This window comes from Acomys russatus, chromosome 5 (genome assembly GCF_903995435.1).
Source record: "Acomys russatus chromosome 5, mAcoRus1.1, whole genome shotgun sequence".
NCBI classification, from domain to species: Eukaryota; Metazoa; Chordata; class Mammalia; order Rodentia; family Muridae; genus Acomys; species Acomys russatus.
The window spans coordinates 14,124,729-14,196,817 of record NC_067141.1 but is presented as its reverse complement, the minus strand read 5'-3'; the positions used below and the strand labels follow the sequence as shown (position 1 = coordinate 14,196,817).

The window sequence follows — 72,089 nt, the reverse complement described above, 5'->3', positions numbered from 1 at the left end:
GTGCTATGAATCCAGGGAAATCTCTCTCTGGACAAGGAGGAGGGGGGCATCTGAAGTTGTCTGTACTAGCTGGAGGAAAAGCCCAAATAACTGACAGAGTGGATGTCATGGAGGCCCCATGTGTTTTGATTCAAATTCAAATCAGAGTATGCAGGCTGAGGTTAGAGTCAGCTATGTAGAGGGTCCCACCAGGGCTGGGGAGCTGGGATCCCAAGCTTCTTGCTTACCACACAGGAGCTCAGCTTTCTGTAAGCACCATCCCTGTGGAGAGTCAGGACTGAGACCCACCACACAGCCCTGGAGAGGCAACAGTAAGGGTGGCCAAGGGCTGATCTGTACTCAGCAATGGTGGACAGACAGACCTGGAAAAGCCACGTTTGTTGGAGGATAGACAAGTGTCCCTGGCTTTGCAGGCTTCGGTTCAGGCCTCTATTAGGGCTTTCTGATGCTGGAAAGGACCTACTTGTCACCAGTGAGGCCTCACCTTCTTTCTTCCCATTGTTTTTTGGACAAGGAAACTTCACTGGGTCACAGGTAGAAAGGGAGCAGAAACACCAGTCTGTATGCATTCAGATTAAATTCTCCCTGTGAGGTTCTCACTATGCTCAATTAAGAGTTCTGGAAGTGAGCCGGGCATGGTGGTGGATGCCTTTAATCCCAGCACTGAGGAGACAGAGGCGGGTGGATCTTGAGTTCAAGGCCAGCCTTGTCTACAAAGTGAGTCTAGGACAGCCAGGACTACAAGAGAAACCCTGCCTTGGAAAACAGAACAAAACAACAACAAAAATGAGTTCTGGAACTGGGTTTGATTCATGCACTCATTCTATACTGCAGCATTCTTTCCAGAACAATACGATGCTCCAGTGGGGCTGGTACTGGAGCAGGGAGTACAGCTATCTCCACCTAGACAGTACAGGATGGCAGTTGGGGTTACTGCTGGAAGGATAAGGAAGACGAGGATCTCAGAACTACAAGTCCCAGGTGTCCCTCTCTATAGCCTCGGATCTCTCTGCCCCAACCCCTTCAATTATCTTATCATGTTAAGATCTGGTCCCTGGCATCTCCCTTGTAAGGAGGAATTATTCAGGCAGCCTAGTTACATAAAAATTACTCATGGGCACTTAAAGAGTAAGGCCAGTAGGCTTTTCAGAGCTCAGGAGGATGTGTGTGTGTGTGTGTGTGTGTGTGTGTGTGTGTGTGTGTGTCACACACACACACACACACACACACACACACACACACACACATATATATATATATCTTTAGTTGACACCATCTACCTTTTTTGGGGGTCAGATTCCTGAGAATGAAAATTTGGAAAGTTTTTGCAGTTGTGTTCAGAGGAGCACATGAAGACAACTTAGCAGGTCTGGGCTTCCTGCTTAGAGATCTTATCAGGAATTTTCCAGGAACTTAGCTCTGTTATTATTCCACCGTTGGATTCCAAGGCTTCCCTCTTCCAAAGATGGTGTAGGGCCAAATATCAAGGCTCAGTAGAGCAGACACTTCATGCAATTTCACTTTCCATAATGTAAAGCTTAATTAAAGCGGCCCCTGAGGAGCGGATGGGAGAACTGCTCTGCCTGCCACAAGGGTGGGTGACAATGGTTCCATGGAAACGTGGACCCATCTCCCAGGCTGTGAGCCCTTGAGAATAGGGCCTCTTTAGCACACACTGCAATTTGGTGTATCATCTGCAGGCAGCCCCTATCACTGATTTGACACCCATTGTAGCTTCATCCCATTCTTGTCTGGCTCTCTAGTGAAGGCATTAGTCATACCCTTCAGCGCTTGCTATACTTTATTTTAAAACAAAAAACAAAAAACAAAAAACCTTAGCTGGGCATGGTGGTACACATCTTCAATCCCAGCACTTGGGAGGCAGAGGCAGGCGGATCGCTGTGAGTTCGAGGCCAGCCTGGTCTACAAAGTGAGTCTAAGACAGTCAAGGCTACACAGAGAAACTCTATCTCGAAAAACAAAACAAGACAAAACCTTAAATTTGGCTTCTGACCACAAGTAGTAATATATATTTCTTTTTTTTGTAATATATATTTCTTATAAAAAATTGAAAATACCCAATGTAGAAAAAAGAAACCATTTAAAAATACTTGTGTAATTTCCATCAGCCTGTGCATATGTATGGATATAGCGTTTTGAGACCACTTTGTATATCTACCTTTCTCTTTAAGTATATTTTTCTGTTTCATTCTTTCATATTTTTCGGGACTGACTGCCCTGCTTTCAGTTGCATTTAACTTATCTCCATCTGTGTCCTTGCGGGTACATTCTCGGGAGGTAGACCTGACGGACTATGAACTGCGGGTATTCTTACAGCGTTGGAGGGCTGCTGCTACCACAGTACTCTTGGATGCCAACAGTAGTTCCTTATTTGTTGGTTGTGGGACTGGAATTGGCAGCACCACTGGACACTGAGTGGCTCTGAGGAACACACATGCCCAGCACCCACCTTGAGAGATGACACTCGCAGCCATTGTGCTCTTTGTTCCTTACAAATGAGCCTTCCTTCTAGGACTCTGTCTCTTCCACTGCTTGTGCAAATATCTTTTGTGTGTGTGTGCGTGTGCGTGTGTGTGTGTGTGTGTGTGTGTGTGTGTGTGTGTGTGTGAGTGTGTGAGTGTGTGTGTGTCCATATGTGGAGGAAGACATCTTATGTCTGCCTGTATCTTTCTCTTCCTTATTACTTTGAGTCAGGGTCTCTTACTGAACCAGAGATCATTGTTTTCAGCCAGGCTAGTCCCAGGGGATCCACCTGTATACAACCCCCTTCAATGCTGAGGTTACAGACATGTATGAGCAGCATTTTTATGTGTGTGCTGGGAATTCAAACTCAGGTCCCCATGCATACAACCTAAGCAAGCACTGTTATCCACTGAACCATTTCTCCAGTCCCTACACATCTCTATTGACATTGAGGTAAACGTGCTTCCCACCTTTTAAAAAAATTATTATTAATTTATTCTTGTTACATCTCAATGGTTATCCCATCCCTTGTATCCTCCCATTCCTCCCTCCCTCCCATTTTCCCCTTATTCCCCTCCCCTATGACTGTTCCTGAGGTGGATTATCTCCCCCTGTATATGCTTATAGGGTATCAAGTCTCTTCTTGGTAACCTGCTGTCCTTCCTCTGAGTGCCACCAGGTCCCCGCGCTCCACCTTTTTTGGATGTGTACGTGTGTGTATGTGTGTGTGCGTGTGTGCGGAGGCCAGAGGTCATGTTCCAGTGTCTCCTTTTCCTTAAGCACAATTCACCATTTTCCCCCCTGAGACAGGGTCTATCACTAGCTTGGAACTCACTGAGCAGGCTGGCTGGCTGGCTGGCCAGCCAGTTAGCCTCAGAGATCTGTCTGTCTCCACTTCCCCAGCGCTGGGATTCTAAGTGTGTATCATTCATCATGCCTGGAATTTTTCACATGTGTTCTGGAGACTGAACTCAGGTTCTTCTTTTCCTGACTGAGCCATGTCCCCAGTCCTTGGTCCCCTACCTTGAGACCCTGATGACTGAAACTGTTGTGCTGTGTATCTTTGTTTCATGGCTCAGCTTTCATTCTGAGGCTTAGAGAGGGGTGACACAGGTCAGAGCACCCCTTTCTAAGAGCAAGCCCATCTCCCTAGAGGCTTTGCCATTTGGATCTATTCCAAACAGAAGGATTGTTTCACCTTGACAGCTGCCTGGGCTCTAGGGTAGCAATAGCTGTTTTCTTGGGAAGTGAGCTGAGGTGCTTGAGCAAGACATTTTTATTTTTTAAAACAGAGAGCTGACCATTTCGGATGCCAGCAATCACTGGCCAAAGAAGGAGATACTCATTGGAACATTCCCTAGACTGGAAAGTCACAGCTGCTCTGGCCAATGGGAACCAGAGCTAATTTGCTCCAAGGCCCTAATTGGCTGATGGTGTAATTACGTGCCTACTATTTTCAGGCTGTTTCTAGCCCCAGCTTGGCAGGCTTTCTTGAGGCATCTGGCGCCAATGATCAACGCCTCTTTTTTTCAAGGAGGCTCACAATCGATTCATCTATGGACCCGCAAGGACAGACTCGTTTAGTAGGGCCAACATGTTTCAAAGAAAAGTATATTTTCATTAACTAGCCTCAAAGCGGTAATTATATGTTCAGAGAACACAGTAAAATTTTATTTCTAAATATTTGGCAGTGAAAGGTTGAAGGCAGTGTGTGTGTGTGTGTGTGTGTGTCCAACATGCTGCATGTGTTTTAAATAAACCAGCATCTTCCCCTCCAAAAGGAAGCAGGATTTACAATCATGTAGACTTTTGAGATTTAATTTTTAGCAACAGGATGTGTTTCTAAATACCACTAACATATCAAAAAGAGAATGTGTAAAGGCTTTAAAATTGTTATCAAAGCAATTGCAAAGCAAATGAGGTGCCTTTGATTTTTTTTCCTTTTTTTCCTTTTTTTTTTTTTTTTTTTTCCTTTTCTCCTAAGCATAGTGGTGTCTGAACACAGAACTAATCTCCACTGGGAATCAAAAATGACAGTGGTGTTTTTGCCCAAGATCCTGCTGAACTTGGATGCTCCCCCTGATCAGATTCACTAGGATTCACAGTTTATAATCACAGTTATCACAGAACCATTAAAAGCCTATTAACTTGAATTCCCACAATTCCTTGAGGGCAAGGGCAAGGAGAGAGACAGACAGAGAAAGAGAGTGAGAGGGAGAAAAGCAAGCAAGCAAATAAAATAACTCGAATGTAAATGTAACACAACACTCGAAAGGAGAGAATCTCTTAATTATGCCAGCCAAGGAAGAAGTCTCCTGGATGTCTCTACACAAGCAGATGGCTGAATGGAAAAAAAAAAAAAAAAAAAGCCACATGAAGTCCTAGGCTCAGGGGTTGCCACAAAAATGATTTTTCTGGCAAGAGACTGGGGTAGTGTTGGGAGGGAGATGTGCAGTGTCCAGACTTCTCAGGAGGAGGACGGCAGGGAATTTGTTAGAATGCATAGCTACTGGTTAGCTTGGCTGAACAAACACATTTTGGTGGCTGACAGAATCAGTCTGAAAAGAATGCTCACCATATTTGGTGGGAGCAAAAGCCCAGAAGAGATGTGAGCTATTGTCATGTGAGAAATTTGATTTCTTGTTTTTCCACCCTCCAGTGCCTTCGCTGACATCCACTCTGACTAACAATGCTATTATGGGCCACCCGGTAAGACCACGCAGTCAATAAGGTGTCTTGTGACTAGAGATAAAACGGAGGGTTCTTATCTCACCAAGAACAATTAGACACATCAAATTACTTTCTAAAAACATTACTGCAGTGAGCCTTGTGCGTACCAATGACAGAGCCTGACCCTCAATATCACAGCTGCTCATGGCAGGCAAAGATGCTTACCCTCACAATAATGCCCCCTCCCCCACCACACGTTTGGCTTCAGCCCTCATCTTGCATTTGGAAAGGAATATTGGTGTCGTCTGAGGAGGGACTGCACATTCTCGCTGGCGTCTGAAGTACTGAATGCCAATCAATCTGCCCTCACCTGAAACGAGATCTCCCTGCATGGATTACCCACACTCACCGCCCAGCTTGATCTCATTTCTGCAGTGGATGAAGCAAATGACTCAGCCCAGAGGGAGTGGGTTACTGACTAAGTGCTTAATTAGGCGTGCAGTCCTGATGTGGTCATTCTTGTACACTCAGAACGACTGGACCGTGGTGTGGCAAAACCATGAATTTGGTGAACTCTCGTTTGCGTTGTGCCACAGTGGAATCAATGGGGCAGCAATCTAAATTAAACATTAACACAGCCATACTGCAGCGTGTTTATGTAACTGTGCAACGAAGCAGCGCACATCATAGGACCCTCCAGGAAGCATGGTACTGGCTTTCTGATATTCCTGCTGGGCACCCTTGAAGGTGGCTATGATGCAACACAGAACAGTTATTTATTTATTTATCTATTTTTTGAGCCCAGGAGCCTTGTTTGATACAAGTTCTGATTGAGGTATAGAGAACACCGAGAACCTGCATTTCTGATGAACTCTGGGTAATTCCAACGTTGTCGGTCCAATCTCCACAAGAGATGCAGGAGGCTCAGGTGGAGCGTGTCTTCCCACAGCCTACTCAAAACACCCAATGAAGGAGGGCAAACCCCACAGCTGATAGTTTGATGACAAGACATCCTGGGAACCAACACGGGATGCCCTGTCTGGGTCTTCTGCACTGTTTCCTGAGCCAAATAGCAGGTAACTCCAGTGTAGAAGCCTGCACAATACAATGTAGCATCCCATTTACTTCCTGTCTGCCTTTTGAGGCTCACTCTCTGGGCAAAAATAATCTTGAAATGTGAAGAAAGAGCAAAGGCAAGAAAGGACAAATTTGTGGTCATCCACACGATTAACTCAGTTGATGAACCCTGTATCCCCGTGGAGCTGCAGACCGAGGCTGAGAGCCAGAATTCAGCCCAAGTCTGTCTTTTTATGACTTTGTCTTATTATCTCTGTAACAAGGCTCTTTTATTAGCTCACCATTTCCTGCCAAGTTGATGAAATCTCCATTATGTTTTATAGTATGAAATAAGAGGATCAGGTGGTGTTTTTTTTTTAAAGTCTTCTGTTTAGAGACCCTGCTTTGCCTGTTTCTCCCCATTTGCCTCTGTGGGGCAGGAATGAACTTCTTGCCATGTTCCAAGTCACTGTTTATTTTCTCTTTAGCTGAAAAGAGATATTTATTTTTCTGATTTGTTTCAGAATTCTAGGGCTGCTGTTTTCCATCTTAGAGCTTCATTTTGAGTCACACATGTAATTACTGCTGTCATTTATTCTGGGTTTTTGGAAAGCTATCCCATTCAGTCTGTGAAGACAAAAGCAGCTGTTGTAGTGGCACCTGCCTGTAATCCCAGCACCTAGAAGGAAGGATGGGAGGATTAGGTCTTCAGAGCCATCCTTAGCTGGAGAGAAAAATTTGAGGACAGCTTGGAATACACAGGATCCTATCTAAACAAAACCAACAAATCAACCCACCAACTAACCAACCAACCAACCAACCAACCAATCAACCTACCCACCAACCAACGAACCAACCAATCAACCCACCAACCAACCAACCAACCCACCAACTAATCAAACAACCTACCAACCAACCCACCAACCAACCAATCAAGCCACCAACCAACCCACCAATCAACTAACCCACCAACCAACCAATCAACCAACCAACCAACCAACCCACCCACCCACCCACCCGTCCACCAACCAACCAACCAACCAATCAACCCACCCACCAACCAACCAACCAACCAACCCACCCACAAACAAGCATCTTTCTTTCTAGAGGTGAAATAAGCTGGGGCATGATGCTTTCATTCAAACTCATCTAATACCAGAGAAGTAGTGGAGGAGGTGGCAGCAAACGGGCCATTTAAAGGTAAGGCTTCTTTCTATTCTAAGGGGGTGGGTGGAGCCTGGGACTGGCTTGGTGGGTAAAGCATTTGTTGTGCAAGCATGAGGACCTGAGTTCAGATCCCCAGCATCCACATAAAAGCTGGGATTGGTGGCCCCAGTGCTGGAGGAATGGATGGAAATAGGACTGTATCTGGTACTCCTGGTCAGGCAGTCTAGCTAAAATGGTAAGTTCTAGCTTCAGTGAGAGACTCAAGCTCAGAAAATAAGGTGGAAAGTAAGAGAGGATACCGGAAGTAGACCTCTACTCCTCCATTCCCTACATATGTGCACACCAACACACAAGCACATACATGTTAACACATACATGCACACCCCACATGTGCATACACATGGACACACACAAATGCATGCACATATAGACATAAAATACTTTTCCTCAAAGAGCTAAAGTTTGTTTTGTTGTTGTTGCCTATTCTATTTGGTATTTGTGTATGTTCATGTTTGTGTGTGTGTGTGTGTGTGTGTGTGTGTGCACACGCACACGTGTTTACACATGTGTATGTATACAAGCATATGTGTACTCATGCAGGTCTCTCTCTAGCCTGAAGTTTATTCACTGGGTGTGGCTGACTGTCCATTGAGAGCCAGGGATCTGTTTTCTCTCTTTTCTAGGCGCTGGAATCGAAGCATGCTGCCACTCTTGAAAATGTGGGTTTTGGAATTTGCTTTCTGATTTTACTTCTTGCAAGGCAAGCGCTTTACAGACTGAGTCATCTACTCATCTACCCTCATATCTCTGCCTCCCATTGACCTTGGTCAGCTGGTCAAGGTCATAGAGGGCTAGGTGCCTGTCTGTAGCTCTCAGGATTGCCTGGATGGCCTGCCTCTTTACTTTCCCATCCAGCCTCTGATCCAAGCCATGCGAGGCCTTCTCCAAACTGTTCTACCCTCCAAACAAGCTACCCTGTCCTTTAAAAGAACAGAGCTCTTCTGTTCTTTACTGAGAGAATTCCTCTGGACATCAGGCCTCCAGCAGGCTGTCCATCTGCCAGGGCTGTTTTCTCCCACCTCCCTGAACTCACTGAAGTCATTCTTTATTTCCTTATCTCCTTCCAGATTCATTTAGGTTTCTCTGCCAGATACTCTCAGGGAACCTGTACCTCTCATGGTTATAATCAGCTACCTGTGTAGTAAAGTCTGTCTCTTCATCAGCCAGCCGGCTTCATGAGAGCCAAGACAGCCTCTATAGCATCTATAGCATTTATCACACAACAGGTCCTAGCAAAACCTTTTCTGGGAAGCTCTTAAAAGAGTATAGTGGGGCTGGAGAGATGGCTCAGAGGTTAAGAGCACTGGTTGCTCTTCTGAAGGTCCTGAGTTCAATTCCCAGCAATCACATGATGGTGTACCATGATCTTTAGTGAGACCAGAGGATGCCCTCTTCTGGTGTGCAGGCATATATGCAGTACAGAATACTGTATACATAATAAATAAATACATCTTTTTTAAAAATTGTATGGTGATGGTCATGGCAGCATATGGCGGCACACAGACTTGGGAGGTGGAGAGGACCAAATCATCCTCTAAAACAAGAAATAGCTTCCCACACTAGAAACGCATAACAGAGTCAGACATGTGGGTCTTCTTCAGACCCTTGGCTTCTTTGGATGAAGAATATCTGAACTTTAGAGCCCAGCAAAGCAAAAAAAAAAATTGAGTGAAAAAACACACAGGGCGAAACCATTTGTTGTAAATGTCGAAGAAAGTTCAATGAAATTAATGTGGACTACTCAGTGATTAGAGGACACTGCTCCTTGGATGTACTGCTGAAGGATGTTTGCTATTTAATGAGAACTGATGTTGCTGACTACAACAGTATGGGCCTGCAGTGGGTTTGCAGTAATAGTCATGGAAGGATCAATTTTGGGGGGATGATAGCATACGTTTATTTTTAATTTTTGAAAGTTCTTTACACCTATTTTCATAGTGTCAGTACCAACCAGTTTGCAATCCCACTAAGTTATGATTTCTTTTTCCTCATGGTTCCTTCAGCAGTTGTTGCCAGGTTGTTGTCTGTTTGTTTTATTATTTTATTTTTTACATACACGTTTATATTATTACACATATATACAATAGATTACCTATAGCAAGAAGAACCATGGGAAGGATCAATTTTTTAAAGTAAAGAGTCACTGTCTTTCTGTCTAGCAAGTGACAATCTACTGTTTATCTACCATGACTGTGTAGCAACTAAACTATTCTTCTGGATGCTTCCATGAAAAGTGACTTTAGCACATCTGGCTCCACTGTGATTCTAGTATATCTCTATCGGCTGTGCTGCCATGTTGAGTCATTTCATTTCTCTGAGGTGCCACTCCCCCCCGCCACTTGCCAAAGCGGATGATTACCAACATCTGCTTCAGTTTTCATCAATGTCCCACTAAGGAGGCAGGTGATACATTCTAAGACAGAGGAGGTAGGGATGTGGAGGTGGAGGTGGCTCAGTGAGCAGTGCGGGAGCAAGTGTGAGGACCTGAGTTCAGGTGCCTAGCCCCCATGTAAAAGTCAGGCACTGTACTGTGCATCTGTAACTCTAGGCCTGGGGAAGTGCAGACAGGCAAACCTTAGAGACTTTCTGGCCCACCAAAACCAGTGAGCTTCAGGTTCAGTGAGAGACCTTGTCTCAAAAAAACAAAACAAAAAACTGGGGGCGGGACAAAACGATAGAGGAAGACACCCGACATTGACCTCTGTCCTTTATATGGAGAAGGAGAGAGAGAGAGAGAGAGAGAGAGAGAGAGAGAGAGAGAGAGAGAGAGAGAGAGAGAGAGAGAGAGGAAGAAGAAGGAGGAGGAGGAGGAGGAGGAGGAGAAGGAGGAGGAAGCAAGGGGGGAGGCAGTTGTACGGCTTACAGCGAACAGCCATGGGCAGCATCATAGGAACTGACGAGGAGGGTACCGCTCCCAGACGCAGCAGTAGCAGGAGGCCTGGTGCACCCTGAAGCCAAAGGGAACCTGTGGTTGTGGCGATAGAGGCATGCATGTGGGCAGAGATGCTTTAGCTCCTTCCAAACCATGGCTTCCTAGGGAAGGTGCCAGGGAGCTCAGCAACTTGACTCAGTAGTATGTTAGAGACCATCACAACTAGCTCTTCTCTAGCTAGTCCATGCTCAGCAGTGTTAGAGCAGAAGCCCTCACACCACAGCCATCAGCAGACCCCACCACGGACGTCAGGCTGATGTTCTCCCAGAGAGTCCGGCGTCAGCTGTCATGGCTGCTCACCCCTCCCGCACCTAATACCTCCTGCCTTTCCAGTCCCCACCAGTGCTTCCCTTCTGGATGAGTTAGCCATGAGACAAACAGTAGCAGAGTAGGTTATGCAGTTTTTACACACCAGACCCCAGGGTGCACAGCAGCGTGGCATGGAAACTGAATTAGCAGTGGGCTAGGCATGCATAGACGGAAAATAATCATCACAGCTCCTAGGGATGATGTGGAAGTCAGTTAAGTAGCAGCAAGCATGGAAGCACTTAGCAAACATTGAAGTATGTTCGTCGTGTCTGCTCTTGGTTTTCCAGTGTGCTTTTGAGTTACCAAGCATTTCCTGGGGTCCCGGTGACCACAATACTCAGGAAGAGAGGGTGAGTGTCTTCCTTTTCTGCCACACCTGTGCTGTAAGAAACGACAGCGGCCCTCTCCTGTGTCCCAGGATACCCTCCCATTCAAGCAGGAACACCAAAATAGTTATGCACAAATGTTTCCTCCTTGCGGTGTCTATGCTGTGCCAGGCAGATGAGTGAGTCTGGGTGTGTGTGTGTGTGTGTGTGTGTGTGTGTACCATGATTAGGTGGTATGAGCTAGGACACAGAGAACACCACGGAAGGAGATGGAGATATGAAGAAGGTCAACTTCAGGGCAGGACTCGGGTTAGTTTTCTGAAGACTAGGAGATTGAAACAGATGGCAGGCTGCCTCGAGGACATTAACGCAAATGTTGGATCCAGGAGGGCATCTTCCTGGTCCTCACTTCTCAGGCTGGTTTGGGGACATCTTCAGCTGGGATCTGGTGGTTGAAGCTCTGCACACGCTTGGGGAACTGGACGCCAGGAACACATGGCAAGAACCCTCCTTAGGGGCTTAGAAGGCTCTGCCTATTGTGACATGAGCTCCCATTCCGTGACAGCAGTGGACATTCTCCGCCTCCCTGTCTGCATAGCGACTGAGAAGACCAGGGACAGGGGGGCCAGCTCCTTAGAGAGAATGGCCAAAGGGAGGCGTTTCAAACCACCTTTGGTCAAGGATGGATGCTGGGTAAGGAAGATGGCCTCCTGGGAGCCTCCTCGTGAACACAGATCTGAGTTGGGTTCCCTTGTGCTGCCTGCACGGTAGTGCGACCTGTGACGAGGTCCTTCCCTTGGCCTTGGGTTTTCTTCACTTGCCAAATGGGAAGCACAGCCACCTTCTGAGGACTGAGTGAATGCATGGGAATTCGAGGGAGGCGGTCCAAGCCTTGGGAGGCTGAGGCAGGGGGATCAAGAGCTCTAGGACATCCTTGGTTACTTATCAAGACACAACCTCAGAAAATAAAGCTACAAAAAGAAAGAGGAAGGACAGAAAGAAGGGAGGCATGGGGTACAGAAGGGGAAGGAAATGTGGAAATGAATAAAGAAGAAGAGAGGGAAGGAGGAAAAGCAAGAAGGCGAAAGGAAGAAAGGGGGAAAGGAAAAGACAGAAGGAGGAAAGAATGAAAGGGCTTGCCACAATGGGTGGGCCCTTGAGCAGGCTCACTGGGCAGCAGCTGCTACCTGATCTGCCTTTCCCATTTCTGCACACCTGTCTTCTATATCCCTCCCTACATTGTGAGCCGTCTCCTCTTCCACGAACATAAGCTCCATGGGATGGGGCCTTCGTTAGTTTTCCTCAAATGTCATTTTTCCTAAATGATGCTCCATCAGTACCTCGACGAGCAGCCAGTGCGGAAGAATGAAATATTCTTTAAAAAAAAAAAAAGATTTCTTTATGTATTATTATGTATACAGTGCTGCCTTTATGTACACCTGCAGGTCAGAAGAGGGTATCAGATCACATTATAGATGGTTGTGGGCCACCATGTGGTTGCTGGGATTTGAACTCGGGACCTCAGGAAGAGCAGTCAGTGCGCTTAACCTCTGAGCCATCTCTCCAGCCCGAATGAAGTATTCTTAAGCTCCCAACAAGTCCCATCCAATTCCTGTCACCTGACTATGAAGTGAATAGAGCCTAGGAGTGTGTCATCTGCATGTTTTGATCATTCCCCAGACTCCTGGGCCCAAGCTATCCTCCCAGTAAGACCCCCCCCCCCCACCTGTTGCTATCACAGACAAGAATGTTGTTCCGGTGTCTTCTAAAAACATTTGCATCTTGGCCCAAGGACTTCTCATATGCTCTTCAATATGCATGTTCCATGTACTGTGTGTTTTCCGTGTCCAATTTCTACAACTTGTTCACAAGAGGGGAAACTCTCGAAACTCAAAGTTTTTAGGCAATAACATGAGGTGGAGATGGAGATTTGAGGCTTTTTTTTTTTTTGCATGTGTATGTGAGTTGTGTATGAGCATGTTCATGTGTGTGTGTGTGTGTGTGTGTGTGTGTGTGTGTGTGTGTGTTCTGTGCAGATGTGTTTGTGGGATGGGGCAAGAATGATGTCAAGGATCTGCCTCCATAACTCTTCACCTTACACATTGCAGTAGACTCTCTTGAGCCTGGAGTTGGCTGACAGGGTTAGTCTACACGGTCATCATGCTCTGGGGAGTTCATGTGTGCCTCCTGAGCGCTGGGATGACAGGTGGGCTGCCTCCCCAGCCTGGCTTTTATGTGGGTGTTGGGAATCTGGCCCTCAAGCTTGCATGGCAAGAGCCAAGATCTTGACTTAATCAATCATATAGCTAGCTCCCAAACTGAGATTTGTTGTTTGTTTAAAAGAGAAAGAGAAAAGGAAGAGGAAATGTTGGCAAATTTGGGTCTTTAGAATTTACAACATTGATTGTACTCTCTTTGCCATCATCTTAGACTAAGGCAAACAAGGTTTGTCTAGTCTTGACTTTCTAAAATGTAAAATGAAACACACCAAAAATAGAGGGTTGCTGTGAGACTAACGAGATAATTCATTCAGAAGGGCAAAGGTAAGCAGAATAGCCAATCAACACTTCTTAACTGTAGTATATGTGTATTCATACACACACACACACACACACACACACACACAGAGTACCCTTAATTTTATTCCATTAAGATCAAAAGTAATATGTAGCATATACACAATAAAACAGAAAAGTCTAATTAAAATAAAGTTTATGACTCGTATAAATATATGTTAGAATAAAAGGCTGAGACTGGCAAAAGTTTTGAATCTAGGTTCCCCGGGAGCCAAAGCCAAATGGGAAATAGTGTCAGCTACATTTTAATTTTATTCTATTTTTAGGTTAGTTTAGTTTACGAGAAAGAAAGGGTTTCACTATGTAGTCTGGCTGGCCTGAACTCCCTGTATAGACCAGGCTGTTTCGAACTCACAGAGATCTGCCTGTCTCCAACATATTGTTGTACTGGCTCATGGTGAGAAAAATATGTTTCTCGGATTAAATAGCTCCCTGTTTCCGTCATCTAACTATCAGTTAGGATGGATGTTTGGCTGATTAAAAAAGCTGACTCCCAGGCTGGAGATGTAGCCTATTGGGATAGTATCTGCCCAGTGTGGGCCAGGCCCTGACCTTGGGCTTCGATCACCAGCATGGGGGGAGGGGGTGAGGGGGGGAGGGGACGGGGGGGGGCGGGGCGGGCTGATAGTGTCTTAACCAGACACAGATCTGTGATTTTACTGAAACAGCAACAAAGTGCAGAAGCAGGCAGGTTAGGGGTGGGACTCTGTTCCAGGGAGCTTTCCGAGCCCTGGGTTCTTTCCAGCCTTCTGTTTGGCTGTCTTCGTCTTCACGGCAGGGCTCGTCCTCTCCACATTGTTGTGAGTCTGCACTCCAGGCAGGGAAACAAGATCAAAGGACAACAAGACAGAAGGCTGCCCCTCTTATCAGGAAAGCCATGGTTTCCCCACAAGCCTTGCAGGTTCACGGGTTCACGGGTTCATGGGTTCATGGGTAGCCAATAGAGCTACAAGGAAGTAGGGGAAGTTTGTTGTTTGTGGTGTTGTTGCTTAATCAACTACAACGGAAATTCATTTCAAGTGAACTCAGTCGCCTTATGAGAGAGAAAGTGAGAATCCACACTTCATGGGTAGGTGTTTGTTGACATCCTCCAGCCACAAGCCCAGCAGAGCAGCCTGCTAGTCAGGAGTCAGGAGCCAGGAGGAGAGGCACTTGCCCATCTGCAGCCTTAGCTTAACTTGAGCCGCTGGCAAAAGTCCTCTCTGCTGTCAGCACCTACGAACATAAAAAGAATAGTGCTGATCATGAAGTTTCTGGAAGGAACTTTAGACGAATTGGGAAAATTAAAGAAACTGTTGGCCGTGAGTCAGCTGCAGCCCATCTGCGAGGGCAGTAATTGTCCCATTAGAGGTGACAGTCATTTTGCAGTTGACCTTGCTGGTTGTAATCTGGCTGTTGCTGGGCAGGAAAGGCTTTCTTCCCCACCCCTCCCCCTACTTACTTTCATTTTCCTATTTAATATTTCAGTCATCGAGTGATGGAAGGCAGCGAAAATTTCACCACCACCTTGTTAAAAAGCGGTATTTCACGGTTACACTATCTAACAGAAGGGTTTATTTTATAGCTATCATGCGATAGCCATTAAATAGATATTTTAAAGGAGTGAAATTAAAATGCTAGGGCCATAGTTTTGAACAGTGATTTAGTCCACAGACTTGCAAAATACAAATGAACTCAAGTCAGTTGTCAGCTGATGCGAGCAGCCGCCCACCAGCCTGGGCTCAGGGCTTTTCCAGGAGGGTTGCAACTTAGCTGGATGAAGGGGGAACAGAGAGAGGCCCCACTTGGAGCCCACTTGCAGCATTTGCATTTATCTTGAAAGGTGATTTGATTGTTCAGGGATAAGCAGGCAAGGGCACTTAGCATGCAAGCTGACAACTTGAGTTCAGTCCTTGGAAGCCTGTCAAGGTGGAAGAAGACAGCCAACTTCTCAGAGCTGTTGTTCTCTGACCTCCACTGAGTGTATGCACTTTACATGTACACGTCATGCACACTCGTGCACACAGTAATAATAAGTAAGCAATTAAAATTGTTTTAGGGCTCAGTTAGCAAAGTGTTTGCCTTGCGAGGGTGAGGGCCCAAGTCTGTTGCCCTGGTCCCATGTAAACAAATGGTTTTGGATGCACCTATCTGTAGCCAAACATTGGGGAGGTGGAGACAGGCAGACCCCTGAGGCTTAGCAAGCCAGTCAGCCTACCCTTATGTGGCAGGCCCTAGGTCCCAGTGAGAGATGACAGTTCCTGAGGAAAAACACTTGCAGTTGATTTCTAGCCTCAACGTGAGCATGAGCACACACAAACAATAATTGTTTTTTAAATGCTTTTAAAATTTGATACTGAACTAATTAAAAAAAATATATATATAAGTTGGTTGAGAACTTTCTAGTGTTATTAAATGAAGAAAGCAAGGCGCAGAGCATGGGCAGTATGGCCTGTTTCCTGAAAAGCATGGTTAGCCCCCTTCACGTATAACACATGAAGACCAAGTCAATGTTATCTGGGGTGGTAGTGCAGGTGGTAGAGGAGGGAGGGGGAAAGCAACAAGTTTGTGATGAATAAAAGCATTCAGTATTCAGAAGTGACATCTGTCACGCCACATGGCCACGTGTGATTTCTAAAATTACAAAGACATTTTAATTCTTATATTGTCTGTATGAAATGGGGCGTGATAACCTCCAAGAGCTAAGGGGGAGGGGACAGGGGTGAAGATTTAGGGAGGATGTTATTCCCTCTACTTGAGGTACTGAGGATCGAACCCACGCTAGGCAAAGCTCTCTACCACTGAGGTACAACCCCAGCTTCCTTTTTTACTTTTTATTTTGACTCAGTCTCTCACCGAGTTGCCCAGGCAGGCCTTAAACTTGCAATCCTCCTGTCTAGACCTCCTGTATAGTGGGTAAGAGGCTTGAATCACCAGACCTGGTGGTTTCCCTCTGATTTCTCTATTTGAGTTGTTGCTGTTTTTAACCAGGCATATATATTACAAGTCTCTTCAGGAACAAATTCACTGGGGCCCCATGGGCAGTTCCTTACATTTCCACAGGAGGGTCTGCACACATAAAGGCCAGTGGGTTTGCATGGTAGTTTCATTGTCATTGGTTTCATCCTTCTCCTCATCCCACAGGCAGCCCCTGAGACATACTTGGTGGTGGTGGTGGGTGCGTTTTCTTCTTCTTCTACCCTCCTCTTCTTTTCATTTTTGTTTTTGAGGTCAGGTGTGTGTGTGTGTGTGTGTGTGTGTGTGTAGCATTGGCTGTCCTAGACTTACTTTGTAGACCAGGCTGGCCTTGAACTCCCAGAGATCCACCTGCTTCAGCTTCTCCAAGTTCTGGGCTTACTGGCATGTACCACCACACTTAGTGGTACTTCTTTTTTACACCGTGTGCTCATAAGTTATCCGTTGTTATGTGTGTGCAGGATATGCTTCCGCATCAGTGGTCCTGGGTTGTACATTTGTGAGTTTCAAACTCCAATGCAGGAAAGGAGGAGGCTCACAGGAGCCCAGGAGGTTGAAGGGAATTTAGCAAGTTGTAGATTAATATACTTCACATATGAGATAAGGAGCCACTGGCAGGCACCCACCCAAGCGCACACTGGTATGCACCAACCATGGACAGGCAGGTGACCTATAAGCCTACAAACACAAATACACAGGCAGCTTGGAAAAGGCCAAGACTCAGGTCTTTGAGCTCAAGGCCCATTTATACAGAACCCACACAAAATGGCGCTCTTCCACGCAGTGTGATACAGCAGATGACATAATTGCTTGCTTCTGGGGTTCCCAGGACCTCCAATCCCACTCATTTTGTGCTCACAGCCCTCTGATGTCTGGTGTCAGCGTATTTTTAGCTGATTGCCCTCAGATAGCGCCATACTATCTGAACACGAAGCGGAACCTTACACAGCATTCTGTTTCCTCTGTCCACTCTGCCAAGTCCTATGTGTCATCTAGCTTTCTTTGTGGCTGCAGAGAACACCTACAATGCCCACGGTATTTATGACACAATTTCCCAGCCCACCTACTTAGCATGCTCTTGCACAGATGTCAATCAAACATAGAGTTGCATCTTAACTCAGGGGAATGGAGAATTACAGAGCCCTCTGAGGTCATTATACTTTAAAAGGGAAGAGATGGGTGGGGAGATGGCTCAGTCAGTAAGGCACATGCCTTGAAAGTGTAAGGACGTAAGTTTGATTCCCAGACCCCTTATTACAAAGCTGGGGACGGTGGCACACGGTTGCAATCCCATAGATGGGAGATGGGAGCAGAGGCAGGAAGGTCTCCGGAAGCTTGTTAGCTGGCTAGTCCAGCATGTTTGGCAATCCCTAGGGATGAGAGTAAACCAAGTCCTTAGAACATAGGCTGGATTCTAGGCTTCAAGTGCCGGGCTCCCTGGCCAGAGGAAGACCAGACCACACAGTTCTGTCATCTCCAAGTGCCTCCCCTCCCACTCTTTGCCAGAATGTGGAAACATTTCCAGGTTCTCTAGAACCTTGACTAGGAAGAGGCCTCTGTGGCTCGAAAACTTTGTTTGGAAGGGATACTTCAAAGTTACACGGGGTGTTTACCATTCCCAAAGCATGCCAGAGGTGCCCCCAATGTGTTTTAATCACTTTGCAGGGGAAGCCCATACTTGGCGCACAGATTTCAGCTGTGTCTGGTTCTAATCAAGCCGCGTGTTGTGTTTCCAGTTCCCTCACATTGGGCTGCTGCAGAAGGTGCCAGAATCCATCACATGCACTGCCCTGAAGGAAATCCACTGTCCGCACTTGGCTCAGCAGGTGCAGAAGAAGCTGCCATCAGTATACAAAATCCGTGAGAAGGTGAGATAAGCATGGGCCCCCAGATACAGGATCCCAGGGCACTCCGAGGAGGCCGCATTTTGGTCAGACAGCTAGCCCATTTGCCCATCTGCCAGACCCAGGTTCCCTGTGACAGACCCGAGTGCTCTGCAGCTACATCTGCCCCTTGGCCCAGTCAATGAGCTAGAATTCTCCACAGGAACCTTTAGTCATTACTAGCCATGGTCTGCCTCCCTGGCAGTTCATGAGTAGTGGGCCCCCTGCCTCAGTGGTGTGAAGGAGGAAACAGAATGAGTTTAACATTAACATCAACTGCACTCCCTGTGGGCCTTGCCTCAGATCCAGACTTCTGAGAATCCAGCCTCAGGGCTTGTAGGTTCAGACCAGGTTTCCAGGATTTGGTTTTGGCCATCCTTAGTAATCAGATAAGTGGTTGGCTCCCGTGCTGTCAAAAGCCCTTGCCAGCATTTGGTTCTGTGCATCTCTCTTCACCCTTGCCTCTAAAGACATTGAAAGAGACTCCCCCCCCCCCCCCATTCCTGCACCCACATCCCTTTTCATCCTGGGCTGTTTGCTCCATGCTGGTGGTAGACTTCATTAGCCTTACTGAGAGGTTCCGTTGTCCTATCCCTCTTCCTTCCCAATCACTGAGCCACCCCCTGTCCCCCCCCCCAGTTCTAAGGGCGCCCCGCAGTTCTGACGTGCTTCTCATCTCTCTCCTCATTCTTCTCCAGCAAGCTGAAAACAAAAACTTCCCCTTCTCTGCGCACGACAATCGCCACAGTTTTGAGGACTGTGGATACTTTTTTGACTCTGTGAGTACTTCTTTGCAAACTAGTAGGGCTTCAGGTACAGCTCGGTGGTAGAGCCCTTGCCTAGCGCTCGGGAGGCCCCGGCTCCCATCACTAGCACAGCAAGCAAGCAACCGGGAGACTGGGGAGCAGCGACGACGGGTTTCTTGGTTTCTAAGGTGCACAGATTATGGAGAGGCATGTGTTCCTCAAGACCGGAGCAATGTCAGAACAACCCTAGGGTCTCTACAAGACTCAGGGAAGGTCACAAACAAAAGCCACCTCTTGAAGTTTTCAGAGGTGGGTGGAGTTTTTCAAGCCTGCCCCAGCCTTCTTGCATAGGCCGTGGTTACAAAGTGTGCTCCTGCAAACTGTTTCTTGTGAGATTATGGGAGTTGTCTCTAGGGGCGTCAAGTTCCCTGCCACTAGAGAGCACATGTGAGCAGCTTAGCATTGGATGGAGAAATACCACACAACCTGCAAGAGGGATTTTCAAATTTCTGGTAGCAACAGGAAAAGCTAAAAACCAGGTGATACTAATAAAACAGGTCTACTTAAAAAGTTTCAAGTTTATGGGGCTATGAAAGTGACATTCAGTCAAAGTTTAAAGTTAGAATTTTGCCCTTTTCTTGGGCGATTGCCAGATATAAAGTATTTTGTATCTTCCTTTCTTGCGAGGCTCTGTCATTGGTGTTGGGTCGCAGCTCCCAGCTAGCCACACAAGACACCATTAGACAAATTTAGTGCTCTACGGGTAATGTGTTGCCAAGCCAGGACAGATGGACCAGATACATCTTTTTTCCTACTTCAAAAAATTAAACACATTTATTTTTTACTGTTTGAGAGTTTCATACATGTATGTAATGTGTTTTGATCAAACCTACCCGATTCTCTCCCCTCCAATCCCTGAGACCACTTTTTCCCCTCTCAACTTCATGTGCTCAGTTTTAAATCCACAAAGGCCGCTCCAGATGTACTTTCAACTTAGAATATTTTTAGCTTCCACTAGGTTTGTTGGATCATATGTCCAAAGGCATTTGAATATTTTATTTAACCCAATACTTCCTCCAGATTATCAGTTCAACACGTAATAGAGCAATTGACATAAAATCATTTATGTTTTACCAATTCTTAAGCTTTAAAACAATTTATTTTTTTCCCATTTACTTTGTGTGTGTGTGTGTGTGTGTGTGTGTGTGTGTGTGTGTGTGTGCGTGCATGCGTGCATGCATGCATGGGTGGAGGTCAGATGACGACTTACAGGAGTTGGTTCTCTGCCACCACCATGCAGGCTCAGGAAATGGAACTTTAGTCCTCAGGCTCAAAGACAAGAGCCCTTACTTACTGAAGAATCTCAGGGGTCCCACAAAAATGACTGATCGGTTACTTTATACTTCTGTTTTCAAACTAAGTCTTTGGAAAACCTGATTTACATGTTACTAGTCTCAACTCACTTTTAAGTGCTCGATATCTGGGGCGCCCAGTGCCTCCTATACTGGACACCACAGCTTAGCTTAGCTTAGGCCAGAAAACGTGTCAGGTGATCTTCCAGGATTTTTATCTGATGTGGACAGGACAAAGGCTCTGTACCAGCATCCTTCATTTGTTAACCCTTTACTACCCACCGGTATTCACATTATCTTGTTTTAAGCCCCATAGCACTCCTCTGGGCTAATTACTCTTATTCTTGATTTAAAAATGAGCAAACTGAGAACCGCTGAGATGAAGCATCATGCCCAGAGAAACCTTTCCCGACACACAACCATGTTCCAAGTAAACCTGAGGAGCTTAACCTAAAAACTTGCTTTCCCTTGGCAGACCATGGAATACAGACTCCAACTATTCTCCCTGTCCTCTCCAAGTGGAGTGCTCAATGTTTTCTTTATAACAAAATGTTTATTTCTATTTTCACTCTGCGGTATGAGTGTTTTGCCTGCATATGTCTGTCTGTATACCACATCGCCACGTCACCACATGCATGCTTGGCACCCACGGAGGTCAGAAGACAGAGTCAAATACCCCGAAACTGGAGTTATAGATGATTGTGAGCCACCCTGTGGGTGCTCACATAGAGGACCAAACCTAGGTCCCCTGTGAGAGCAACAAGTGCTCTTAAATGCTAAGCCAGCTCTCTATCCCCACTTAATATGCTTTCTAAATCACCACAGTACCATGTATCTATCAAAAAAAGTCAAACAAGGAATGGGAGATGACCCAGTTGGTGCCTGAAGCCCTAAATTTGATCTGTGGGACCAGAAGGTGAAAAAGAGAACGAACTCCCACAAGTTGTCCTCTGATCTACACAACACACACACACACACACACACACACACACACACACTCACACACACGCACGCACGCATGCACGCACGCACAGGGCCTCATATACACAAGTAAATAAATATTTTTTAAAAACTCAACACAAATTTACAAATAAACTTTGCACCCTTTACTTCCCATTTCACCACTTTACCCAGATGATTAGCTGGTGATCCAGGTCTAGTATGCAGACCCACCGCAGTGTGCATCTTGTTAATGAAACAAGCAGGCTTTCCCACGTGCATCCTAGCAGGCGTCGAAAGCCTCCAGGAAGGTTCCAGAGGTTTCCCACCTTTCTCTGCATTCTAGAATAGCTCGCATATTATTAACATTTGGGTTTTCAGTTTAGGATGGTTTGGTAGAGCTTGCCTACGGTACCCAGGACAGTGCTGGTTGCTCAGTGGGCTTGCTTGCCTACTGCACAGGGGGGCCCTGACTAAGTAATTTTTGTCTGTGAAACTAATTACATTTGATACTTTTTTTTAGAACAAGCCTTTTGAATTTTTACCTTGACTATCAATCTACTCAAACTTCCTGCTCTTATTGCTTGGAGTTTAATGATTTGTTTACCTAAAATTATCTCATCCATTTCAAATTTAATGGCATATCTATCAAAGTACCCTCGCTTTTCTATTCTTTAAGTTTTCCACTGTTGGCTGTTGAATTAAGATATGTGTCATTTTTATTAATAAGATAATTAAAACTATGAATGCTCTTGAGGTGTTTTGGCTATATCAGGAAGATATTATTTAGACCCAACGAATAATTCTAATATTGTTCCATTATCTGAGCAGAGATAAAAGCCTCTGAAGGAGCTACTTTATTCCTGGGGAAATCTCCAGGCAGTCGGTTTTTTATATTCAGAGGGTGGTACCTTGTTAATACACTTCTTAAACATTCACACTTGAAGGGAACTATTAGGAAAACATCAGAAGTAAGAATGAGCAAATAAATGAACAAGCAACATTTTAGGCAAACACATCATTAACATCTGTATTAATCAGACCTAATTATGGTCTGATTAGTATTTGCCTCCAAATAGTCTTTATTTAATTTTTAATTTCCCTTTTAACTGAGAGCTATTTGGGAGACTCCTAGACTTTCTGATGTGGCTACAATTTGTTAGGTTGTGTATTTGTGGTTAATATCTGATTTTGGTGTTACATGAATTTTACAGAAGACATTCTGTGATTTTTGACGTTTTGAGTGATAGAGATTATTTTTGCATGTGATTAATTTTAAAGTGTCTCATTAGTGATAAAAAGATTACATAGCCCTCATTTAATTGCAAAATTATTGACTGAGGACTGCTAATTATACTGCAAAAGTATTTCTTCCTTTTTGTCTTGGTCTGTCAATTTGTGCTTCTGAGAGTTACTCTGAAATTTCAACGCTTTTTGGGTTTTGCCTTAAATTGTTTGGCATCATGTCTTGTTGCAGAAACATTCATGACTGCTTTATTTTTATCTTGATGGATTTCACATTTACCTCTGTGACTATACCTCAGTCTCGGTGTTGCTTTTTGTTGTGTGCCCTTCCTTGCACATGTTGCACTACAAAGTGTAGCTTCTTCAACTTCGAGAATTAAAACAATGTAGATTTTTTTACTAATTCCTTTAGCATTTGGTAAACACTCACAATGTATTTTAATCATAGTCCCCAAATTCCTCCCAGCTCCACCTCCCAGATCCCCACCCTTCCTTAGCTTCATATATATATATATTTTTAAACAACCCACAAAGGTCTATTTATCCATGCCTGTGGGAGCATCCACTGGAGGTTTTCACTGACCATGGGGCCCTCCCCATAAAGAAAACAAATGCTCCCTCTCCCAGAAGTCCTGCACTCTTTGTAACTCCCCAGCTGCGGGGGGAGGGGGAGGGGGAGGGGGAGGGGGTGGACGCTACTCCCTGCTAGACTGCTGACTAGCTTGGTCTTGTCCAGGTCTTAAGAGGACAACCATAGCAGCTGTGAGTTCCTACCCGAAACAGTCCTGTCAGGTTCTGAGTACAGTGTTCCACTCTGGTCCTCCCTGACTTCTGGCTCTCTCAATCTTTCTGCTCTCTCTTCCACAACTGTCCCCTAGTCTTGGTGGAAGGGGGTGTGATATAGATGTCTCGTGAACTTTAGTCATTTTGCTTTGAGTTTGTCTTCCAGAGTGCAGCCCAATTAAAAAAAGCAAAACAGTACCCGAGAGTCACTGTTTCTCTGTGTAAGTCTTGAAGCTGTTCACATTATTAGGGCGGTTTGGGTTCTACACCTGCCACTCCCTTTCTTCCTCTTATCTATCTTGTTCTCTTTTTGTCCTCTCCTCCCACATAGCTCTATGGGTTGAATTCATTGGCTTATTCTGATACCTGCTGACTTTTTTCTAATAGTTAACTTCAAATGTGTGCTAACAAGACACTCCTCTCTGGATACAAACATGAACACCTGCCGACTTCCTCCAGGACAAAGTGGCCCCTTGCTAAGTGCCTTTTCTCTGTTTCTTTCCTTCCTGGAGCTGATAGGGTGGTGGCCCTGGCTGGCTTCTCCCAGTTACTGGATGAACCCTGAAGGGGCTTCCAACTGCAGCTCAGACACTGGTCCTGATGTCTCCAGTCTTGCAACTTCCTTCCAGTCTTCCCTCTCTTCCCGTCTCCTTCCTTTCCTTCCTCTCCCCCCACCCCTTTTCCTTCCCATGTCTAAGCTCTTCCTGCCCCATGCCCCTTTTTCCTTCCTCTTAAGTTTCCAGTACATTTCATGGCCACATGTTCAGTATTTTGACTTATGGTTCTGGCCATTTTCCTTGCAGCTCTTTCCTATATTGTTTTTATCCTTTCTATTTTTATTTTGCTGGAGTATCCTCAAATAGCTTCCTGGAAAAATGTAATGTGGCCAGCATCTTTGTCCCTCCAGAGTCTCTCCTTCCCCTTTCTTCCCTGGCCTAGCCTCATAGGCTGGTCTGTACAGACTGTTTATCAGGAGCCATTGGGTTCCTCCTAGATGTTTTCCCACACTCTATCAGCAGTATGTAAGTGCAGCCATTCCTGGGTATCTGTGGGATACCCTGTTGATGCCAAAATCAGCTGATGCTTGTCTCTTAACAGACAATGGCATAACATCCACACATTACCTGTGCATATCCTCTACATTACTTACCATAGAGTGTAAATGCTGTGCAAATACTATTAATATTGTTTACGGAATAATAATAAAGTCTATACAGCCGGGCATGGTGGCACACACCTTTAATCCCAGCACTTGGGGAGGCAGAGGCAGGAGAGGCTCTGTGAGTTCCAGGTCAGCTTGGTCTACAAAGTGAGTCTAGAGCAGGCAAGGCTACACAGAGAAACCCTGTCGTGAAATATAGAAAAACCAAAAAGAGAAAAAAGAAAGTCTATACAGGTTCACTTTATTATTTTCTAATTTAAATAATTTATTCAGATTACATCTGGACTGTTGTCACATGTTCACTTTAGATTTAAATATTTGGGGCATTCTCTCTCTCTCTCTCTCTCTCTCTCTCTCTCTCTCTCTCTCTCTATCTATCTCTTTCTCTCTCCCTCCCTCTCCTTCTCCCTCTCCTCCCTCTCCACCCACCCCCACCCCTCCATCCTCCAGTTAGTTGGATTTGCAATTGGGTAAAGTAGAGAGGCCAATACCAGCTGTGGTATTTTGTAGACTCTCTTTCTCTCTGATTCAAGCATCCTATCCGGCCCTGTGCCACCTCGTTGAAGGGCCCTCGTGAGCAGGCAACCTCACTTTATTGATACAGAGCCTGTGTAGCCTAGTGTCTGTCTCTTTTCAGTCCTTTGTGCCAACACCCATTTTCTTTCTTAGTTTTCACCCCATTGTGATGAATCAAATGTTAAATTTTGAATACATGATTCTTGGGTCCACATGTAAGGTGGCAACTATTAGCAAGCAAGCTCATTCAAGCAAGCCTGTTGGCAGAGACCAAGAATCCTGCTTCCTTTGGGAGAAGCTGGAGGGTTGGAAAAAAGTTCCTCCTGCTAGTTCTTCAGCGGAAGCCAGGAGTGGTGCTTCCGTAGGAGTTGAAGGTGCTCAACAGGTTATATCCGGCTTTACCTTCGTCTCTAAAAGTCTCAACAAGTTGGCTTTTATAATGGTTGTCTTATTAGGCATTTAAATATATACACATTGTTAGCTGGTTTCACTGAAATCCTCAGAACTGTGAGAGCGCGCGCGCGCGTGTGTGTGTGTGTGTGTGTGTGTGTGTGTGTGTGTCCTCTCTCCTAATCCTGTTTCTCTTCCCCAGGGCTTGGGACGCAAGAAGGCCCTTCCAGATAAAGGGCAACACACTTCTAGAAATTTCAATCTCTGGGCCTGTGACTTCATCCCGTCCCATTTTGATGGCCTGTCAAATAACCAAACATCATATGTACATAAGGACGCTGTGGTGATCTCAACTTTCCGACGCTTCCCGAAATGTTACAGTGACAAATGGAGTGCCTTCAACCAAATCCATGCAGAGGTTTTGAAAAATCGGTCCAATGAAGAGTTTGCCACTGACACAAAAGTTGTCTCTCCACATGAGCCCTAATCCTTCCAGAAGATTCTTGATGAGATTTGTGATGTTATCTCATCAGGCACTCATAAAGTAAATGTCTCTGATTCAATACCACCCCAAAATTGTTGAAAGACTTTTGGGATTTTCATCAGGTTGAAAATATTAAAATCTTAAGAAGATAATATGACAAGGCACTGCCAGGTTGCTGTAGACTTTTAATATTCAACAAATTGGTTCTTATAATGGTTTTATTTGTACATTTAAATATATTCATGTCATTAGCTGGTGTCATGAAGCTATATGAATATGTAAATAAACTGCTAAGATTGTCAAGTTTACCTCAGGGAAGTTAAAAGATTTGTACTTCATATATGATTAAATTTTCATTTTGAAATTCCAAGCAATGCAATCTCTCCTTGATTCTCTTTCGTCTCCTACCTTATGGTGTCTGGGAGAAGGATCACTCCCTGTTGTAGGGTAATTTTATTTAAACTCCATGTGTGCATGTGTATGTGTGTGTATGAGTTTTGTGTGTTGTGTGGTGTTGTTGTTGTTGTTTTAAGAAGATTTTTCAACAACAGGTCTCCATATGCCATTTTTTTGACAGTGAATTTTTAAATAACTTATTCATGTTACATCTCAATGGTTATCCCATCCCTTGTATCCTCCCATTCCTCCCTCCCTCCCATTTCCCCCTTACTCCCCTCCCCTATGACTGTGACTGAGGGGGACCTCCTCCCCCTGTATATGCTCATAGGGTATCAAGTCTCTTCTTGGTAGCCTGCTATCCTTTCTCTGAGTGCCACCAGGCCTCCCCCTCCAGGGGACGTGGTCAAATATGGGTCACCAGAGTTCATGTGAAAGTCAGTCCCCACTCTCCAGTCAACTGTGAAGAATGTCCTGTCCATTGGCTAGATCTGGGTAGGGGTTCGAAGTTTATTGCACGTATTGTCCTTGGCTGGTGGCATAGTTTGAGCAGGACCTCTGGGCCCAGATTCGCCTGTCATAATGTTCTTCTTGTAGGTTTCTAGGACCCTCTGGATCCTTCTATTTCCCCATTCTCCCTTGAATGTCCCATGAAAGTCTTCACTTACCAGGAAAGTGGGACAGAGGGGAACACTTCCTATTAGGACTCTAGGTGAGAGAAGCAAAGGAGAATGGGGAAATAGAAGGATCCATATGCCATTTTCAAAGGTTTTAGTGTTAGTCATTTCTCCCCATACTTCTGCCTGTATCCTGTCTTTCCAACCTTGGCCCTACCTATTGCTTTATGCTCCACTAGTCCTCATCCCCCATCCCACCTGTACTCTATCCCATCTCCCTTGAAATTCCCCCAAGTCTCCATAGCATCCACATCTGAGAGACAACATGTTTGTCTCTTTGGATCTGGGCTTTAGTGTTAATTTTAAATATATTTTAAAAATTTGTACTTTTAAATAAGCTATGGCTAGGAAGAAGTTAATGATTTCCATAAGCAAATCTTGCATTTGTCCCCCACCTCTAGACTTCTAATCAAATTTAAAGAAATAAAATTAAGTTCTAGTAACTTTCCATTTGCTTCTCCCTTTGTTTCTGTGTAAACAATGCAATCTTTTCAGCAACTTGATTTTGTTTCCAACACATTGCCTGTGTAGGTCTAGATATACTTTTAACATTAACATTGGTAATATTTTACTTCTAAGCACATAGCAACTGCTCTACTGTGGCACTCAGAAGCTCCTCTTTTATTGTAGGCTTCTTGTAGTTAAATTTGATATTTAACTACAGGAGCATAATCTCTGAGAGTCTTGGGTTTTTTTTTTTTCCCCTCTAAAGCATTTTTTGTGTACATGCACATTGAATTTTTTTCTAAGAAAATAAGAATAAATAGCGATGACAACAGCAGCAATGCCCCTTGGGTTCTGACTGTAGTCCTTGTTTTTCCTCCCAGGCTTGGCTCTATGCCGGCTTTATGTTTCCTTCCCCAGGCCTATGTATAGATTTCCCCACACATCCTTCATCTCTAACAATACCACCATTCACTCTTGTTTCTTGTCTCTCTCCTATAAAATAGATATATAATTTGAAGCTGTTTCCTATTAACACTTACAACGGACTCTTTATTTGTGTGTGCGTGTGTGTATGTGTGGGCAGCTGCACGTGAGCTAGGGTAGCACCAGAAGTTGATGCCGGAACTCTTCCTTGATCACTCTCCACTTTATTTGCCAAGACAGTTTCTCTCTCTGCCTTTTATTTGAGGATGCAGTGCTCAAGACTTCCTGATGCTAACTTTAATGACTAACGTTTCTTTAGTCTCCTCCTCTCGCTGTGTTCTCTCAAGTACAGCACACACATTTTGACTCTTGTTTTATGGCTTTTCAGGGTCATTGTTAGCTGTGTGCCTGTTCTTACGTGGACTATCTGATCCCCAGGGTGGGGGGGGGGTGTGGAGAGATGGGGGTGATAAGAGACAGGACAGATGGTTCTGGGTGTGGTTACTAACCACAGGGAGAGAGAGCTCCTGGTTTATCTACTGACACCTCCCTGAGATATTGCTCTGACTCTTCCCCCAATCCAAGCACCTACGTCTCAGTTGACCCGGAGCCATTTCAGGGCTCAGCAGAGAGGACGATGAGAAGCAGGCATAGCTCTTGGTCCAACCTCTCCCCAAGTTCATCCAACCACTCCACACCAGAGAAGCCCAAGGACACACATTGGCAGCAGACCTGACCCGGGCTCTGTCTGCTTCTTTGCCTTAGAAAAACCAGACACTCTTCTCAGGGAGGCAGTGCTAACTATGTCATCATCGGATCTGAGAGACAGTCTCCTTGAAGTCAGCAGGCTTGACGTAGATAAGAACATGAATGAACGTTCTTAACGTGTGGGTCAGTGTAATTGAAGGCCGCTTGGCCGTTGGCCACCTACAGACTGCCTCCCGCCCTGCAGGAAATGCAGGCCAAGGACATCACATGTTCACAAAACAGAGTCTTACAAATGGGCTTGAAGAAACAAAAGGACCAGTAGGCCCCATTTTATGCACTGTAAGTGGGTAATGTGGCGCTATCCTCCCCTGCTTCTTTTTGCTAATGTACCTTGCAGGCTTCCCAGTTCAAGGAAGGAGGCCATCCGGTTTCATTGTGGCTCATTAAATAGAACATGGCAGTGACACCGGAGCTTGGATGTCCAGTCCTGCTTCTTGGGCCACTCATCTGATGCTGATACAAGTCACTGGATGCTTGAAAATCTTGGGCTTGCACTGTACTTAACTCTCAAGTGTATGTCCTACACTCACACCCAAACATGCACACACACATGCATCCGCATTACTAAAAAGTGTTCAGAACCAAATCTGCAATTGTGGTGCCTAACGAATGGGAGTGAGGAGGAGGGGTGTATTTGTCATCTATGGAAACTCTCCTGAAAGCTAGTCCTTCCTCATTTAATTGTCTCCTGTGTAAAACAAAGAACACCAACTAATTACCCACAATTCTTAATGCAGTCAACCAAGAACAAGAGGAGACTGACTTTAATGGAAGGTGGCACTTAGGATTCCAAACACAATCCACTTTGTGCAAATAAAAATCCCCCATAAATTGGTGCTATGCTAGTGAGTTGCTGTAGCTGGCTCTTGGTTTTAGTAGGTCACTTTGAAGGGAGGAATAAGCAAGCAGTCAGCGACTGAAACCTCAGCTTACTAATCAATTACATGCAGGTGTTTATAGATTTCTTCCATCTTAATGAATTAGCCTTGGACTTGTGCCATGCTAGAAATCACTTAGGCACTAAAGAAGCAACCAATGGCTCAGGAATCCCATTCTGAAGAGATGCTGCTTAGTTCTTGTTCTAGCGCAATACCAGGATGCTCCCATTACTTCTGGTACATGTAGCAGACATGTACATAGCTAATGAGTCTCATATGTGCAACAATAGGGTCTGGAGAACCTTGGGCAGCACAGATAAAGGGACAGAGTGGAGGGTTTCTGTATGGGACGCACTCTTAAATGATGTCCACTTTTGAACAGAGACACACACAATCCTTTGTGGTTCGTTTTGACGTTTATGATTATGTTGTAGAGATTACTTTTGTGCATTTCTTTTTGGTATGCACGTTTCTATGTGTGATGTACGTACAGGTTCAGATAGGCATGTGTACATGCACGTGGGTGCATGTGAACATGTGAACACGCATGTGTCTGCGTGCGATGTCTGCATGTACAGGTTCAGATAGGTATGTGCACATATATGGAGGTGCGTTGCACACAATTGAACATGTGTGTGTGTCCCTGTGTGGTGTATGTACATGTTCAGATAGGTATGTGCACATGTGGGAGCATGCATGTGGAGACCATAACCAAGAAGGCCAGAGGTTCACCAGGTGTTTTTCCTCTGTGGCTCACCACTGTATGCTTGTTTTGTTTTGTAAAGATTTATTTAATTATTATTTATACATATTCTGCCTGCATGTGAGCCAGCAGGCCAGAAGAGGGCACCAAATCTCATTGTAGATGTTGTGATCCACCATGCGGTTGCTGGGAACCAAACTCAGGACCTATGGAAGAACAGACAGTGCTCTTAACCTCTGAGCCATCTCTCCAGGCCTTGCCACCATATGTTTTAAGGCAAAGTTCTGCGTGGAAGAAGCAGCTCATGGTTTTGGCTGTGCTGATTGGCCTTTTGGCCCTAAGGATCTGTCATCTTTGCCTGACTACACAGTGCTGCTGACACAGAAGAACTCTGCCATGCCTCTGCTTTTTTTTTTTTTTTTTTTTAAATACCTTAGCTCCTGTTTAGTGGCTTCTTACTCAGAGCATCTTGGGGCTTCCTTTGGCCAAAGGCATTATGCTGTGTGGTCTTGCTCTGTGTCTTCTGCTATGGCTGATATGACAATGTTCTAGAAATCATCTTCACCAGCAGATTAGCCCCAAGCCCAACTCCAGAGCATAAGACATGCCACCGCTCCCTCAAGGGTCAGGAGGAGTAGACATTCACCCAGTTCAACTCCCCCCTCCCCCACCTATAAAATGGGTCCATATTAAGGCCTTCTAGGGAGAGGGATGGGTGTCGGAGAGGAATGATAAGCTAAAAATAGGTTCCCATATGTTCTGCTGAGTTCAGGGAAGAATCTGTGCTGTTATGGTAACACCCTAAGAACATCATATAACAAGCAGGAATAATCAACTTATTCCTCTGGGCTCTTGGAGGCTGCCCATCATTTCTGCTTGGAACATGACAGTGGGAGCTAAGGGGTTGAGAAGACCCCTTCCAGCTCTGCTGTGAGCTCTGAGGCTTGGAGGTCCTTCCCAGCTCTGCCTTTCTCTGGTGGAAACAGACCCACACTTGACAAACACACAGGGTAGTCGCAGCGCTCATCCTGCTGCTGGTTGAAGATAGAACTCTCCGGGTAAGTGTGAAATGCGGAGTAGTGCCTTCACAAGAACCCATCAAAACAAACGAAAACATCTTGTTTAACACCCCGCATTTCAGCAAACATGTTCCCAACATACCAAAATAATCCCCCCAAAATATTAAACAACAAATCAGGCCCCTGCCAGAGCCTGACTCACCAAATAAATGTGACGAAGGGAACTAGCTCACAGGCTTCATCATGCCTGTCTGAAAGCGCTGAATTAACAGGGGCGTGAGTGTCATTTCTGCAGAGGAAAAGGGGTCACCTCACTATTCTGTCTCCTAATCAAAGTCAAACAGATAGGTAAGTTCCCACGTGAGGCACAAAAGTGGGGATCTTGCCTTTGTCCCATCTCCTCTTCAAGCTCAAAGAGGTACCAGCAAAATTCTTCCTTAAGAGACTGAGAAGTTTCCAGATATTTGGTGCTATAAACTATCTTGTTTGGGAGTTTGTCTGTTTATTTAATGACAGAGTGTAGCCCAGGCTGGCCTCAAACTTGCTATGTACCCAAGGATGACATTGAATTTCTAACCTCCAAGCGCTGTAATCACCCACCTGCACCACCACGGCCAGCTAGTCCTTAGAGGAACCAGAATGTGCCTCCTGTGGGAGCACACGGGGAACTTCCTGCCGCTCTTTTGGAACCTCATCAATATTTGCTGGAGGAGGATTGGGTACTCTGCTCCCAGCTGATGCCAGTCATGGGATCTCAGAGTAGGGCTCTAGCCAACAGAAGACTGTCATACTGAATAATGGTGGCTTCTTTCCTACCAGAGAAGGCTGTTTCTGCCTTAGGCATCACCTGTGAGCCTGCAAGCGGGGGGGGGGGGGGGGGGGGGGGGGGGGGGGGGCAGGGGTGTCGGGGGTGGGGTGGGGGTGGGGTGGGGGTGAGGGGATGGGGGGATAGGGGGTGGGAGGGAGGTGGGGGGATGGGGGTGGAGGGTGGGGAGGTGGGGGGCAGCACGGGTTGCTTATCAATTGCAAATAGCTTCTTGGTTAGGGGTGGGGCTGGTGGCTGGGTTTTGAGCCCTTATTTGAGTTTAGCACTGCTCTGGCCTGTGCCCTGCAAGGGTAAGCAGGAACAGTCCTCATCGTCACTTTGCATCTAGCCCAGATGACCTGTCAAGGAGATGCATCTGCCCCTAGAACGAGCCAAGATTTCAAGCTAAGGATGCCGAGTCAGTGTGGACCGGGTGAGGATGCTTTGAAAGGTCATAATTATAATTTTATTAAGCTGTGATCAGGGAGAGAAGATAAATGTCATAGCGATGCGTTTAATGTTGGATACATATTATATTGCAGGATGATTATGAATTTGTGTTTCTTATGTATGCTCAAATTTGGATATGTATGAGGGAGAAATCTGAGTTTAATTTTTTATCTGCTGGATAAGGAATTGATTTTAATTCTTTGTCTGCTAATTAAAGGAAAATTAGAAAAACAAGCTACTTACTAAGGCACTAAATACATTTTGATTACTTATGGATATAAGCAGTTGTGTTGGCTTCATTTATTTATTTACTGAAAGCCTAATGATAGGTAAAATGAAGAATTAATAGTGTAACAGAGAGGGATAATGGAATTATTAAGCAGACAGAATGAGGTCTACTGGCTTCCCACCTTACAGCCAGGAACACAAAAGCATTTGGTCTTGGATAATTCTAGGCAGCACGTGCCCCCTTACACACACACACACACACACACACACACACACCCCAGACTTCAGGGAAACTGTGGATGGGCCAGGTCGGGGCAACAGGTTGTGGGGCGGGTTGGGGGGGGATTTGTCAGGTGAGCTCAGTTCAGTGCACCTGAAGGAAGCTAAGGAAGTGTCTGGCACAGGGCTGGGTGTGGTGTCTCGGGTGGTTAATCTTCATTGTCTATGTGATGGCTTAGAATTGCAGTCACCTTGGATGTGGGTGGTACCATCTCATGGGCTGGGGGTGGGGGGATGGGCTCCAGACTGAAGAGAAAGGAGAAGGAGGGCTGAACATCAGCATTCACCTCTGCTTCTCACTGCTGTGTGACCAGATCTTCACATTCAAACCATGGTAGCATGGGGGTGGGGAGGGCTGGGACAAGAGGAGACCGATGTTATGAGAGGAGACTGGAGGGAGATAGGAGAGACTGGTGGTGGTGGGTGGTGATGTTTTCTTGTAAGGAGGTGAAAGGTGCATCAGGAGGAACCTGGACACGGCTGGAGGAGGGCCAACATCAGTGGGTCTCGATTTGTAGATGGTTTGAGACCCTTCGGGATATTAACCGGGCTTGGCAGATCAATAAAGGAACAGGAGAAAAATGACAAAAACTTTCCAGAAGGAAAACGGAGATGGGGAATGTGAATGAGAGGAGGCTAGAGACAAGGTTATTTTCTTTAAGATTTATTTTTACTGATATGTGTGCGTATGTCTGTATGTGGGTGCTCATGGAGGCCTGGAGAGGACCTCATGGCCCCTTGGAGATGGCGTTCTAAGCAGTTGTGAGCTGCCTGGTATGGGTGCTGGGAAATAAACTTAAATCCTCTGGAAAAGCAGCAAGCGCTCTTAGCCACGGAGCAATCGCTCCAGTCCCAAGTGTGTGTGGGAGTAGAGGGGCCTTAGGCCTGTGAGGCTGACTGTTCTTGAAGTTTCCTGAGGAGCCCAGATATATCATCCACTAGTGGCTGGGTCCCACTTGGCCAGCCTAGGTAAGATTTTTGGAGAGGGACTGCTGCAGCCTTTATTTAAAACTCCCCAGGTCACCCCAGGGCCAGACAGAACTGTTAGGAAAACAAGACCCCGAAAAATTGCAATCAGGATCTCAAAAAAAAAAAATCTTCATTCTCATGTGTTGGTAGCATTAGAAATTAGGGATCCAGAGGCTGACAAAACAATGGCTGGATAGGTAAATGTAGCAACCTGCAAGGAGACACCGCACTGTCTAGCCTCAGAGAGGAAGGGCCTGGGGTGAAATACGGTAGACACAGAAAGATAGACATTGCCACATATTTAAAATAGTCAAATCCACACAGTCAAAGGCTAGACTAGTGCTCACCATGGCCTAGGGAAGGAGGGAATGGGGACTTGGCCACCCACAGGCCAGAAATATGGGTTAAGTGAAAAGAATAAGCTCGGGAGATGTTCTGTGTGTGCAACGAGGTGCCTGTAGGCATCGCTGCTGCACTTCACACACTTAAAAGTTGAGAGGGAAAAATCTTATGCTAAGTGTTCTTAACACAAAAGAAAATGTACCAGACCTTCTGTAGATGCTAAAGGTAGGCAAGAGGGGTGTGCCTGGAGGGAGGAGGTGAGAGGAGAGGGGCAGATATGATGGGTCACGATGTGCACAGCACTTACTGAGCCGGAATGAAGAGTCTAGAAGTCTTACATGCGAACTGATTTGGAAATTCCCTGTAGACACCAACATTGAATATTGCTTGGTCATTCCATTAAAGACTTTGTACAGTATAGTCGACAGTCAGCAGAAAAGTCCCAGGAATTCAGACTGCAGGTCAAACCTTCTAGGCTGAAAATGATGTGTGCATGACATGGGTGTTGACCTGGATGCCCAGAGAACAAGATAAAGAAAGAGCAGGCAGGTTTAGGAGATGTTGGGACACCAAGACGGAACCAGGTTCTCAGGCCTGGAGCCTCTGCAGCCCACTTCCTACTGCACTGCTGACACCAAAACACAACACTTGCATTGTCACAGAGGATGACTGAAAGAGCATTCTAGAACTGCATGCGTCTGGGGCGGTGGTGAAGGCTGCTTTTAGCTCGCTGGTTGAGGAGTGAAGCAATGGTCTCTCACTCACTCATCCATTACCTTTGTGACGGTGAGCAAGCTCCTAAGTCTTGCTTATTTAGAGGGCTTACCTGTTAGCATTAAGGGGTTATATGAGAAAATTCATCCGAAATGGTTTTCAAAGCACTAGATGCAGGGTTTAAGTTCTATACATAGGAATGGATTAGAGATGGAGCTCATTGACAGAGCACTTGCCCACCATGGAGGAGCCTTAATCCCTTAGCAGAACAAGATAGAAATGGACAATAATCAAGAGGCCTGGGCTGGGGAGATGGCTTAGTTGGTAATGTGTTTACTGTGCAAGCCAAAGGACCTGGATTTGATGCCTGAAATCTACATTAAAAAGCCAGGTGTGGTGTATACTTGGAATCCTTGCTCTGGGGGGGGGGGGGGGGGGGAGAAGAGGAGGAAAGAAAGAGGAGGAGGCAACGAATGCGTCTCAAGGGATTGCCTAGCATAACCAGCAAGCTCCAGGCCAGGGAGAGACTAGGTCTCAAAAGAAGGTGGACATCACTTGAGTAACAGGACTTGAGGTTGTCCTCTGGCATACATACTCACGCATGTGCACACCACACACATATGAACACGTATGTGCATGGATACATCGGAGCCGCCAAAGGTTGATCTCTTAATGACTCTTTACTTGAGTTGCTGCACGCTGGTCAAGACTCTTTGCTGTTAAATTACATTTTCCACACATCAGGTCCTGATAACCCTACATGCCAACTTTATTTCCTGCTAGTTTGTAGAGAACCAAGGCATGTTAATTAGGTGGGTGGTGGGTTTGAGTCTCCTGAGGCTATGGCTCCTCTTCTTGTCTTGCTAAGAGAAAACTAGGTCATTCCATTCACAGGTAATGTGGATTCTTCCTCACAACCCCTCACTGCCCCGAGCACGGCACTTGTGATATTAGATGTGCCTATAGCATTTGTCTCCTTCCAAGGCTGAAAGTGTGTAGAACTCTCTCTGTCTCTCTCTAACAACTCATTGAGCTAATGGCTGAGTATTTCCAGAACAGCTGGTCACTAAACCAAAGCCTGAAGACCTGTTTATTTTTACCCTCTGGTTTGTTGCTGCTTTTAACAAATGGGTGCAATCCAGCTCAGCAAGTGACAGCAGCTATCACTTTGCCAGCCAAAGCCACAGCAGTAAGTAGAGGCATGTCTGTGAAGATGACAGCGTTCCACTCGGGCTGTGTTTCTCTGAGCATAGATTCCATCAGGTATTTATTTAATAGCTGTGATAGCAGGTGGAGAAGAGAGAGCATTCCTACTAAAGCGAAGCCTATAACGAAACGCATTTCACAAGGCACAGTGTCCAGAGCTCACAGGCTACTTCAGGACCGCGGGTAAGACCACTGACCTCAGTGGGTTTGCTGTGGAAACTGCCAGAGCACACCCTGTCTGGGACGTTACAGAATATGCAGAAGCAAACAAGGTCAGAGTCCCTTCAATGGCTCATGCCAAAGAGAGATGCTGCAAGGTTGCAAATGAGCTTTGCCTGGTTCTCTAACTAGTCTTACTTTACATTAGAAGCTGCAAGCATGCCAGAGCTATACAAAATAATCAGACTCAGAGAGCCACAGTTAAAAAAAAAAAAAAAAAAAAAAAAAAAAAGCACTTAGTGGCAAACTTCCTGTATTCTTTCCCTTAAATGACTGTGGAAAGATCAGTTGCTTGTTTTTAAACATCTGGACCATTCCAAATGAAAAACAGGCAGGGCAACTTACATACTCCAAGAGCAAACACACACACACACACAACACACACACACACACATGCACACACACACGGATAGACTGGCCCACTGACATCACCCCCTCATAAATTTCTGCCCTGCCCCCAACTAGTTGCTAATTGCTTCATGGTATGTCTTTGCTCCCTGACCTGTGTCTGCTTTTATAGTGCACTCAAACAAGGTAGAACTGTGTCCATTTCTGAGAAAGTAAAAAACCAGTAAGTACAAAGTTTAATTTCCTGATTCCCCAGGGACCATGGGGTTTAGAAAGAATTCACCAAGCTTTCCCATCATGGTCTTTTTTCGAAACACTGTGTGACTGGGCTCTGAGATCAAATTTCATTGCTCATTAAAAATAAGTCAGATAACGTTAAATGAAAAGAAGCAGACTACAAGGCACACTGTGTTTACAACTAAAAGGCCACCTGTCTATGGGGGAAGACAGCAAGTGTGTTCCCATCCTAGACCTGGGTGGACTGGAGGAGACCTACTGTCCTGTTTTTCACATTTTTTCAGTTTTACAATGATTTCACAACATTAAAAAAAAACTCAACTGATGAAACAATTAGTCAACCGTTGAGCACACACCGTTACTCAGAACAAAAGCCTCACTCTAGGCTTCCAGTGTTAATCAAATGAGTTAAAACAAGAGGTCATCAGTGAAGTATCTGGGATTCCTTGGCTCTTCTCTGCACAGTGATTGGCTCCTACTGATGCCCAAAGTTTCTGTCATTAGTGAAAAAGGATCCCAGGGTTTGGAGATGGCTTGGTCAGTAAAGTACTCCCAAGTATGAAGATCTGAATTTGGATGCCTGACACCTCTGATATGCTAGGCACGGTGGGCTCGCTGGCTGGCCAACCCAGCTGACCTGGCCAGCTCCAGCTTCAGTGATATCCTGTTCAGATGAAAAAAAAACTTGATGATTGGAGCCTGGAGAAATGACATCAGAGGTTGAGTGTTGGACTTCACACCCATGCACGCCTGCACACATGTGTGCGCCCCTCCCCCCACATCAAGTCTCTCCACTAATGACTTCTTTCAGACAATAATGTTTAGGAAATTGTACATCTGCAGAGATCAAGTAGAAAAGGAGACAGCTGTGCATATATAATTTTCTCTAGAAAGAAAATGGTTGAGAGATGGAACAGTTGCACAGTTTTTCCATACTCTGTGGAAGCCAACTAAATCCCTTCTGACCCCGTCTATGTGCACCAAGGCGTTTAATCCAAGTGAATGAGGCTTCAGATGAATCAAAATTCTGGTCTGAGTGCTCTACTTGATGCCCCAAATAGGCCTTTTCCTGTTTGACTTTCTTACTCAGAGGATGGTTGCTTCGTAGCATTAAGTTTTGAGGTGACTTATTACGAGGCTCTAGTACATAGAGGAAAGTGAACCGTGACATGCCAATAGAGGAATTTTGCCACATGTGAACACCTTGAGAGGTTTCACACCCCTGCTTGTGGACAAATGCTTGTGATTGGAGTATGGGGATCCACTTGGAGTATTGCTTAGGATAAGCCTTGTCTTGGTCTTACAAACAATGAATGTGCAGATGCGTGCCACAAGAGGGCAGGTGTACATGCTAAATGGTTCCAGAAACTTAACCTCCGTCTCACTGAAAAAAAAAAAATTCGCCAGTAGATTTTGTGTCCTATCCATCACTGCCCACAGACAGGCTTTGATTTTAAAGAAACAAAAGCCCATTGCAAAAACCCAAGCGTGGAGGAAAGCCTCCACAGCGTCTTCCCCAGCATCGAATTTAACTCTGCCACGTTTGTGTGTGTTACAAAATACATTTTTGCAATGAAAACACCTACAATTTCATTACCACAAAAGATGGAGCTGCTATTTTTACATGTTGGTGGGATAAACATTTCCCGGTTCTGTGTCACCGCATCAATGCAGATGTACCATTTCCTCAATCTCATTTACAGAATAATGGGATCAAATAATGCTTCGTTATTTCATAATGAACAAAGCAATATGTGAGTCTGGAAAAAAAAAAAGACGCAATTACACTATTTTTCTTTCACCCCGGACCCTCTCTCCCAATTGCATTCTGATATTAAAATGAACTTAATTTGCTGGGTAATTCCAAGTCTTTGCTTCCAGTTCTCAGACTTCTCAGAATTTAAGGTTTTCTGGTTGCAAATTGTTTTCTCAAAATGTTTCTTAGAGACCTCAAACAGCCTCGCCCTGGAAGCGGTGGGCGGGCTCGGGGCGGGGCACTTCCTGCGTACTGTGCGTTCTGTACTGACTCTGGATCTGGTCAGGGTTGGGTAGCTTTGGAGCAGCGGTTGCACAGCTAGGACACAAATAACAGCGACGCTCAGAATCTGGTTCCCTTGCTATTTTCTCTGGACCGGTTCAGAGGCGCAGAGCCCAGACCCTACTTCAGTGCCCAGGGTTTTCGGTGATTGTCAATTTACCGGCATCTAGAAATACCTGGGAGATAAATCTCTGGCCTTGTCTGTGACTGAGTTTCTAGATTTAGGGTAACTGAGGGGGAATGATTCACCCCAAGTGTGGACAGCGCTATCCCTTGGGCTGGGGTCTGAGGCTGGAGGAAAAGGAAGGGAGCTTGCTGAGCACCAGCGTTCATCTCTCCGCGCTGCCTGCCGGTGACCGCGCCCAGCTGCCTCAAACTCCAGGCACCACGCCTTTCCCACCATAATGGAGAACGCCCTCAATTGTGAGAGTCTCTCTTCCAAAATTGCTTTGGCCAGGTCTATTGTCACAGCTCTGCAAAAATTAACAGGCTGGGCACACATCACATGACTTTGGGCCCTCCACTGTTTTCTCCGAAGCATGGCTTTTCCATCTATAAAGTGGACATCACATTTTTTATTTTAATTTTTTCCCCCAAAAGGACTGAAAGAAGGCAAAGCACCAAACCCCATGCCTGGTGTAAAACGATCACTCAGAAATTGGTCCATCCGTTCCCAAAGCTCGTACTCTTCCCGAGCTCCTGCATCTCCTGGGGACGGCAGACCGGGCCTGGGCGCAGCAGACACAGTAGGCCATGGTCTACTGCCACTTCTTATTGCCTTGCTTTCTGTCTTGCAAAAATGATTTTGAAGGCAACGACAGTTGATAAGCGCTACGTCTCCTTTAGCAATTGCAAAGAAATGCACACACTTTATAGCGCCTTCTGGAAGATCCCTCATAGCGTGCTTTTACACCATTTCTTATTGCACCTGGTAGATGTAATCCATTTTGTCTGCTATATAACACTAGGGGGAAAAAAACACCAAGTGAATGATGCCCCCCTCCCTCCTTACTCTCTGGGTTGACACTGAGGTCCACACGCCAGAGGACTCTCTAGAAGGAAGCAACTTGCAAAACCATTGCTTTCTGTTTTCCTCTGAGGGTTTGTGCACGTGCCCACCAGCCCACACGAGTGCCACAGTAATAAGCGAGATATAGTGGAACATTAACCATACTTCTGTGTCTGAGGCTCTGGGTTGGCAATCCTTTCTGACAAGACACGCATGGCTGTGCCGCTTGCATGGAGCAGGCCCCTATTGCAGTGACTTCAAATGGAACCCTTAGAAACCTTGCTTCCTCCCAAGACGAGCGCACAACTTCAGATGTTTTTATAGCGGCAGCTCCTCGGTTCTCGCTCGTAAAACAGAGCACTTGCAGTTTTGTTTCCTTTCAACACGACAAATGTTTCTCATCGTTGCATGGTTTCAGACACATTTTATTATTACCTTTTTTTTTTAAGGCACCAATAACTTGAATAACATTTAACCCAGGAGTGTACATACACTAAATTTGGACAGGCAGTAAATTATGACAAGAAGGTCCTTTGGGTTAGCCTGGATAGTCTCTCTTATGTGTGCATGTGCGTGTGTGTGTGTGTGTGTGTGTGTGTGTGTGTGTGTGTGTGTATGTGTGTGTGTGTGTATGTGTGTGTATAATGGGTGGGAGCCAGAGGTTAGTTTGGGTATTGCCCTTCATATAAATTACCCATTTGTTCCTTTTCCATTAAAAAAAAAAACCTACATTATTTATTTACTGAGTGGTGTGTGTGTGTGTGCACAGTTTAGTGCAATCACGCATGCCACAGCATGAGTGTAGAGGTCAGAGGAACAAACAAGAGGAGCGGTTCTCTCCTTTCCTCACTTGGAGCTTTGGGACCTAAACGCAGACGGCTTGGAATGGTGGCAGGAACATTTAATCTCTGAGCCATCTCAGCAGCCCAAAATACTACAGGATTCTCAGGGGAGGCGCAGTACTTAATCATTTGGGCTCCAGCCCCACACTATTTTATTGAGAATCTTTCATTTGTCAGGGAGCTCATCCAGGAGGTTGGGCTGGTTTGTCTGGGAGCCCCAAGGCCTCACCTGGCTCTACCTCCAGCACTGAGGTTAAAAGCATGTGCCATCAGGTGACACTTGATGACAAATGGGACATTTTAAACATTCTTCTTTCTTATATTATATCCCGACTACAGTTTTTCCTCCTTCCCCTCCCCTAGTCTCTTGTACCCATCTCCTCTATCCCCCAGATCTACCCCTCTCCTCACAAAAGAGCAGGGCTGTATAACAAGATACAATAAAACCAGGCACATACCATCATATGAAGGCTGGATGAAGCAACCCAGAAGTAGGAACAAGGTCCCACAAGTGGGCAAAAGAATCAGAGACAGCCCTGACTCCCACTGCTAGGAATCCCACAAGAACACCATATGTGCACATAAAATATGTGCAGAAGACCTGGGTCAGACCCCTCCAGGCTTTCTGATCCCCATGAGCCCCCACGAGTCCAGGTCAGAGGATCTCAGTGATTCTGTGAGTCATGTTCTTATGGTGTCCTCTCTGGTTCCTCGGATCCTTCCTCCCCGTCCTCCGCAGGGCTCTCTGAACACCGCCTAATGTTTGGCTGTGGGACTCTGCATCTGTTCCCTTCAGTTGCTGGGTGAAGTCTCTCTGGTGCCTCTGATGATGGTTCCGCTAGGCTCCAGTCCCCAAACAATCTTCAGCCTGGACAAACTGTAGGTTGAAGGTTTTGTAGCTGGGCTGGTGTCCCAATCCCCCCACTTGAGGCCTTGCCTGCTTACGGAGGATGGCCAGCTCAGGATCCGTGTCCTCTATTCCTAGGAGTTGTTGCTAGAGCTACTTCGATAGATTCCATGAAGTTTCCATTGCACTAGGTTTCTACCTTGCCCCCCCCGAAATGGCCCCCAAATCCAGTCATTTCTTCTTCTTCTTTTTTTTAAAGATTTATTTATTATTTATACAGTATTCTGCCCAAACGTGTGCCTGCCCACCACAAGAAGGCACCAGATCTCATAACAGGTGGTTGTAAGCCACCATGTGGTTGCTGGGAATTGAACTCGGGACCTTCGAAAGAACAGATGATGCTCTGAGCCACCTCTCCAGCCCAAATCCAGTCATCTCTCCTAGTATATTCTCCCTTCATCCCCTTGCTACCTGATCCTTCCTGTTCCCAACCTTACTCGCCTCCAATCTACAATCTAAATCCATTCTCTTTGCCCTTCCCAGGATAAATCTATTATTCTTGGTTCCCCCCTCTTAAGCCCCTCCTTTTTACTCAGCCTCTCTGGGTCTGTAGATTGCAGCAAGATTACCCTTTACCTTACAGCTAATATCTACTTATGAGTGAGTCTTTCTGGGTCTGGGTTACCTCATTCAGGATGATTTTTTTCTAGTTCCGTCCACTTGCCTGCAAATGTTATGATGTCATTGTTTTTAACAGCTGAGTAATACTCCATTGTGTAAATGTATCACATTTTCTTTATCCATTCTTTGGTTGAGTGGAGGAGTGCTCCCCTTGCTCTGCATCCTCGACAGCATGAGCTGTCACTTGTGGTTTTGATCTTAGCTATTCTGACAGGTATAAGATGAGATCTCAGAAACATTTTGATTCGCATTTCCCTGATGGCTAAGGATGTTAAACAGTTCTTTAAGTGCCATTTGGGATTCCTCTGTTGAGACTTCTCTGTTTAGATCTGTACACTTTTTAAAATTGGATACTTTGGTTTGTTGATGTCTAGTTTCTTGAGCCCTTTATGTATTTTGAATATTAACCCTCTGTCAGATGTGAAGTTGGTGAAAACATTTTCCCATTTGGTGGGCTGCTGTTTTGTCCCATTGACAGTGTCCTTTGCCTTACACAAGCTTTTCAGTTTCATGAGTTCTCATTCATTAATTTTTTATCTTAGTGCCCGTGCTTTGTTCGTTCTGTTCAGGAAGTTGTGCTCTGTGCCAATGCATTCCAGGCTATTTCCTACTTTCTTTTCAATTAGGTTCAGTTTTATGTTGAAGTCTTTGATCCACTTGAACTTGAGTTTTTTTTTTTGTGTGTGTGTATGGTGTGATAAATATAGAACTATTTGCATTCTGAAGACATACAATTAGACCAGCACCATTTATTGAAGATGCTTTCTTTTTTCATTGTGTATGTCTGGCTTTTTTTTTTTATTAACCAAAAATTGGGGCATCTATAAGGTATGTGGATTTATGTCTGGGTTTTCAACTGGATTGAATTCATCAGCGTGTCTGCTTTTATGCCAATACCAGGTGGTTTTTATTACTACAGTTCTGTACTACAGCGTGAAATCAGAGATGATGGTACCTCTAGAAGTTCTAATATTGGATAGGACTGTTTTGTTTTTTGATTTTTGATTTTTTAAGCTATCTTGGGTTTTTTGTTTTTCCAGATGAAGTTGAGTTTTGTTCTTTCAATGTCTGCAAAGAATCGTGTTGCAATTTTGATGGGGACTGTGTTGAATCTATAGATTGCTTTTGGTAAGATGGTCATTTTTACTATGTTAATCCTACCAATCCATAAACACGCAAGATCTTTCCATCTTCTGATATCTTCTTAGATTGCCTTCTTCAAAAGACCAGAAATTTTTATCATACAGGTCTTTCCCTTGCTTAGTTAGAGTTATGCCATGATTTTTTAATATTATTTGTGGCTATCGTGAAGGATGCTGTTCCCCGGAGTTTTTTTCTCACCAGCTTGTCATTTGTATATAGGAGGGCTAATGATTTTTTTTAAGGTAGTTTTGTATCCAGCCAGATCACTGACGGTGTTTATTAGCTGTAGGAGTTCGTTGGTAGAATTTAGGGGCTTGCTTATATACACTATCATATCATCTGCAAATACTGATACTTTGACTTCGTCCTTTCCAATCTGTATCCCCTTGATCTTTAGTTGTCTTATTGCTCTGCCTAGAACTTCAAATCCTATATTGAATAGATACGGAGAGAGTGGGCAGCCTTGTCTTGTTCCTGATTTTAATGGAATTTCTTTGAGTTTCTCCCCGTTTAATTTGATGCTGGCTATTGGCTTGCTGTAAATTGACCTTATTGTGTTTAGGTGTGCCCCTTGTGTCCCTGATCTCTCCAAGACTTTTTATCTTGAAGGGGTGTTGGATTTTTGTCAAAGGCTTTTTCAGCATCTAATAAGATGATCATGTATTTTTTTTTCCTTCAGTTTGTTTATGTGGTAAATTACATTGACAGATATTCCTATGTTGTACCCTCCCTGCATCCCTGAGATGATGCCTACTTGATCATGGTGGATGATCTTTTTGATGTGTTTTTGGATCCGGTTTGTAAGTATTTTACTGAGTATTTTTGCATCAATGTTCATGAGGGAAATTGCTCCAAAATTCTCTTTCTTTATTGAATCTTTGTGTGGTTAGGGTATCAAGGTGCCTGTGGTCTCATAAAATGAATTTGGCAATGTTCCTTCTGTTTATATTTTGTGGGATAATTTGAAGATTATTTGCATTAGCTCTTCTTTGAAAATCTCATACAGTTCTGTGCTAAAAACCATCTGGCCCTGGGCTTTTTTGGGACGGAAGGGGGGAGACTTTTGATGACTGCTTCTATTTCCTTAGTGTGTATAGATCTATTTAAATTGTTTACCTGATCTTGAGTTAACTTTGGTAAGTAATGTCTATAGAGACAAGTGTCCATTTTTTTTTTTAAGATGTTCTGATTTTGTGGAGTACAGGTTTTTGAAGTATGACCTAATGATTCCTTGGATTTCTTCAGTTTCTCTTGTTATGACCTCCCTTTTTGTTAAAATGGATATGGATATTTTCCCTGTGTCCTTTAGCTAGTTTGGATAAGTTTTGTCTATCTTGTTGTAGATCTTCTCAAAGGACCAACTCTTTGCTTCATTGATTCTTTGTATTGTTTTTTTTGTTGTTGTTGTTGTTTCTATTTTATTAATTTCAGCCCTCAGTTCGATTATTTCCTGCTGTCTACTTTTTTGGGGTGTATTTGCTTCTTTTTGTTCTAGACCTTTCAGTGTGCTGTTAAATTGCTGGTATAACATCTCTCCAATTTCTTTCTTTTTTTGTTTTTGTTTTTTGTTTTTTTTGGTTTTTTGAGACAGAGTTTCTCTGTATAGTCTTCGCTGTCCTGGATTCTCTTTGCAAACCAGGCTGGCCTTGAACTCACAGTGATCTGCTTGCCTCTGCCTCCTTGGTGGGCTCACAGGCGTGTGCCACTGAGCCTGAGCCTGAGCCCCGCCAATTTCTTTATGAAGGCACTTAGTGCTATGAACTTTCCTCTTAGCACTGCTTTCATTGTGTCCTATAAGTTTGCGTATGTTGTGCATTCATTTTCATTGAATTCTAGGAAGGCTTTAATTTCTTTATTTTTGCCTTCACCCGGTAGTCACTCAGTAGGGAGTTGTTTGGTTTCGAAGAGTTTGTAGACTTTACATTGTTTCTGTTGTTGTTGAAATCCATCTCAATCCATGGAGGTTTGATAGGTTACTGACACACCTTTCTAAAGGTAGACTCTGGGGATCAAATTCAGGTCTGGATTATTGTAAAGCAAGCTCTCTACTGACAAGGCCATCTTCCTTAATTTTTCATTTGAATAATCTTTGAAGAGTCTCTTGTGGCTTTAATATTCCTGAGCAGTGGTTCTCAACCTGTTGGTAGTGACCTCATTAGGGGTTGAATGACCCTTTCACAAGGGTCACCTAAGACCATGGGAAAACACAGATATTTATATTACTATTCATAACAGTAGCAAAATTAAAGTTATGAAGTAGCAACAAAAATAATTTTATAGTCTGGGAGTCACCACCACATGAGGAGTTGTGTTAAAGGGTCCTGGCATTAGGAAAGTTGAGAACCACAGCTTAGAGGAAGGCTGGTTTTCTGCTGTGAGCACCCAGGAGGCCCTGAGCTCTGCTCCATGGACGCAAGGCCTCTCTATCATCCCTCTCTCCAGAGCTTCACACAGACCTGGGCTGCTTCCTGAGAGCACAATGTCAGGGGTGGCTTTTGTCCTTCTATAGTGGTGGCACATAACAGACACTCAAATATTTGCTGAATGGAAGACAATACATTATGTTATTTCTGACACCAAATATTCATTTTAATCTTTCTTAATAAAAATTAAGATCAGGGTTGTTTTAGAGTAAGGCAAAATGCAATGCTTAAATAGAAAATGACATTTTAAATAAAAGGCATGCTTTCAAGGAACTTAAGTTAATAGGTTTTTTTTTCTAAACGACTTTAAGCATGACTTAAATATTCTAACAGGCCAATGGTTTATTGATCAGAAGAACTTGGGTATTAAATTACCAGCTGAATATCGCCCTAAGAATCCCATTTGTCTTGAGATTATAGGGTGATTAATTTGATAAATAGCCAAGATCTATCTTCATCTTTGTGGCATCTTGAAACACATCCGATGTCTATTGTTCTACTGCCATCTGTGTTCTGAAGAAGTGCATCTGACCCCATCCTTAAGCCTTTCCAATTCTGCAAGCCCGGTCTCAGCACCTCCCCACACCCCCATCAATAGGTTCCAAATACAGCCTAGGGCAGACATCTCGCTTACACAGGTTTTATTTTCATCTGTTCTTCTACCAAAGTTACACACTTTAGAAAATCCTGTTGCCTTTGGAAAATAACAAGGAAGGGTTTAACTTCATCCAGTGTATGAAGCGGGACCTGGGGCAATTTGCTGAGATCAGATATTCTTTAGCTTGAATTCCACTGCCTATCACTCAGGACCTACTTCTTTCCCTTCCACCTTGCTGTCTGCCTGCTCAACTCAACTGCCTGGTCCCCAGTTAATGATGACAGAGAAAGGGAGGGGGGTCCTAGAGGCAGACAGAACCTACCGGGCTTCTCCTATCCTTGTCACCTGGCGCAGATCAATAGAATCTCCTGGGGATTGCCCCAGGTGCAGAGCGATGCGCCCTAGAGTCGGACGGTATGGATCAGGCTCTGTGCTTCCCTGCTGCATTGATTGCTCCCCATTTGCTACTCCCACGTACTGCACAGCTACCTCTCTCCCCACGTCCTTTGCTCCACTTCTGTGATCTGTGCCTGGTGGCCTTTAGTACCTGGAAGCTTTCAGTGGGTGGGCACCAGCCTGCTACGATAAGCTGCAAGTTCTCAGAGGAAGAGAAAGGTATTTTTCTTTCTTATCTCTTCACTCTTGTGTAGAGCTGGCACTCCACGGTGTCCTCAGGAGAAAGACACAAATGAGCAGATAAGACTGTGGACACAGAAGAGCTCTGTAAGCACGGCACCTGTGGAAAGAGCAGACCGTGAAGGCTGCTCTGTTTACACTCTGCGCCTCTCACTTGGATCAAGAAGACTCAGAGCCATCTATCTAGGGAAAATGAAGACTAGAGAGATGAAGAGAGCCAACCCAAGCCTGGGTCAGCCTGAGGTGGAGGCCCAGGTTGCAGAATATTTAGCAGGGAGGCAATGGGAGTAGCCTGTAGGAAGAATGGAGATTGAAGGATAGGGAAGAGGCATTTGACGTTGGTCAGAGACAGTCTGGCTGACCCCGAAATGCTCTGAGCTCCAGTTGCTCCAAGTTGGACCAACGTAACCTAACCTTCATATCTGACACTGGCCATCCTTGCCTGGGAGGCTCTCTGGAATGGCCCGTGACCTGGGCGCAGTGTCTCTGTAGTCCTTGGAGATGTTCCGGAGAGTTCATTGGCTAGTTCTTCCTTCCAGAACAGGATCTGGGCAGCATGTGGCAGTGTCTAGCACAGCATGCCCACAGGGAGCTGGTTGACAAGGCTAGGCCCTGCCCAGGACACACTGGAGATGGCTGCAGCTGGGAAAACAAGCCTGGGATGGACATAAAGGGCCTCTATAGCCAAAGTGCTTCTGCATTTGGCTCAATGCTGGAATCTCCAAAATCCCAGGACCTCTGGGATGCTGCAGTGTTGTGACTCTTCCTCTGAGTGTGGGGTCACATTAAGTTGCATGCATACATTATGCTTATACTGTATATATGTATATATTATGAAAATACTATGTAATAATAATATAATCAAGCTGTTAAGTTTAGTTTTATGTTTTAAATGTAAATTTGCAATTTGTTCTTGCATGCATGGGTGCTTTGCCTGTGTGTCATCTGTGCTCCAGTTGCTTGCCTGTTACCTGCAGAGGCCAGAAGAGGGAATCTCATCCTCTGGAACCGGAGTTACAGGCAGGTGTGAGCTGCCATGTGGGTGCTGGCAATTGAACCGAGTCCTCTGGGAGAGCAGCCAGTGCTCTTAATCACTGAGCAGTCACTCCAGCCCCCAGCTTAACACTTTGTAAGAACTACGCTCTATTAAACCTTCCAGTTGGTACTGCCCTACTCTGTCTTATTATATACCCCCAGGCTGATCTCTAATGTGCTATATAGCTGAGGTTGACCATGACCAGAACCCCTTCATCCCACTGCCCAAGAGCTGGGATTACAGTTGTGAGCCACAACACCCCACCCCCCACCCCCCCACCCCCCACCCCACCCCCCACCCCATGTATGTGATGCTGCCCAGTGAGCCCAGAGCTCTGCATAGTCTATCAGCTGAGCGGCAGCCTCAGCCCCCATTTCTCATCTTAAGAGAGAAAATACCACAGAAGTTTGACTATACAGTTTTTTTTTTTTTAACCACCAAGCGGAAATGGGCATCTTAGTGCTAAACCAAGCTGAGCAAAGACATCACAGTGATCTTAACTTGACTGTTACTATAAAAATGGACAACTCCCAAACCCTCCAGCATCCCTCTGACCTCACTGGCAGTCAAGAGCCACACTGCTGAGGAAGATGGAAACTATGTCTCATTCCTGTTGCTTTTACCTGAGTTTAGCTGAGCATTTACTCGGTGTTAGCACCATGGCAGCTCTGGCCTTAGAAGCAGGACGCAACAGGGCACCACCCATCTGACCACAGAAGGCCCCATCTGCTGGGAGATCTGGATGCTCACAGATGGCCCACATCAGAAGAGCTCAGTGGGTGCTGACCTGGCATCCTACAAGGGAGGCCGAAGATCAGCATGGCCTCTGTGGAAACATTCTTAAGATATTACCATCTAAAGTGTTTGACTCATTGGGGACTAACACGCCCTGGAAACTACCTTCTGCTTATATTTGTTCTGGTCTCAGCTCAATGGTCACTGTGACCTCCATGACCTTTAGGGCTCCTAAAGTTTCTGTTCCTGCCTTTGGACCTATTCCTTATCTCTCTATGTACACAGGTGGGTTGCTGTTAGACCTCAGAGTTTGCTTGCTGGAGGGGATCCTCTGCCTTTGGGCTCTCTCCTCAAATGCCCTGTGCCATCCACTTCCCCAAGTCTGGTAGGAAATGCTCTCATAAAATCCATGATTTTTTTTTTTTTGTGCTTTCATAGCTTAAAAAAAAAAAAACTTCAGAAATCTATACCTTACAAATATTTAGGGAATGGTCATTTCTCATGCGCAGCCCACAGGAGCAAGGTGCAAGAGAAACAGGGAAGACCCTAGGACCAGATGGACTAGTCTAACTGGCTAGTACCAAACTTGACTGGCAGTGGCCCACCCCATCTCACCCAACCCCACCGATCTCTTACAGGACAGTACTGAGAGCCAAATCCTTCCATTTTTCAGACCCTAAATGGCTTGCCAAGAAGTATACTCAGTGTGGAGTCACACTTGTCCTAGCTCATAGATAGGAGCATCCTACTGTTACACCCAGAGCCATCCCAGGCCTTGGCTTCCATTAGCTCATTAGGAACTGCAGGGAGGTCTTGGGAAAAGATCAAGCTATTCAACAGCTCGGTGTATTTTGCTTCCATAACCGCTGAGATGAGCCTATAACTGTGTACAGGTCAAGAAAGGCAGTTGAGTGTGTAGAGTTTGCTGAGACTCTACAAGCGCTGGAGAAAATTCTGGAAGCAGTGATATAAGAATTGCTGTCAGCAAGAAGGAAAAAAAAAAGACTGATGTCTCCCACAGAGGCAGACATGGTGCCACACACCTCTAGCCACAGCACGTAGGCAGGAGGATCAAGAGTTTAAGATTAGCTTTAGCGCTGGGCATGGTGGCGCACACCTTTAACGGCAGCACTTGGGAGGCAAAGGCAGGAGTCCAGGACAGCTAGGGTTGTTACACAGAGAAAGCCTGCTTCAAAAAACCTACCAAAAAAAATAAAAAAAGATTAGTCTTAGCTATGCAGTGAGTTCAAGGGCAGACTGGTAGTCTGCTCTACATGAGACCCTGTCCCCAAATACAAAACAAAACCAAAAAAGAAAGCTTCTAACTTCCATATGTGTTAATGCTGCAGATTCTCATATGTGCATATACTCTGGGGGTGAGAACAAGACTGTCCCAGTAAACACGTCCCCAGGCCTCCAGACCCAAAGCGCAGAGGTGATTGTAGATTCACACCGCCTAGACAGCCACTCCAAACAATTTACACCCAATCCTTTCTTAATGCGTTGTTAAATCCCTGGGTTACATATTTGCTGGTACAACACTCACAGCAAGGCTGTGAGAATTGGAAGGCACAGAAAATGCTTTCTTTCCAGACTCACTTCAGCCTTGCTTGTCAGACCCCTGCTGGGCCCACACCGCGGTTCCTCAGCACCTGAGCAGGACTGAGCGAGTCACAATTTGTTTATTGTGAAGCTGGCCAATCACGTTGATGAGTTAATATTACAGTTATTTACTTCATTGATGGGTTAACTGATTGACTAGTGTGTGAGTCTGTATGTGTGCGTTCGTTTGTGTGTATGTATGTCGGTGTGTGAGTGTGCAGGTTTGTGTGAACATGTGGTGTGTGTGTGTGTGTGTGTGTGTGTGCACATGGTGCTTGTGTGAAGATCAGAGGACAGCTTCTTGGAGTCAGCTCTCTTCTTCCACCATGTAGGACTTGGGTGTTGAATTCCGGTCCTTAGGGTTGACAGTAAGCACCTTTATCTCCTGTGTCATGTTGCTGAGGTCCTTGTACACAATATCGTGGGAATGGAAACTGGTGCGTCTGCCATGGAAAAGAGCATGGTGCTTCTCCCAAAAGTTAAAACTACAACTGTCACGGGAGTCCACAAGTCTGCCTATTCCAAGATAGCCTTTTGGATATATGCCAGGAAGATGTGCACGAAACCATTAGCATGGTAACTTTGTCTCCAATAACCAAAAAGTAGGAAAAAGTTATGACGTCTTCACAGACGAACAGGCGAACAAAACAGGTGGTCTGCGATATAAAAGGTATTACTCGGCCTTTACAAGCAAGGGCATTCCAACACCTCCTCTAACATGGAGGAATTCTGAGGACACCATGTTAAGTGAAAAGAACTGTGTGTGATTCCACACCTAGCAGGTCTCTGGAGTAGCTAAATTCACAGGGATGGGCAGCAGAAGGCTGGTTGGCAGCATCTAAGGAGGATGACATAGAAAGCTTTGTTGCCATGGGGACAGAAGTTCAGTTTTATGAATGTGCGGATGAAGTGGACCTTGAGAAATTGTTCAGGTGGGGGCTGTAGCTCAGGGGTAAGCACTTGCCTGGAACGCACAAGGCCACGGGGCCCTCTCAAGCACTATACATGTACGAAATGGTTAAGACAGTGACTTCCCCCCCCCACAATTAAAAGAAATAGAACATACTCGTCTCCTTGCGGCAATGGTCACTGGCTGTCGGGTGATGCTTGGCCTCCCGGTGTGTTGTGAGTTCCCCTCTGTCTCTTACTGACCCACATTCCCCACAGTCATGGCCAGACAAATGGAGGCTCAGCACTTCTTCTACAGTTAATGTCAGAGGGAAACAGGGAGCAGTCAATGGAGGAAGGGAAGAAAGAATGAATAGAAAACCCACAAGGTAAATTACAAATGGACAGTAACCCAACGAAGACACATTCGTCTTCACCCATGCTCCAAGGAGAGCCCGCTGCTCGCCACAAACTGAGCAAGGGGGTTAGTATCACAACTTAAAAATCTGATGTCAGGGAGGGTTTGCTGAGTTGTGTAACTTCAAGCAGAATCGCCGCTGGTACTTTTCTTTCTGTATGTGTATGCTCCTGTGTTTATATGGTCATGTATGTGTAGGTTCACGTGAGTACGCAGCTGCATGTGCTGTTCAGGTGTGTGTGTTCATGCATGGTGAGGTCAGAGAACATCCTTGGATATAATTCTTTGTGTGCCGTACTTTTTTTTTCCTGCCCTGATCTTAATTATTTAATTATTTCTATCTACTAGTTTGGGTATTGGTTTGTTTTTGTTTTTGTTTTACTTTTTAAAATAAGATTTTTATTAATTCTTTGAAAATGTCATATAATGAAATTTTTTTTTATCATCTTACTCTCCTCAACTCTTCCCATGTCTACCCTCACTTCCACGCCCACTAACTTTGAGTTTTCTTCTTCCAGTTTTCCAGCGAGTCTGGTTTGTGTTGTCCAATCACACTCATGCATGGGGCCTGCCCTGACATGTGAATGGCCAGGGTTTTGTTGGCTTTTTTTTTTTTTTTTTTTTTTTTTAAAGCAAGGCCTGGATTTAGCCACCTAAGCACAGCTGGTTTCCCAGGAATCTGTTTGTCTCTATCTCCCAGCGACTGTGATTACAAGTGTGTAATCACTTTTTTTTTTTACACATGCTCTTTGGTTTGAACTGATGTCTTCATGCTTGCAAGGCCAGCTCTTTACCTACTGAGCTGTCTTCCCAGAACCAATGGGTACACTTTTGTAAGGTAACCTAACAATCTATAACAATAGTCCTCTAAGAATTCTTATCTTCTGAACAAAGGAAGAACAGCTTGGGGGAACTGTCAAAGTATTGAGTCAAGGATTTGGGGCCAACGATGTCTATTCTAGAGTTATTTACAACAGCTCAGAGCTTACAGCTAAATATCTGCCAAAGCAACGGATGCTTAGGGACAAGACAGAAACCTTTGTAGTTATGAAAAATCAGAAGGATATTTAGTGATAAACGCATTTGGTAAGATCAGTTTTGTAGAAGTGACGTAGAAATCATGGAGAAATTTTCATCAAAAGCGGCCTGAGGCTCCTGATTGAGTTGGTTACTGTGGACTTCCTCTGCCATTTTGTAGCATCTAAAATGAACATTCGTTATTTTTTGTAATTAGGCGGCTTATGGTTTCAAAAAAGCAAAATATTATGTCCCCATCTGAGGATTTAAAAGTAAAGTCCCTGGGGTTGGGGAGATGGCTCAGCAGTTCAGAGCTCATGCTGCTCTGAGGACCTACGTTCAGTTCCTACCACCAACACTAGATGGCTCACAACTGCTTGTAACTTCTCTATCTCCAGATGGGGCTGGGGTGGGACACCTCTGGCTTCCCTTGGCACCTGGCCTTATGTACAGAGAGCAGAGGAGGGGGAGGAGAGGAGGGGAGGGGAGGAGAGGGAGAGGGAGAGGGAGAGGGAGAGGGAGAGGGAGAGGGAGAGGGAGAGGGAGAGGGAGAGAGAGAGAGAGAGAGAGAGAGAGAGAGAGAGAGAGAGAGAGAGAGAGAGAGAGAGAGAGAGAGAGAGAGAGAGAGAGTCAGTTCTGTGAGCAGATGACATGGTGATGGTCCACTCTCATGTAATGAATATCAGAGGTGCTTTGAAATGTTGGGATGAGGATGAAGGGTAGGTGTCTAGAAAGGGGCGATTGCACCTTTGTCTCAGCCTCTGTCAGACATCCGTAGTTGGACATTCATAATTGGTACAACTATCCTCCTCCTTCTTTTTTTCCTCTTCCTTTTTGAGTCAGGGCCTCACACTGCTCCAAGCTGGTCTGGAACTGGAACTCACTATATGGCCCAGGCTGACCTCATACTCCTGGTAATTCTCCAGCCTCAGCTTCCCAAGTGCTGCTATTACCTCTTTGATGCTCTTGTTCTCTCTCGGTACTGCCTGTCCTGGGTTTTCTGTTCTGTGATGGGCTCATCCTATTTTATGATTTATTTTCTCTGTGATTATGCCATTCAACTTGGCCAATATGGAATCTCCTCCGAAGTTAACCCCTTCACACTCTCATGCAGAGGGACAAGGGAGTATTCATTGAAGTCATCACTGAGCTTGTACCTTCTCCAGCCTGAGGATCAAGGGCTGGAAGGCAGAACATTCACTGCCCGAGGGCCACTGAGCAGAGATGCCTGGATTCCTGGGCTGGACAGCTGAGTGGTTACCTCCATTAGGAAGTGCTGAACTGAGACCACAGAGGGACAGTGACTTGTCCTAGACGCAGTACCATTTCAGGGGCAGAGCTGGGGCTGGTCCAAGCTTTCCTGGTTGTTAGCAACTGACCTACATGCCTCAGCCATTGCTGTCTCACTCACGTTCCTGCGCAGGGCTGGGACCTTTGCTACCATCCTTAACACTAGATTCATCGTCTTGGTGCACTGTCAGACAGGAGCCAGCCAGGGGAGGGCTGTTGCAGTCTGCTAGGAGCTCCCTGAGGAAAACCAACTTTGAGGAGACCATTCAGGCAATGTTTCCATTTAGATGGAATGCTGCTACTTTCTACTTTAGTTTTATGCAACTTCCTTCCTTTCCTTTTCTCCTGATTACAAAAGGCCCACATGTTTTGAAAAATTTACTTAATACCATAAACAAACATAAAAAACTCTAGTTATGATTAGTAGATGGGCAAGAACTTCAACTCCTTTTAAATATTGTGCATGGTGGCCGATAGCCTAGGATGATCGCCTAGAAACCTGCAGCAGGTTGGAGGACAAGACAGTCAGCGACCACAGCAAAGCTCTGCTTGGATGCAAACTCACAAAAGGGATGTCTAGGCTGCCACTGTACAACTATAAAGGAATATACATGTGTATGTACGTGCACACTTCTATGCTTACTGCTGTATGCCTGTGGTGTGTTTACTCAAGCATATGCCTGCATACATTTGTGTCTATATGCACACTATATGTTAGCTCTCACATGTGTGAGTATATACACTTATGTCAATGTGTGTCCTAGCTGAGCTAAACAGCTGTAGCAAGAGCTGGTGGAGACAGAAGTCCTCAGGTGTTCTGAGCGGCAGCACAGGTGCAGAGGCAGGTGCCTTGGACTCGGATGCATGCTGGAGCACAGCAATGGGAGGAGGGAGAGCACCTACCTCCATGGAGCTTCATGATGTAACAGGACACACGTCTTAAGGAAAGACTTGTATATCTGGAAAACTTGACATTGTGCTAGCCAGAGAGGTAACTGGTGAAAGTCACTGGGGGAGGGGCGGGGGTGGTGCGTCCAGCCAGGGGAGGTCCAGAAAGGCACAGTGCACCGCCTGAGAGCTGCATGAAGCTAGGAAATGAATTTAAGTTAAAAACCAAAACAAAACAAAATCTAAAGAAACAGAAAGAAAACGCAGAGCAAGAACTGTGTGCGAGAATAGGGCATACTTCTTTCTTTTTTACCACGATACTAAAGGGAGGCATTCCTGGGAGTGGCAAGATGGCTCAGCAGGTGAAGGCACTCCTTATCAGGCCTGACAACTGAATTCTGTACCGAGAATCCAGATGGCAGGAGGAGATAACCGACTTCCCCAAAGTAGTCCTCTGACCTCCACACATGCCATGGCATGCACCGCATGGACACACACAGAAACACTAAATACAAATTTAAATGTAATAATTTTTTTCAAGAGAAAGCCCTGCTGTATTAGACCCTATGATCACTGAAGGCTTCTGCATTTTGCTACCAGCAAAAGCAAAAGGCAGAATGAAAACTGTTAAAAACAAGCAAACAAAACCACAAAGTATCCTTGCAACAAACATAAATGTTGCAAATTTTATATATAAAGTGCTTTGTCTATCAATAACTAGCTCCTCCCTCTCAAAAACGGATTCAAGAGAGGAAAGCCTCACATGCATGCTCAAAGGAGTCAATACAAAAGACCGATAAGCAGAAAAAATAATTGACTTTAGTGGTAATCAAAGACACATGAATTACAACAACCAGTGTGCCTTTATTTCTTTATTTATTTTTGCCAATGAATTCAGCAGAGATTTAGTGCAGAGGCATTAAGATGTTGAGGAAGTATCCAGAGGCAGGTGGGAATATAAATTGATATAACTTTCCTAGAAGGCAATTTGGCAGCGTCCATCAAACACTTTAGACGTGCTCTTACTTGGTATTTTCACTCAAAGAACCTATGTTTGCAAAACCAATGTGCAGAGATGGGGTGAAGGATATTGACTTCAGCATCGCTCACAGCAGAGTAAGACTGAGAAGATCGTAACTAACAATCAAACGGAACAGAGCGATAGGTGGCCATTAAAATTTACGTCATGGAGGAGACCTAATGATGTGGGAGAACGGTCACGGTGTGGAGTAAATGGGAAGGAGCACAGTTTACACAACTGGAAATTTCAAATCGAGAGGCCAGAGATGTAAACCAGTCGTGTGTGGAAACTTGATAGACTTCCTGGGACTGGGCTCACATCACATAACAGAGGATAATGGATGGGGAAGCCAATGGGTGGCTTAGCATCATTGATTTACCCATGGGAGAAGATAAACCGAGAGCGTTCGTTCACCACTGACAACCATAGATTCTAAGTGCATGAACAACAGGTGAAAAGAAAAATTAAATGTTTTAGGAGGAAAAATGGCATGCTAGCCACATGACCTCAGACAGAACAGTGACTTAAGGCACAAAGAAGACATACCAAGCCTGGAGTTTTAAAAATATGGTAAATCTTGTGCACGCAGTCCCAACTGCTGTGAGCTTATGTCTAGCAAATACTGCGGAGGAGCTGGGGGAGAGAGAATGGGTTGGATTGGATTCAAGCATATACTCATATACGAATATTAAATAAAGATTTTGGAAGCCTGGCAAGCAGCACGACTAATGAATTCAAGGCATTTATATAACAGAAGAATGGTCTCAGAACATTTGAGGCAGTGAGTGCATCCTCCATTTCAGTGTGTTTGGGAATCACAGGTGGGTATGTGAATTGCTGCTGGTGGTCCACGGGCTACATTTTTAGTAACAGGGATATGAAGGGGTCTTACAGGTAAATAAATAATAATAAAAAAAAACCTAAATGGCCAACAGGCCCGTTACATTGCTTAGGATGATGGGATGGATTACTCTTCATTGCTAACAAAACCGATTTAGAGTCACCTAGGAGATACACTTCTGGGAGGGCATTTCCAGAGAGGGAAAGATGACTCTGAATGGGGAGCAGGAAGACTTGATGAGTTGAGGTTCCAGACTGGATGAAAAGGGGAGGAGGAGAAGTTCAGGAGAATGCTGGGAGTCCCCTTTCTTTGCTTTAGTGGTCAGTGCCCCGACCAAGCCACTCGCGTCACCACACCTCCCACCATGATGGACTGCATTCCTCCAAGCTGTGAGGTAAAGAAACCCTTCCTGCTTTAAGTTAATTTCTGTCACAGGAGCAAGAAACGTAACTGACAGAAGCAGGTTTATTGCTGTGGAGTTTGTTGGGCTTTGGAACTGGTGTATGGGAGGGGATGACTGAGAGTTTGAAGCTGTGTGTGAGGTAGCTCTAGAAGGCTGTAGGCGGAACTTCACAATCTCTTCTGGCGGGAACTTGGAAGATCAGAAGCAGGTGAAAACGGATCACTGGGCTACAGAGGAGAGCAAAGATTCTACAGGAACAGGGGCTGGAAGGCATTGGTCTTGTATTATGGGGGGAAAGTCCCTATGCCGATGGATGTCACTTCTCTTATCTAGCACCCTTAAGCTGCCTCTGTCAGGTCCTTGCTCACAGCAATAGCACAGTTTGCTGCTGCAGACTTGATAACAAGCCTGTTGTTTAAATAAAGAAGGAAGGCGTTCTAGGCCAATGAGAGGACTGTACGATTGATTCTGCGCTTCCCAGCCTCCGGGGTTCCCAGCTAGAGGCTCAGAGACACATTTCTAAGCTGCATTCGGAAACTTGGTAGTTGAGAAGGGGAAAGAGGATTATCCTAGGGAGGTTTGCACAGGCTAGACCAAGAAAGTATGTAGAGCTTTTGTTAGTACTCAGTGTTTGGAACTCCAGGGCCATAACTAAATATAGAAAGAAGAGAAGGAGAGATGGAGTCAAACTGTGCGGGAGAAAAGGGAGAGCAGTTGGGAAGCAGAAAGCAATCCTGGCCATACATAGTAAGAGACACTCAGCTCACTAGCAATCAGGGAGATGTAATTAAAGCCATTTCCATCACCAGGCTGGCAAAACAGATTATCAAGTCCATCAGAGCCAGCAAACAGCTTCACAGAGAATATCCCCACCCACCCCCCCTCACCCTGCTTAAAATTTCTATGCTGTGCATGTGCTGCCTCTAACATACCATTCATTTACTTGTTAGTGGTGTTTACTGTTTATCTTCCGTGTTCGCACTTAGCAAAGCTAACAGGGTAGGGCTGTGTGAATGTTACCTTAATGCGCGCCCGGCATCCACAGCACAGGGGGCGCTGTTTGGCACAGAAAAGGATCTGCAGACTAGAGACGCCGAAATGGAAGTGGTCCAGGGAAGCCTTTCCTCACCAGTCCCCATCACCCAAGAACAAGACTCAAACCCTCAATCTTAGGTCACTTTCTAGCCTGAGGCTCATCCTAGCTCAATCCCATATCAGCACACCATATATCTATGAGCACAAACAGCCCTTGTCTTCAGCCTCTTCATTTGCTTATTTTATAATGTTTTTCCTGACTCAAACCCTCAATCTTAGGTCACTTTCTAGCCTGAGGCTCATCCTAGCTCAATCCCATATCAGCACACCATACATCTATGAGCACAAACAGCCCTTGTCTTCAGCCTCTTCATTTGCTTATTTTATAATGTTTTTCCTGAAATGTAAATAATGTGTGCCTGCCATTTGACTCACAGTTTGATGAGTTTTAACAAATGCCCAGTGTCAGTGACAGTGCTGGGTATTTGTCACTCGGCATTGCTGTCACAGAGTACCTGGCACAAGCAATTTGAAAGAAGGAGGTAAAGCGTTTGCTCGGGGTTAGGGAAGTCTCAATCCGTGCTCACTTGACTTCACTGCTCCCGGGACTGTGTGGTGTGTCAGAGTGTCGTGAATGGAGAAAGCACTAGAGCAGAGAGGAGGGGAGGGAGGGATGGAGGAAGGGGAAAGAAGGGAGGGAGGGAGGGAGGGAGGGAGAGAAGGAGGGAGGGAGGGGATAACAGGGTGGTGGGTGGGAGGAACAACTGACTGACGAAAAGATAATGTCCTTCAGGTCAATGTCCTCCCTGTCTACACGGTGACCTGTTTCCTTGGACCAGGCTTCACTTCCTAGTTTCCACACTTCATGATGTCATCAAATTATGACTCTGTTCATGGATTAATCTTCTGTCGATGAGGTCAGAGCCATCACAGTCCAGTAACTTCCTAGAAGCCCATCAGAAAGCATCCAAACCTTTGGCAAATGGCTCTGCACCCTAATCACAATGGAGAGATTACAGAGCAATGAGCCCAACAGGGTTCCTCTTAAGGGAGCGGCTTTAGATGGTAGATGCAGGAGACACACACACCTCTCCCTTCATTGTGTTTCTTGCTGTTTTTTTTTTTTTTCTATCCTCAAATCTCTTTATGTGATCTCCTAGGGGTTTGCAATAAAAGGCTCTTCTCTTTCCCCATGAGACTATGAGATCTTCAAGGGCCCCAATCTGTACGACTTGTTCTTCTTGGCTGTTCCTGTGACTGGCACAGTTCCCTGCACCTGGTAGACGCTGAATAGAACATAATTTTATGGATAAAGGAATGTGATGATACCTGATGGAGTCTAGAGATTTGGCTTCCCTCTCTGACTTTGGTTTTATATGGGGAGCACAGATGACTTAGCCTTTAGTCATGTCAAATCTGAGATGGGGTTGCAATGGAGACAGAGCTGGCTCAGAGTGCTCTCTCAGTTGTGTGCGTCTTTTCCTGTCACTGTGATAAGGTACCCTGGCAAAAAACAACTTAAGAGAGAAAAGGTCTCTTTGGCTCACACGTCCAGGCTGCAGTGTGTCATTGTGGGGAAGTCAGGGTGGCAGGAACTTGAAGCAGCTACTGACATCACATCCAGCGAACAGTGGCGGGCAATGAACTGACGTGGGCGTTCTCATGACCAGCTCACCATCTCCATTTTTATACAGTCTTCCTACCTCATTTATGCAATCCCCACAGGTGTGCCCAGAGGCCCAGCTCTTTGGTGACTGCAGAGTGTCAAGCTGACAGATAACACCAACCATCACATTTATTGAGTAAGCTCTTTGGGGCACCTACTCTGTGCCAGGCACTGTGTTGAGGAGACGAAAGTGCACAGAAAAAGGTACCATTCACTATCTGAGTGAGAGCTACATGGTAGTCAGTAACGATCTGACACACCACGGCCAGAGCACTACAAACCCTCAGGTGCTGGGCTTGAAGCCTCTGCTATGTTGTTTTGCACACAACAACAAGAAAAAAAAAATCCTGTTATCTCAGAAGAATTGCTCAGGAAAGAGAATCCTTTTTATTTGCTATCAAGGTTAGAGTTGTTTTGGGAACCACTGTGTCTATAATAATAGCAAAGTCTTCTGCAATAAACACGGGAAGCAGAAATGAGCAAAACCACCAGGCTGTTCCCTTTCATAATTTCTGTCTTCAAAAAACCACAAAATAGGCCTTTCAGATAAACCAACCAGCCTTAGAATTACCCGGAACTCAACCAGGGACACTTGCCAGAGAACACTGGAAATGACAAACTCTACCCCCCCCCACCCCCTCACCACTCCCACCCCACCCCCGCTCCTTCTTCCACGACTTTATCGCTCAGAAGGAAGTGCCCTGCCTTATAAATATTTCCCATTATGGAACTTTTTTGTAAGCTCCTCAAGTAATTTCAGATCTCAGCTAGGTTCGTTCTCCCTGCTGTCCAATACAATATCTTCCAGGGCTGAGGCACTGGAGTGATGGGGAGAAAAGAGAAATTAAGACAACCTCACAGCATTCCATAAGCATTTGCATGCGAATCAGGCTGTCCTGCTGTTTCATAAATTTGATATGGAAGAGAGCCCTGAGAACCAGAGTTCGCATCCAGTAAGGCGCTTTAACCATTCGTCGTGAAGGTTGCTACCAAAAAAAAAAAAAAAAAAAAAAAAGTGATAATATCCTTGCAAATATGGGACTAACGAGAATACACACAGCACATCTGAGAGCGCTCCGATGTGTAATTATTGTGAGAATTTCACAGACACATAAATATAATGATCTTCAGCTAAGTAAATTGCTAGCTACCAATGAAATAAATAGGGTCCCTTCAGAATTTGAAATAATTTGGGATAGGAGGGGGTAGGAAATGATTCACCTTAGCTGTTATCTTAGGAACAGTAACAGAGGAATCTAGCTGCCAACTCCAGCACATTTTCATTGTTCCCCGTACCCTGTAGAGTGTGTCAGAAGCTCTTGGTCCCCGCTGACTTTCAGCCCCCTTTTTTTTTTGATAAGCCTCAGCACAGCATGGCTAGGCACTGGGTAGGAGCAGCTAGTACTGTTTACCGTGGGTAGGCATCCCAGCCATAATATTTTTCCCAGAAACACCGATGTTTTTAAAGGTCAGGTAGATACTGATTTGACAGGATAACACAAATTCATCTTTTCTGGGAGGAAAATGGTATACATGACTTGGTTTAAAGGTTAAACTGCCCCCCTCCACCACTGGATAGGTCAAAGATACAGGGCTTTAATACACAAAGTATAATTACCTGTTTGGACAGACAGGTGGAAGGAAGTAGTCGAGGCTTTAGGTTTTCGTAGGGATGTTTGAAAAATTTAAGAACCTATTGACATGTCATTTCTGAATATAGTTCATTGAAGGGGGAAAATCCAACTATGTTGCTCGGTTAAGATGTCCTGTCTTTGCCTTTCCTAACTATGGGATTCTATGAATTGATTTCAGGGAGACGGTACAGTCTGAGGCAGTTGTCAGTTAGCAGTGTTCATAAGGCTAGCAAACTCCTCAGCCATGGCTGCTGCCTCATGCTCACACAAGCACACAGGTAGAGAAAGCAAACAGTCACTGTTTATTTTAGCAGACGCAGAAGCAAAAGTGGAAAATGGGAAGAGCCGAGGCAGGGAGGGCCGAGCTGAGAGGCCATTTCTTCTCTCCTTGCTCATGCCCAGGGTAGGCTGAGGGCCTCCTTTCCTAGAAGAACTGAAAGCCTTCCCAGAAGCCTTTCTTCCTCAGTTCCGTCTGTGATGACTAGATTCACAAATAAGTGTATGTGTTGGTTAGTTTTATGTCAACTTGACACAAGCTGGGAAGAAGGGGGAACCTCAACTGGAAAAATGGCCCTGCTTGGTCAGACTTGTGGGAAAGCCTGTGGGGCTCTTTCTTGACTGGCGATTCGTGTAGACCCACTCAGCTCACTGTGGGTGGTGCCAGCCTTGATCTTGGGTGCTATAAGAAAGCAGGCTGAGCAAGCTAGGAGGTGCAAACCAGGAAGCAGTGGTCCTCCATGGCCTCTGCGTTAGCTCCTGCCTCTAGGTTTCTCCTTCAGTTCCTGCCCTGACTTCCTCCCCTCCACCCCCCCCCCCCCCCAGTGATAGAGTGTGACCTGAGATCTGTAAGGTGAAATAAACCCTTTCCTCCCCAAGTTGCTTTTTGTCACAGTGTTTTATCACAGCAGTAGAAACCCTAAGACAGCATCCAAAAAAAAAAAAAAAAAAAAGCAAACAAACGACTCACAGAGTTGAAAAGTTCACTAAGGGAAAGGGAAGCAACGCCTTTTGGTATGATCCATGGGCAACGGCATGGTGTCAAGAGAGCCGTCAGAACCGGAGCAGACAGGTTTTGTGGATTTTTCCCAGAGCCCTGTTCTTCCTTTTGCCTGTTCAGCTTGGCTGTCTCATACCCAGCTGCAAGCCATACCTTCCTCAACATTTCCCACCTCGCTGTTTTATCCCCGAGTATCCATGCAATCCTAGCATCTGTTTCCACTGTAACTAAGGATACTAGCATCTCCCTGCCCCCCCCCACATTACATCATGCTGAATTTTACAAAACACCATTGTTACAGCACTAGGCTTCCCTCTCCATTTGCCAACTCTCCCACACAGACCTTGGTCTTATGCACATCAGCAGGTGCTTTCTAAGGGCCCAGGAGAGGCCTGCACAGAATCAAAGGTGCGTCAAGGGTAGGCCCATTTTCTAGTGTCTACTGGCTCCTTTGTGTCCTTGCTTGCTTGCTGTTGCTTTTCAGAGATTTTATTGTGTGTTAATTTAATCAGGTAAATATTCATGTCCACAGGAAGGAGAGTCTCACCTGCATCTCTTCCGTGGCACCTTGAGGTGAGACATCAGCTTTCCTGTACCCACCCAAGGGACAGAAAGTGACACGGTGGAGTGGAGATACAACCCTACCTTTTGGTTCAGAGCCCTGGCAGCCCGACTATCTTCTCCTGCCTGGTTGAAGACATGTTAGCCACAGTCTTTGCAAAATAACCTAAGAGTGACCTCTGGCCTGGTCGCTGATGTTACTCCTCTGAAACCACTTGAGCTGGGCCTCCACGGTCCACATTGCTCTCAGCACTACTGTCTTCCAAGTTCCTACTAGGACGGACCATTAAGCCCTACTCACAGTATTCAGATACTTTCCTAGTCCAAAGTCTCCCAGAGTCCTCCAGAGCCCAGCATGGTCGGGCTTGTCACAGCAATAGCCCCACTCCCCATACCAACTTCTGTCTTAGTTACTTTTCTATGGCTGTAGCAAAGCTCTGCGACCAAGGCAGCTCATAAAAGAAAGCATTACTTGGGGCTCACCATTATATAGGATTCAAGTCCATGCATTTAAAAAGTGAATCTATGGGGGCTCCAAACCACCACATGATGAATGTGTAAAATTTTTTCCCAAAATCCCAGCACTCAGGAGGTAGAGGCAGGCGGGTCTCTTGTGAGCTCAAGGCCAGCCTAATCTACAAAGCAAGTCTAGGACAGCCAAGGCTGCAGAGATAAACTCTGTCTCAAAAAAACATTGGTTTGGCAGGATAGGGCTGGCACTCAGTGTTTAGGGAATGAACGATTCAACCACCAAACACCAGACAGTCACGAGATGCCCTGGTGTGAGATATATCAGAAGGTTGTGAACCCTAAGGGTAAAGGAGTCAACTGTGGCTTCCCCAGCTCCTGAAGGCATGAAAGAGGGGAGCGATGGGGTGCTAAGAAGTGGTGGGGATCCTCCTTGGAGCCAGGTGTAGTGACTATGGTACCTGTAGTCCTATAGTCCAAGGGAATCCCTTAAGGTCAGAGTTTGAGGCCAGCCTGTAACATACCGAGATTCCATCTTTAAACAGCAAACCTACCTTCTTCAGCTTGGACACAGAGGTGGGAGGAAGACTGCATCCCTTCTTAGGGTAAGGCCCTTACCCAAAGTGGAAACTGTCCCTGAAAAATGGCCTTCATTTTCTTTTTGTTCTCTTTCTGCCACACTGGAGCCATTCCTACCTTTTGGGTCCCTGCCAAGAGAAGATGATTTGCACTTGAAATGTCATGATGAAAGCACAAAGCCCTTCTAGACATACCAGGCAGGAGACTTGTGCTGGGCTAGATCCCTCCTTCCCAGTGTGAACTAGTTACCAGTCTCAGTGGGACGTCTCCGCTCAGGACCCCCTTACCCTCATCTTGGACAAGTAAGGAAGCTGAGCCACAGTGACAGGCAAGGAAGAGCATCCTCTATAAAGCCCTCCAATATTATCCCGTCTTGTAGGAATCAGGGCACCTTCCACTGGTGACGTGGAGATGGCTCTAGGATTTGTGACAAGGGCAGGAACAAGGACAGATCCCTGAGTCCTAGAATTCAGCTGATGCTCTTGGATACTGTCCAGAGAGCATCCTAAGAAAATATCACACCTAGGCTTGCTCCTGTCCTTCCACATGCCAGCAGTTCAGAGTTCTCAGACATCACCTGCAGGCTGTGCCACGCCAACGTGCTCCAAACGCCCTCAGGGTCATGACTCACCTTCCAGTGCTCATCATCTTCTCCCAGCAATTCCCAAACCCAGCTGCCAAGCCAGTGAGTACCACTGTACATAGGTAATAGTTCAGCCAGAAACAAGGGCTGTGATTCACATTACAACTGTTGTCTAGTTAATGTGCTCCACAAGGACACATACAAAGTCCTGAACTGCCTTCTGTGTCTGCACCTCAGACACACAGGCAGTCATCTTCCTTAGTTAGGCATCTTAGGGTCCAGATGGATGGCTTAGAGATTGGGAGAGAGTGGATCTTTGAGGTGGGCACCCAGTGTCATCGCATCTAGTCATGCTGTCTTGCAAGTTACAGGAAGTCCTTCCTGTCGCCGTTATTGAGTACCAACTATAAGTTCCTTACACGCAGAGCACGTATGGTTACTTTAGCTGTTGGTATTGACAGAGAGTTAAAATCCAACACATTAGGACTTGGGGCTAGCAGATACCAGCATGCTTAGATACCACAAGAGGGTTCAGTGTCTCCCAGTCTTCTGCTTCATCCACAGAGCTCAAGAACCAACACTGGCTAGACAGCCCTTTATTTCTGTGATGGTGTTCCTGAGAAAAACAACTTGAGGGTGGGTTTGCTGTTGTTCACTGTTTTCTTTTTCTTTTGTTGTGCTTGTTTTGGCTTGGTTTGGTTTTTGTTTTTTGAGACAGGGTTTTTCTGTGTATCCTTGGTTGACTTGGACTCTCTTTGTAGACCAGGCTGGCCTTGAACTCACAGCGATCTGCCTGCCTCTGCCTCACTGAGTGCTGGGATTACCTGGCTTTGTGGTTCACTGTTTTAAAGGTTTCGGTCCATAGTACCCTGACTCTGTTGTTCCTGGGTTATGGTGACAGAACATCATGGCAGGAACAAGCAAGACAGGGAGAGAGAGAGAGAGAGAGAGAGAGAGAGAGAGAGAGAGAGAGAGAGAGAGAGAGAGAGAGAGAGAGAGAGAAAGGGAGAGAGAGAGAGAATATGAATATGTCTTCATAGGTATGTGTCCAGTGATCTGTCCCTTCTCTTTCCAATCACTGTCATCAACTGCATCTATAAATGGATTAGTTCATTGAGTGGGTCAGGAGGATCCTGATGACTGAGTCACTTTCCATCACCAGATGAAGACCAAGGCTTCAATCCACGAGGCTTTTCAGGGTAACTCTTATCTAAACCATAAAAATCACATATGCCAGCTCATCTGGCCCAACAGGAAAGCTGAAGCATAATTGCTTTTGGACTCCATGAATATACGGTGTTCCTTAGCAACTGCTCTTGCTTGCAGAGGCCACCGAGCCAGGCTTCTGTTGGTGCAGCTCTAGGGAAGACCCGGATAGAAACAGGCCACGGATTCAGCAGCTCACATTTGCAAGACCAACTCTTTGTTCTTCCTCATACACAGGGCTTCACGTACACGTAATAAACTAATGGAACACCACAACATTTCCGTGATGCATTAGAAAGAACGGTTTGTGGTTAGATTAAACACGCTGAGGTCTGTAATTCAAAGGCCATGATAGACAGGACTGTGACTGGGACCGCAGTGAACTTCATGGTGGCCCTGGGAAGGGACCCGGCTGCTGCAAAATCCTACTACAAGTATGCATTTCCCAGAAGGTAACTCTTCGCTTTTCCTTATTATTTTTTGTTTCTGTTGAGACAGGATATCATGTAGCCCAGGCTGGCCTCAAACTTGTTCTGTAGCCAAGAATATCCTTGAACTCCTGACCCTCCTGTCTCCACTTCTTAAATGCTAGAATTGCTTATATGTGCTCCCCTGTCTGGTTCTCTTTCTTTAGTTTTAAGTAATTTGAATAGCTGAAGTAATGGAAGGTCTACTGGAGGGATTCACGTGTCTAGAGCCTCCAACCAATACCCATTCCAAAATGTAGGGCTATAAAATGGCATTTGTACAATACAGGATGCTATTTTACTCTGAGGACATAACCATAGATCAATGTTTTTGTCAAGTTGTTGGACACAGTGAAGCATCCAACAGAGAGAACAGAAAGAGGTGGAAGCAGGGTAGGAAGAGCACTGCACACCAGGTGCTGTCCCTCCAGCGAAGGATAGTGGCTTGTCATTTGCATCAGATGTCCCCAGCTTGTCCCCGAAGGATAGGGCCATGCATCTCCATGGTTACCCACGGAGACAGAGTTCAACATACCTTCTTTCAGGGCCTCGATGTGGGCACCACTGCTTCTGTTTGCTGGGGCCATGGGTGGCATGAGGAAGAAGAAAGTGGAAGGGACATGGATAGGAAAGAGCCACAGGCGATCTCTCCTTTTTGAAATAGTGTACTGGGTGTGGTTTAACTTCACATTTAGCTGTTTTGTTAATGGTTTATCAACAGGACCAAAGATAGCGTCTTTGCACTCCAACAATGAGAAAATTTTCACGACAGCGTGGTGTTGGATTCTTTCCTAGGGAAGATTCAATTTAGTCCAAGCAAGGTGGGCTTTTTTATTGAGACAATTCTGAGCATGCCAGGTGATGAAACAGTGCCCAGCCACTCTTTCTGGGTGGATTTGATTTTCTATAAAGAATCTATTGGGTTTGCTAAAAAACCTCCAAGCAAAAAATCAGCAAAATCTACTGATCAGCAAAATATGGAGTTAAAAGAGGTGCCAAGGAGTATAAACATGCATTTCTACTTATTTTCTCAGCACAAAAGTTAGTTCAGTTCAGTGACATGTGATCATCAGTCTGACCTCTGTTGGTATGGAGAGAGGTGGGTTTGTTGTGATTCCTAAGGACAGATCTTGCCAAGACCTGTGCTTCCCTAGAGAGGACTGTAAACTGGCTGCTGAGGTACGTGCACATCCAGAGCAGGCAGAGGCAAAGACAGAAAGAACACTGTCCTCAGTGTCACTGACATAGGGTGACATCACTCTCTACGTGGCCAGCCAGCCTTTGTTGCCTTGGCACCTCTAGTACTGATGCCATAGAGGATTGCATGAGTTCATCAATGACAAAAGGGCAGGCCCCAACCTAGGCTGTGACCACAGCAAATGTGCATCATTATTGGCCTGTTGCTTCCTGTTGCTCTTCTAACCAATCACCACTGACTTAGGAAGTCTTTTTATTTCCCAGTATTTCTGGAGGTCAGAGGTTTTAAAATCAAGAGTCAGTTCTGCTACCTTCTTTTTGGAAGCTGTGTCTTTATGTCTTTTCCAGCTTCTGCAGTTGCCAACATTTAATCCTCAGCTCATGGTCATTTTCCCCATCTTCAAAACCAACAGCTTAGTATGATTAAGGCTTAATCTTTACCTCTTCTTCTTTTTCACTTCCCCTCCCTACTCACCCCTGCATATATTTTCATCTCTTCTTCTCTGCTACTAATCTTCTTTTAAAAGGATCTTTGTGAAAAACGTGGGCCCACTTGGATGGTCCAGGATCACACTTGCATGTCAACGTCTTTAATCACAGCTGTCAAGTTCATTTTGTACACAAGGTTTTCATAGATTTCTTGGTTTTTTCAACCTGTAACATGTACAACCCCACCAGTATGATTGTGTTTTTTTTGTTTGCTTTTTTTATTTTTGTTTTTGTTTTTTGGGGGCAGGGTTTCTCTGTGTTATCTTGGCTGTCCTGGACTCCACTTTGCAGACCAGGCTGGCCTCAAACTCACAGCCATCCCTCTGCCTCTGCCTCCCAAAGTGCTGGTTTTTGTTTTTGTTTTTGGTGTCGAGCCTTCTTTGCATTACAGGAATAAGTATTACCCATTCATGAAGCTGTTGTTTATTAGTATTTTTAAGTAATTGCTAGATCCAAGTCGCCAATATTTTAAACAGAATCTTGGTATCTAATTTTAAAAGTGAAGCAACAATAATGTGTCAGGCGTTGTTCTAAGACCTTAGAGTTCATCAGGAGACAAGATGAAGTCATTGCCATGCAGAGTTTATATTCAGAGGAGTAGAGAATAATAAACACACAATAAGTACTTACAGACCATGTTGCTCACTATGTGGAAACATAAGTAGGAGAAGGAAATGGAGAGTGGTGACACCTGATGAGGAGTGCCGAAGCATGGGCTGAATGAAAGCAGTGGGTAAGTCCAAGACACTCAGGGAAATGGCCAGTGCAAAGGCCCTGAGGTAAGGTCACTCCATGCTGCGGGGCAGCAAGCACACTGTATAGCAAGTACCACAGGAGAGAGTGAAAAAGCACTCAGGGACTTCAGGCTCTGTCAGCAGGGCAGTGACATGACCTCACCTCCTAAGCAGGTCTCTGTGGAAGCAAGGAAGAGCAACCCACAAGAGAATACAACAGCTAGGTGATTGATTAGTCCGGTTGCAGGGCATTGGTGCAGAGGGCTGACCAGCAGTCTTCATTTTCTGGAATGTTCCTGTTTGGTTTTGATATCAGCATTTTCATGAAAAGAGTCCCAGAACTTCACCTCTATTTATCTATTTTGGAGGGACAAGTGTTTACTTAATCACTTATTTGTGATTCAGAGGTCTAGTAAAACTTACCTGTCGAGGTGGCCAAGCTAGATGCCTCTCCTGAGAACCTTCTACCTGATTCCACCAATGTACTGGATCTGCTCTGATGTTCAGGTTTCATTCTTGGTAATTTATATTTCTACACAACTATCTGCTTTGCTTGCTTTATAGCATTGAGTTTTGACGAACAGTTTTTATATCAATTCATTCTTTTGACTTGTTTCTAGGGTTCTACCCCCTGTTTTAACCATAGCAGTTTGTACTGTAGCTGCCTTTTCTTTTTCTCCTTTTATCTCTCCTTCAGTAAATCTTGCCACAGGTTTTATGTTTCTTTACTTTTTTAAGGTGTTAGTTTGTGCCATCTCTCTGTTCTTTCATTTTTGTTTTTGTTTTTGTTTTTGTTTTTACTTATTTTGTAATTTTCTTCCTTCTGCTTCCTTTACTGCTGTTTGCCAGTTGTAATATTTTTTTCTCCAAATAACCCTGGCTTTTTGTGTGTGGCAGTGTCATCAACTTGACAGAATCTAGAATTGCCTGGGAGTGCCTGTGGGGCATTATCTTCACTGTGGTGAGGCGACCATGACCCACCCACTGTAGGCAGCACCATTCCCTAGGCTGGGTCCTTAACTATGTAAGTGGAGAAAGGCAGCTGAGCAACAGTAGCATTTGTCTCTCTCTGCTTCTTGATATGTGGATGTGATGTGGCCAGCTGCTTCAAGCTCCAGCCATCCTGATGGACTGTACCCTTATCTATGAGCTGTAATAAGCTATTTCTTCCCTGGATTGCTTTTCTCAAAGTATTTTATCACAGCAACTGGAGAAGAAGCTAAGAGCTGACACTTTCAGCCTTATTCTTTAGCCTGGGGAGACAAGAGTAATGGAAGGTTGAGTGGATCAGCCAATGGTGTCATCTATCAAGCAAACCTAAAAGAGTTTACATAGACCCTGAGGAGGACATGGGTCTGAGAGCTCCTGGACTGCTGAGATATCCCTGAAGGAGTGTGCTTAGAAGACAGGGAAGCTCCACAATCCTGCCCATGCCTTGCTCTATACTTCTTTTCCATAAAGGACACACCTATACGGTCAGTAACAGCCTCTGTCATGAATGGATAAAGATAAGTCAAGGTTCCCGCCCCCAAATCTTCAGTAACAGCTCCATTATACCCAAAAGAGTGGGATGTGGAGGCCCCAATTTGTAGACTCAGTAGAATGCAGTTCAGGGGTACTGAGCCTCAACGTGAGGGGTCAGATGGCACCTCTAGGTAGGTGGTATGAGAGGGAATTGTATTAGAGTACAGTTAGGTGGTGTGGGCTTGAGGATTGCAGTATGAGAGGGAACCCCTGTGCATCTGTGTCACGTGACTGCAAGAAGGGGAAGCCACCACCTCCTCATCTTCTTCCTGCATTTCCACAGGGAGAAGCACCAAAACACACGCTTTAAATACCTATATTCATCTGTGCAGGGAAAGAAACATGATGCTTGTGAATTTGTAGCTAGAAGAAAATCATTTTTTTTTTCCCCATTAGGGATTAGGAGGCTGGAGATAGGAATTTCCAAAAGTTCAGCATTTGTTCAGGAGCCAAAACCAAAACCAAACCAAAGAACGACAACAACAAAACCAAACCAGTGTTCAGGCAGGCTGGAGGACCACTGCTTTCTGAGCTCTGAGGTCATCCACACCTCACAGTGTACATGTCTGTAAACAAAAAAGCAACAATAATGCACTCAACATGGAGCGCTTATTCACAGCTCCATTGGGTGGGACAGTCATTCGTTAGGTCTCAATTATAGCTGTCACTTTGTGAGACTGCTGATGAGCCCTGGCCCCGCCCAGGAATGAATCTTGGACATCTTACTGACTTGTGAATGCAAAAAGTCTGTCCTCTCTGTTAAGCATTAATGATTCTCATGAAGGCGAGCGGATGCTGGTTTGAGAGAAAGATGAGTTGACACAGGCTGAGTAAACATGATCCACGGGAATGTGCTTGCTGCCCGATGCTCTGAATTTGAGAGGTATCTCACTTTAACGTGGCAACTCCATGTGTATCATACGTACACATGGTCAAGGATAAGCTGAGGTTTGCTCTGCTACAGGGGCATGAATTTCCTATTGAATTAGGTAAATCAGATCATCTGGAGAACGGGGTAGGCACCTCATTGGGGCTCTGCAGTGCGTATACTCAGAGAGTGAAGGCTTCTAGCCTGCCACTGATTGGCTTAAGACACTGGAGTATCTCTCAGTGAGTTGAGTTTCTCAGTATGCACTCAGAGAGGGTGAGGAGTCCAGGTAATTACTGACCGTCCTTGATGGGAGAAATATTTAAGATCAATACATACATCCTGGGGCCCCTTCCCTTCTGGGCCTTGCTGGTTCCCTGTTATTAAAGAAAAAAACCGAGTGGCAAAGATTTCGAGTGGTTTGGGGACTGGGGTGTCTGATGGTAAGTCTGGTCCTGGTAGCATAAGTCTGTAATCACAGTTACTGGGGAGGCTAAGATAGGTTAGTGGCAATTTCAAGGCCTGCGTGGCCTATGGAGTGAGTTTAAAGCCAGCCTAGGCAACACAAGGGGGCCCTGTCTC

General features: G+C 45.3%; 1 protein-coding gene across 1 annotated transcript; it reads left to right on the top strand.

Moving 5' to 3' along the window:
• The first annotated feature begins 11,646 nt into the window (after positions 1 to 11,646).
• Tex36 (testis expressed 36) lies at positions 11,647 to 26,149 on the top strand. Its single transcript, XM_051147011.1, has 4 exons — positions 11,647 to 11,697; positions 18,272 to 18,403; positions 19,117 to 19,197; positions 25,754 to 26,149. The coding sequence occupies exons 1-4, from the start codon at positions 11,647 to 11,649 to the stop codon at positions 26,036 to 26,038; spliced, it is 549 nt and encodes a 182-aa protein (XP_051002968.1). The 3' UTR covers positions 26,039 to 26,149.
• Positions 26,150 to 72,089: the final 45,940 nt, after the last annotated feature.

Bases quoted from the DNA above. Each gene is read 5' to 3' on its own strand.
- Tex36 (XM_051147011.1), top strand. From the start codon at position 11,647: ATGGCCAAAGGGAGGCGTTTCAAACCACCTTTGGTCAAGGATGGATGC. The intron at 11,698-18,271 runs GTAAGGAAGATG...TTGTGTTTCCAG, and splicing joins TGGTCAAGGATGGATGCTGG to TTCCCTCACATTGGGCTGCT. The intron at 19,198-25,753 runs GTGAGTACTTCT...TCTCTTCCCCAG, and splicing joins GTGGATACTTTTTTGACTCT to GGCTTGGGACGCAAGAAGGC.